Here is a 72,089-nt window from a genome sequence, read left to right as displayed (position 1 = left end):
CTGCTATAGACGTAGACTGCTGGGGGGTTCCCATGATGCACTGTTTCTTTCTCTTTTTGCTCTGTATGCACCACTCTGCATTTAATCATTAGTGATCGATCTCTGCTCCCCTCCACAGCATGTCTTTTTCCTGGTTCTCTCCCTCAGCCCCAACCAGTCCCAGCAGAAGACTGCCCCTCCCTGAGCCTGGTTCTGCTGGAGGTTTCTTCCTGTTAAAAGGGAGTTTTTCCTTCCCACTGTAGCCAAGTGCTTGCTCACAGGGGGTCGTTTTGACCGTTGGGGTTTTACATAATTATTGTACGGCCTTGCCTTACAATATAAAGCGCCTTGGGGCAACTGTTTGTTGTGATTTGGCGCTATATAAAAAAATTGATTGATTGATTGATGTACACAACACACCCATGATTGATTGACTAAATTCAGCCTGTTTGTGCCCTGTGCTTCACTTTGTATCCAGTTTGAGATGACTATTGGGTCAATACTCAATAGTCAACTCAAACTGGACATGCTCTAAATGCGCTTCTGGCATGCACTGTAGGCTCGAAAAAAGACAAGAAAAGAGACACTGTCAGTCACAAGCAACAGATCATTCTTAAAGACACAAAACGTCCCATCATATTATGCACTCATTGGGCACTTTATTAGGTACACCTTGCTCATACCAGGACCCTCTTTTGCCTTCAGAACTGCCTGAAGTCTTCGTAGCAGAGATTCAACAAGGTGTTGGAACCATTCCGCAGAGACGTTGGTCCTTATTGACATGATGGCGTCACTCAGTCGCCCGTTCAACCATCTGTCCTTTCTCCTCTGACCTCTGACATCAACAAGGCATTTTTTTCCATTAAGTGGTTAAACATTGGGCTTGAGACCAGAGGATCCTCGGTTCAAATCCCAACCTGACTGGATAATCACTAAGGGCCCTTGGGCAAGGTCCTTAATCCCCTAGTTGCAGTACATTTTTATATGGCTGTGCATGAAAATCCCAATAGATCAGCAGTTTTTGGAATACTAAGATCAGCCGGTCTGGCACCAACAGCACCAAGTCACTTAAATTCCCTTTGTTCCCCATTCTGATGCTGAGTTTGAACTTCAACAAGTTGTCACCACATCTAGATAACTAAATGTACTGAGTTGCTGCCATGTGACTGGCTGATTAGCTATTTGTGTTAACAAGCAATTTTGAACAGGTGTACCTAATCAAGTGGCCGGTGAGTGTATGTGCAGGAACATCCATTTAATGTGCATCACAGCAGAATGAATAAATCAAAACCAATAAATCTGTTACATTTCCAAATGAAAAAAGCCATGAGGACAAACACATTAACGTCTGGTGAATTTTGATGCCACAAATTGATGTAAAAAGCATTTTTTTATTTTGCGTATATGTAATAAACTACAGACCTGCCAGCCACCTGCTGCATGCTTAATGGATGCGGGATCGATGGTGGATTAGGAGCGGGTGTGTCTGTCAGTGAGACAGACAGTTTAAGTCTGATTATTTAACAACATTAATGTTCCAAAACTCAAATAATGCAGTCATACCTCCACACAACCACGTGGAAAGGATTCTGTATGACTTTAGGAGTGGAAAAAAGTAAAGGAAGGAAGTGGTCATCCAAGGTGTGGAGGGAAAGGGGGGTGTGTGAGAGAGAGAGAGAAGGAAGAAGTGTCTGCTTTGGCTACATTCATTCAATATTCTGTCCACAGGGTTGTGTGGATGTATGACTGTCATATATGACAAAAGTTTACCACAAATACCATTAAACAACACTTGTTTTTTTGTAATTTAGCTCATTTATATGGGGAAATTTCTCTCTCTCTCTCTCTCTCTCTCTCTCTCTTTTTCCAAAGGCTTGGTGCCACCCAGACCACCTCTTGCTGCTGTTGTTAAAATTTAAATTTAATACTTACAGTTATTGGTAATATAATTTATGAAATAATGTTCATTTTGTGATCAACATGTGTCTGGAACACAGCAGAAGAGTTGGTGTGGTGCATCCACTGGTCTCTCCCCACACAGCTCAGCCTGTAAAGTGAACGTCTGCACGGTTTGATTCTCGGTTGCAGCTGAATATAGACGTGTCTCGTATATGAAAATAATATAAATCATCTCTGCCTGCGGCAGGTCATAAAGCTTTTTTTTTTTTTTTTTTTTGAGGAAAACTGCATATTTAAATTCAAAAGGCTCAATGTGATGTTTTTGGAAATGCATTGTGACAATGCAAAACAAGAGGGGGGGAGGGGGGGTGGTTTTGTTTTTCCATCCGGTGTATTTAAGAGTCTTGCATGAATATACATGATGTAATGACTCCACCTACGCGCACGCTAGTTTGTTCTAATCTTCATTACAAGCGCGTTGTCCGTTATCACAGGGGGCATATTGCACAAATAAGGCTGCAAACGCATTAATGTTTCATGGAGGCATTATATTCATCTTGACACGGTGGATATGAAAACATGTACAAGTGAAAGAAAAGAAACAACAGAGGTATTAAAGCTCTCGTGTGTGTGTGTGTGTGTGTGTGTGTGTGTGTGTGTGCATGCCTTGAGGCTTGCATAATTTCCTTCTCATTTACAATGTTCTTTTAATTGTATTCCATAAACATTTTCCTGCCCACCTCACACTGGCAAGAGACGAAAAGAAGCTCTAATTCGTTCCTACATAGCATGAAGAAATTACAAAGTGCTCCTTTTATATTGCACTCGTTTTTTTTTCTTTATATTCCATTTTTAATAACTGTAGAACTGAGCCATATGGACACAAAACTCAACCCATAGGTGTTCACGTGGCTTACTGCTCCTGTGTTGGAATGATTTCAGCTCGTTCTCGTTTTTCTTATTTCTGTTTTTACTCCTTTGGCACGCGTTTCCTCATCTAACGAGCATAACTTCATTCTCCAACTTAATTCAAGCTGCTAAATATTCATGAGTACAGATGTGCTTTTATTTAGTTTTTGATGCATTATGTACATTTTAAAATATGGAGGCATCAAGACGTTTTAAGCAACATTTTGCACCACATGCATTTCTTAACGACCCCTAAGGAGTTCTACAGGGACTTTTGTGGTCTAACAAGGACACCGTAACTTTAAAATGGCAATTTGGTTTTCCTGTTCCAAACAAACTGGCCTTTTCTCTCCGCAGGAAACAAATTGACTTCCTGTTACGACGTGCTTTGCAAGCTCAAAGGTGGACTGCAATTCAATTATGGTGCATTCATAGACAAATGGAATTTTTGCTAGTCAATCAAGAGCTGCAGCTCAGATGGTTTGATCTCTGGCTGTTCATGTCTGAGCATCACAGTGTCCTTGAACAAGACATCAACAGTCCATACACAGTAAAACTCGCCTAAACCATCGTCATATAAACCAGATATTTGCACTCACCAGACAAAAGCAAAAGTCCCAATGTTTTTGTATAGTTTTCCATTTAATAAACACGTATATACCAGATTTTGTATCATGGATTTTTGCTCACATCGGACAATCCTACCTCATCGTAATGTATTGCCTTTAATCCCTCTCACATATACCAGACAGAGTAGTCTGGATGTGCCAGTATCAGAGGTATGAAATGACGTTCAGCACTGACACTTGCAGATTTGAGGAAAGTGGTACCATATTTCCTTGATTAAAAGCCTGTGCATTTATTTTTTCAAACCACGCTCAGCTCCGTGCCTAAAACGAGGCAGGGTGTAATTCAAGGCTGCTGATTATGAACAAAATGCTGCTTGCTGCTTGCACTGTAATATGAGGTTAATTTTCACACATATCCCTGGGTGTGGTGAACCAAAGATAACCACTTTAGATGAGAACCCTTTGCATGGCTCTCCGTAGCTTGACACACACCTGCTAAATGCTGCAGGCCACAAAAAGGCTGTGATTTGTCACTTTTATGTTTTCACTCCTTCCTCTCCTGTCATAATTTAATAGTTTTTGCAGTGTGCATGCTGATTACATTTCGATCATGAATCAAATATGTTTGTCACAAAATCTGCATATATGACCAACTTCACACCATGGAGTCAGAAAAAGACCCTCAAATGACCAGAAATTCACAAAGAGAAATTGTACCATTGGTTTGGAGGTTGATGATTGTGATATGAAGTGTAGCTCAGTGAGGAACAAATTAATCCAGAAAAAGCCAGTGTTCCTGCTGTAAATTACATAAAGACGCAATGGAGAACTTTAAAAGGGTCACGTGCACGTCAACACCATTGCATGTTCTTGGAGTTACAGAACTGCAAAAGCATAAATGAGGTTTTAGCATTTTAAGGTACCATGTTACAGCTGACAGAAAAAAAAGAGTGACTCGACCAAATTTAATATTTTAATGCACATAATGTCTGGTGCTTATTTAACGCAAGTGTTTATTTTTTTTTCTGACAAAGTTTTTACCTGGTCATTAAATGAGGCAGGTCCTGATTCAAGGACAGGCTTCAAATCAAGCGAATATGTAAGTCTAACTGGTGCTGGGGATTCCCCGTAGATCATTTGGCACCTCCTGGCTGTAACTAATCTGTTATATACATATAATGGATTTTGTCCACTTTGTATTTATAACGGATTTTGTCCATTTTATACATATAACAGATTGGGATTATAACGGACAAAATTCGCTGGTCCACCTGAATCCATTACATGTGAGTTTTAATGTATTGTGTCTCGCGCTCACTTTGGATGCTGTAGCTCCTCTGAAAAAGAGAGCTTTAAATCAGAAGTGCCTGACTCCGTGGTATAACTCACAAACTCGCAGTTTAAAGCAGATAACCCGTAAGTTGGAGAGGAAATGGCGTCTCACTAATTTAGAAGATCTTCACTTAGCCTAGAAAAAGAGTCTGTTGCTCTATAAAAAAGCCCTCCGTAAAGCTAGGACATCTTACTACTCATCACTAATTGAAGAAAATAAGAACAATCCCAGGTTTCTTTTCAGCACTGTAACCAGGCTGACAGAGTCAGAGCTCTATTGAGCCGAGTATTCCTTTAACTTTAACTAGTAATGACTTCATGACTTTCTTTGCTAATAAAATTTTAACTATTAGAGAAAAAAATTACTCATAACCATCCCAAAGACGTATCGTTATCTTTGGCTGCTTTCAGTGATGCCGGTATTTGGTTAGACTCTTTCGCTCCGATTGTTCTGTCTGAGTTATTTTCATTAATTACTTCATCCAAACCATCAACATGTCTATTAGACCCCATTCCTAACAGGCTGCTCAAGGAAGCCCTACCATTATTTAATGCTTCGATCTTAAATATGATCAATCTATCTTTATTAGTTGGGTATGTACCACAGGCTTTTAAGGTGGCAGTAACTGAACCATTACTTAAAAAGCCATCACTTGACCCAGCTATCTTAGCTAATTATAGGCCAATCTCCAACCTTCCTTTTCTCTCAAAAATTCTTGAAAGGGTAGTTGTAAAACAGCTAACTGATCATCTGCAGAGGAATGGTCTATTTGAAGAGTTTCAGTCAGGTTTTAGAATTCATCATAGTACAGAAACAGCATTAGTGAAGGTTACAAATGATCTTCTTATGGCCTCAGACAGTGGACTCATCTCTGTGCTTGTTCTGTTAGACCTCAGTGCTGCTTTTGATACTGTTGACCATAAAATGTTATTACAGAGATTAGAGCATGCCATAGGTATTAAAGGCACTGCGCTGCAGTGGTTTGAATCATATTTATCTAATAGATTACAATTTGTTCGTGTAAATTTGGGAATCTTCTTCACAGACTAAGGTTAATTATGGCGTTCCACAAGGTTCTGTGCTAGGACCAATTTTATTCACTTTATACATGCTTCCCTTAGGCAGTATTATTAGACGGTATTGCTTAAATTTTCATTGTTACGCAGATGATACCCAGCTTTATCTATCCATGAAGCCAGAGGACACACACCAATTAGCTAAACTGCAGGATTGTCTTACAGACATAAAGACATGGATGACCTCTAATTTCCTGCTTTTAAACTCAGATAAAACTGAAGTTATTGTACTTGGCCCCACAAATCTTAGAAACATGGTGTCTAACCAGATCCTTACTCTGGATGGCATTACCCTGACCTCTAGTAATACTGTGAGAAATCTTGGAGTCATTTTTGATCAGGATATGTCATTCAAAGCGCATATTAAACAAATATGTAGGACTGCTTTTTTGCATTTACGCAATATCTCTAAAATTAGAAAGGTCTTGTCTCAGAGTGATGCTGAAAAACTAATTCATGCATTTATTTCCTCTAGGCTGGACTATTGTAATTCATTATTATCAGGTTGTCCTAAACGTTCCCTAAAAAGCCTTCAGTTAATTCAAAATGCTGCAGCTAGAGTACTGACGGGGACTAGAAGGAGAGAGCATATCTCACCCATATTGGCCTCTCTTCGTTGGCTTCCTGTTAATTCTAGAATAGAATTTAAAATTCTTCTTCTTACTTATAAGGTTTCAAGACTGCCCCTCCCTGAGCCTGGTTCTGCTGGAGGTTTCTTCCTGTTAAAAGGGAGTTTTTCCTTCCCACTGTCGCCAAGTGCTTGCTCACAGGGGGTCGTTTTGACCGTTGGGGTTTTTACGTAATTATTGTATGGCCTTGCCTTACAATATAAAGCGCCTTGGGGCAACTGTTTGTTGTGATTTGGCGCTATATAAATAAAATTGATTGATTGAATATTTCAACCTGTTCATCGTATTACAAACAAGTATGTGCTCAGAGGCATGAAAATGAGAAGGGTGCTTAACATTTCATAAGCTTTCCTCTATAGCACTTTTCCATCTAGCACAGGGGTGGCCAGGTTCAGTCCTCGAGAGCCACATTCCTGACACTCTTAGTTGTCTCCCTGTTTCAACACACCTGAATCCAATGAAAGGCTCATTAAGGGTCTGCTAACGAGTCTTTCATTGGATTCAGGTGTGTTGAAACAGGGAGACAACTAAGAGTGTCAGGAATGTGGCTCTCGAGGACTGAACTTGGCCACCCTGTTGTGTGGGCCACTGAAGAGGAGGTACTGCTGGCCCACCACCACCAGAGGGCGCCCTGTCTGGAGTGCCGGCTCCAGGCACCAGAGGGCGCTGCCGCCTCACAGGAGCAGCCGGGGTGACAGCTGTCACTTATCGCCTACGACAGCTGTCACCAATCATCTGATCAGCAGTGGTATATCAGCAAGACGACATCTCCACCTCTTTGCCGAGATATCGCTCTACCTAGGAGGTACAGTACTCAGCCGACTGTGTTGTCTTTTTGACATTAACACTTTGTTACTTTTGTGCGTTAAATAGCAGACATTCTTCCGACGAGAGGTGGAGGTGGTTTTCCCGCCATACGTGTTGCTGGGTGCAAACGCACCCACATTTAACTGTTTTTGTTCCTCTCCAGCAGTACCAGATCCGACACGCGGAGGCAGTGGCCACCTGGGAGTTCGGGACTTGGCGGCTCCAGTATTCCCGGGGTTCGGTGGCGGAGGAAATCGTGTGGTTCCGGTTCTGCTTTGGACAGACGTCTCTTATCTTCGAGCCTGCCCACGTGACACATTTTGTGAATTGACTTCTTTGTCTATTGTTGTAATCTGTTGTGTTTGTTGTGCTTATTCACAACAGTAAAGTGTTGTTATTTGACTTCCTCCATTGTTTGTTCATTTGCGCCCCCTGTTGTGGGTCCGTGTTCCTACACTTTCCCAACACACCCCTGATCTAGCAGATGCTTAACATGCTTTGCAATGATGTCTCATATTTACTGGCCCAGCCAAAGCCAATACCCATTTTTACAGCTGGCTGCACTGAGACGGTGCAGATTCATTAGTAACTGAGTCAAAACTTCACACATTTGAGAAATGTTAGTTTCTCAGAATGTAAAAGATGAAGAAACACGCCATACTTTTTCTGGGTCAGGTTCAAAACATCTCATTCGGCCCTTGAATTTGTTGGTTTGTATATGTTTGCATTTTGTGTTTGAAATTTAACAAGTTAAATTTTCTTCTTTTCTATGATATTTTATCATATAGTACTGTAAAATGTTTTGACTCATTTTTATTATTATTACTGTTATATCATGGCCCAGTTTTACAAATGTTTTTTTTCCTCATACCCTCAAAAATAGAAAAAGCCAACACAAAGAAGCACACATAATAATGTACTGTGTGATATTTTGTATTTGTTATCCGCTTATATATGGTACATTTAATTACAGTTTCATTCCATAGTCACTAATTTATGATCTATAAAATCCAGAGATCTAATTATAAAACATAGCTAACTCATATTTTGTAGCATGAGTAAATGTCTCAAAGATGTATTTTTTTTATGTCCTCTAAAAAATGTTTAGATGCACACCAACATATTTCCTGTGGTTTTGACTGAATCGCAAAGAAGAGTCAGTTCTTTATTTCACAGACACCAGATGAAAATAGCTAAAAGGTTCATGAAGTCTTCAGAATCCATTTCAGGATTTGAAATCCTGTAGGAACAGCTAATATTCTGCCGGATGGGAATTTATTTATTTATTTATTTTTAACTGTACGAGGGGGATATAGTTGTTGTGGGTTAAAGCAGTATTTTCAGTGTCCATCTTTGCTGTGTCCTGTTTTGTTTTTCTGTCTGCTGTAAGTTTCTCTTGAGGCGATAAGAGTTCCAGTTGAAGTCTTGAATAACATCTTGTTTTCTTGACATTCGATCCAAATTCTTAGTAGCAAAATGCTTTGTTTGAATTCACAAATAACAGAGCACTTTTTATCTGTCAAAGCTAAAATTCAAGAACTCAGTTTGTTAAACAACTGTTTGTTTGTTTGCTTGTTTGTTTGTCAACAAGCTTTCTTACAATGAGAGCTTCCAGTGCATTCTGTGTTGTACAGAAGCTCTAGATCAACACTGGATTCTGACTTTAATCTTTGATCCTGATTCTTCTAATCCAGATTTTCTAATCTTTGGGGTTAAAGGAATAATGATTAGAGATCAAGAGCAGATCTCTATTGAGATATTCTTATGACAGACAGAAAACAAAATACGGCTATGTTTTCAGCAGCCAGGACCTCTGTTCAGTGGATAATCAGGATCAAAGATGACTGATCGCAATTAAAGCTCAATGTTCAGAATCTGTGATCAAGAACAAAGATGAGAATCAGGATCAAAGATGACTGATAGCAATTAAGGATTAGGATCAAAGCTCAGTCAAATCAAGTCAAGTTTGAGAGCATGCAATAGTGCTGTACTTTGCCGCATCCACAACACCACAGAACCGCTCTGGGTCCCGAACCGCAGCCACCCAAGCAGACAACCGGTCTATTTTCACATCACTAAAGTATCCATCTATCTTCCACAGCCAAGTGAAACATGGACTTCCCCTTGGCCTTCCCCAGCTTCTGGGGTCCTTGACACTCAAGGACCTGCATACTGGATCAGGCACATAGAAAACAGAAGACAAATGGCCAAATTTAAGGGTCCTGGTGCTGCAAGTCTTGCTGTGTGGTTGTGACATTTGGACGCTAACTAAGCTCAGTGAACAGAATCAAAGATGGGGATCAAAGCTCAGTGGTTGTGATCGAAGGTCTGTAGTTGTAACTAAAGTTCTTTTCTGAAACTCTGAATTCTTGCTACATTTTTTTTTCTTTTTGACTGAATTGAGGTTTTGTGAACAGCTGACCGGATTTCTTGCACCATTAACAGTTTTCTCAATTAAGCTACAAATCTAAGAAAATTAGTTCCCATTATGCAACCAATTCCCAGTGTCCCCTCAGGGATCATCTAAATTTATTCAAATTTAGAAAAACACAGTCTGGAGAAAACAGCAAGACACTGAAACTCAGAAATGATATCAGACTGTCTGACTGCAGGCGCACATCTGCCTCCCTGCAGATATAATAAATTCAACAATCATGACCTTGTGCTGTTGACCTTTGGACCCTATAGGCACAGGCGACAGGACCTTCAGTATCTCTAGCTTCAAAAAGTGTGTGTCTTCAAAAACTGAGGATAAGAGGGTGAAACCCATGGCAACACTGAAAGTGACCAGTCGCAGCTACATAAGAGACTAGAAATGAGAAATTAGGCTCCTCAAAGTTTATAGCCATGATTGGGCTACATTTACAAGACGGCATACCTCAGTATCCACAGATAGGGTACAATGGTTTTTGCACAAATTACATTGTACGTCATTATGCTGTGCGAGAGTTCACAGCACAAGGTACAAACCCAGCACATCATGTCATTGCAGTATGCACAGGATCATTTGGTACAATCCCACTGCATTGTGTCATTACACCACATGCTAAATGGGATCACACTGCACCTGACCAGAGGGTGCCCCCCCCCCCCCCGCACCACATGCCACATTATAATCATGAGCAACCATGATCTTCACCTGCCGAGTTGTACGGGGGTCATTGTTGTATTTTTCTTATCAAAAGTCTCCATATTCTCTACTGGGGACAGATCAGGACTAGGCCAGTCCAGTATCCGTACCCACCTCTTCTGCAGCCAAGCCTTTGTAATGAATGGAGAATGTGGTTTTGCACTGTGTTTTTGAAAAATCCCTGGATGTCCCTGGAAAAGATGTCATCTTGAAGGCACCATAGTATTTTTCTCTAAAAGCTCATTGTATTTTTCCGCATTAATTTCCCCATCATAGATGTGTAAATTACCTATGCCAAAGGCACTGACACAAACCCCAGACCATGGCAGACCCTAACTTTTGGTCTTGTTGCTGATAACAGTCTGGATGGTACTTTTTGTCTTTGATCTGGATCACACAGCATCTATTCCTTCCAAAAAAATCCCAACACACATTTGCACTGTTATGTCCAACCCAGATGCCACAGAGCCAAGAGAATCACCAAACCGCATTGCTCCTTCTTAACATAAGGCCTTTTGTACAGTAAAGTATTATGTGGCATTTGTGAGGGTTTCCCAAAGTAATCTCTTGCCCTTGTGGTTATATCAGCTATTGATGAATGAAGGTTGTTGTTGCCTCCCACTTCCAAAGACATCCAGGTTTGGTGAATTGTAAACTTTAAATTTATTGTAGGTGTGAATCTGTTTGTCTTGTTTATATGTGGCTCTGGAATAAACTGGTCCTAAGGGTGTACTCCACCTCTCCCCCAGTGACTGGACAGGCTCCAGCTACCCTATGAAAATTAATTGGAATAAGTGGGTATATATATAAAAAAAAAAACGACTGAACACTGGGGTGCTGGCAGTTCCAGTAAACCATTTACAGTATCAACTTTGTTTACGGCAGCACCTTGATTAATGTATTTCACAGACTATGTATGAAAGATTTTTGCCTCCAGGATAGAAAAGTGCAGGATTGACTGGAAATTATTTCTACGTTTTAAAAAAATGCCATTTATGATGGTCTGATTCCAAAGGTTCTGTTGGGAAAGTGTAAGTACACGGACCCACAACAGGGGGCGCAAATGAACGGACAATGGAATAGGTCAAATAACAACACTTTACTGTTGCGAACGTGCACAACAAACACAACAGATTACACAATAGATCAGCGGTCAAATTACAAGGTGTCGTGTGGGCAGGCTCGAAGATAGGAGACGTCTGTCCAAAGCAGAACCGGAACCACACGATTTCCTCCGCCACCAGACCCCGGGAATACTGGAGCCGCCAAGTCCCGAACTCCCAGGTGGCCACTGCCTCCACGTGTCGGACCTGGTACTGCTGGCGAGGAACAAAAACACAATTAAACGTGGGTGCGTCTGCACCCAGCAATCTGCACGGCAGGGAAGCTACCTCCACCTCTCGTTGGAGAAAAAGTCTGTTATCACTCACAAAAAGCACAAAAAAAAGGGCTTTCTATCAAGCAGTCAGGCTGAGGATATTACCTTTCAGGTAGAACGATATCTCGGCAAAGAGGTGGAGATGACGTCTTGCTGATATACCGATGCAGATCAGATGAGTGGTGACAGCTGTCACAGATGATGAGTGTCAGCTGTCACCCCGGCTGCTCTTGTGAGGCGGCAGCGCCCTCTTGTGCCTGGAGCCCGCACTCCAGGCAGGGTGCCCTCTGGTGGTGGTGGGCCAGCAGTACCTCCTCTTCAGCGGCCCACACAACAGGACCCCCCCCCCTCAACGGGCGCCTCCTGGCGCCCGACCAGGCTTGTCCGGGTGGCGGCGGTAGAAATCGGCCAGGAGGGCCGGGTCCAGAATGAAGCTCCTCTTCACCCAGGAGCGTTCTTCAGGTCCGTACCCCTCCCAGTCCACCAAATACTGGAAGCCCCGGCCCATCCTACGGACATCCAAAAGCCGGCGCACAGTCCAAGCCGGCTCGCCATCGATGATCCGGGCAGGAGGCGGTGCCGGACCCGGAGTACAGAGGGGTGAGGTGTGATGTGGTTTGATTCGGGACACGTGAAATACAGGATGGATCCGCAGTGAGGCCGGCAGCTGAAGCCTCACTGCGGCTGGACTGATGACCTTCTGGATTTTGAAGGGACCGATGTAACGGTCCTGTAACTTGGGGGAGTCCACTTTGAGGGGGATGTCCTTTGTCGACAACCACACCTCCTGCCCTGGCCGATACGCAGGGGCCGGGGTCCGCCGACGGTCTGCATGGGCCTTTGACCTCATCCGGGCCCTCAGCAAGGCAGAACGGGCGGCACGCCACACCCGACGGCACTTCCGTAGGTGGGCCTGGACCGAGGGCACACCGACCTCTTCCTCAACCACTGGAAACAAAGGCGGTTGGTACCCCAGACATACCTCGAAAGGGGAGAGGCCGGTGGCTGACGACACCTGGCTGTTATGGGCATACTCGATCCAGGCCAGATGGGTACTCCAGGCCGCCGGGTGCGCGGCTGTCACGCAACGCAGGGCCTGCTCCATCTCCTGATTGGCCCGTTCTGCTTGCCCGTTGGTCTGGGGATGGTACCCGGATGAGAGACTCACTGTGGCCCCCAGTTCCCGGCAGAAGCTCCTCCAGACGTGCGAGGAGAACTGGGGACCGCGATCTGAAACAATGTCTGTTGGGATCCCATGCAGCCGGACGACGTGGTGAACCAGGAGGTCCGCTGTCTCCTGGGCCGTCGGGAGCTTCGGGAGGGCCACGAAGTGGGCCGCCTTGGAGAATTGGTCCACTATCGTGAAGATGGTGGTGTTGCCCTGGGACGGCGGGAGACCCGTGACAAAATCCAGGCCGATGTGGGACCAGGGACGATGGGGCACGGGCAGCGGCTGGAGCAGACCCGAAGCCCTACGATGGTCAGCCTTGCCCCTGGCGCAGGTGGTGCAGGCCTGGATATAATCCCGGACGTCGGCCTCTAGGGACGCCCACCAGAAGCGCTGCCGGACAACTGCCACGGTTCTTCGCACCCCTGGATGACAGGAGAGCTTAGAGCCGTGACAGAAGTCCAGGACTGCAGCCCTAGCTTCTGGTGGGACGTAAAGTCTGTTCTTCGGCCCAGTTCCGGGGTCCAGGCTTCGTGCCAGGGCCTCCCGGACGGTTCTCTCTACGTCCCAGGTGAGGGTGGCCACGATAGTGGACTCCGGGATGATGGGTTCCGGTGGATCCGACAACTCCGTTTTGACTTCATCTTCATGTACCCGGGACAAGGCATCCGATCTCTGGTTCTTGGTCCCGGGACTGTAGGTGATCCGGAAGTCAAAACGGCCGAAGAACAGTGACCAGCGGGCTTGCCTGGGATGCAGCCGCTTGGCGGTCCTGATATACTCCAGGTTCCGGTGGTCAGTGAAAACCGTGAATGGCACGGACGTTCCCTCCAACAGATGTCTCCACTCTTCTAGAGCCTCTTTCACCGCAAGGAGCTCTCGATTGCCGACGTCATAGTTCCGTTCGGCCGGAGTCAACCTGCGGGAAAAATAGGCACACGGGTGAAGGACCTTATCGGTCTTCCCGCTCTGGGAAAGCACAGCTCCTATCCCTGAGTCCGAGGCGTCCACTTCAACCACTAACTGGCGACTAGGATCGGGCTGCACCAGAACGGGTGCAGACGAGAAGCGCCGTTTCAACTCCTTGAACGCGGCATCGCAACGATCCGACCAGGTGAAGGGAACTTTTGGTGAGGTCAGGGCTGTCAGGGGGCTAACTACCTGACTGTAGCCCTTAATGAACCTCCTGTAGAAATTAGCAAAGCCGAGGAACTGTTGCAGCTTCCTACGGCTAGTGGGTTGGGGCCAGTCTCTCACCGCCGCAACCTTGGCCGGATCAGGAGCGACGGAGTTGGGGGAGATGATAAACCCCAGGAAGGACAAAGAGGTGCGGTGGAACTCACACTTCTCGCCCTTCACAAACAGCCGGTTCTCCAACAACCGCTGCAGAACCTGACGTACATGCCGGACATGAGTCTCAGGATCCGGAGAAAAGATGAGTATATCGTCTAGATATACGAAGACGAATCGGTGCAGGAAATCCCGCAAGACATCATTAACTAATGCTTGGAACATCGCGGGGGCGTTTGTGAGGCCGAACGGCATGACCAGGTACTCAAAGTGACCTAATGGGGTGTTGAATGCCGTCTTCCATTCGTCTCCCTTCCGGATCCGAACCAGGTGATACGCATTTCTAAGATCCAGTTTAGTAAAGATTTTGGCTCCATGCAGGGGGGTAAACACGGAATCTAATAATGGCAACGGGTATCGGTTGCGAACCGTAATCTCATTCAGCCCCCTGTAATCAATACATGGACGAAGTCCGCCATCTTTCTTGCCCACAAAAAAGAAACCTGCCCCCATCGGGGAGGTGGAGTTCCGGATCAGCCCGGCAGCTAATGAGTCCCGGATGTAGGTCTCCATTGATTCGCGCTCAGGTCGTGAGAGGTTGTACAGCCTGCTGGACGGGAACTCAGCGCCTGGAACCAAATCAATGGCACAATCGTACGGACGGTGCGGGGGAAGGGTGAGTGCCAGATCCTTGCTGAAGACGTCAGCAAGATCGTGGTACTCAACTGGCACTGCCGTCAGATTGGGCGGGACTTTGACCTCCTCCTTAGCCTGGGAACCGGGAGGAACCGAGGATCCTAAACACACCCGATGGCAGGTTTCGCTCCACTGAACCACCACCCCAGACGGCCAATCGATCCGGGGATTGTGTTTTAACATCCATGGGATGCCCAAAATCACGCGGGAGGTGGCAGGAGTTACAAAAAACTCAATCTCCTCCCGGTGGTTTCCAGACACCACCAGAGTTACTGGTGGTGTCTTGTGTGTGAGTAAAGGGAGGAGGGTGCCATCTAGTGCCCGCACCTGCAATGGCGTAGGAAGCGCCACCAGAGGGAGCCCTACCTCCTTTGCCCATCTGCTGTCTAGCAGATTCCCTTCTGACCCCGTGTCCACCAGTGCTCGGGCTTGAAGGGTTAAATCCCCGCTCAGGATTGTGACTGGGAGTCGTGTGGCAATTTGTGTGTGTCTCACTTGAATGTCTTGACCCCCCCTTAGCCCAGTCTCTAAGGGCGAGTGTTGACGTTTTGGCCGTTTGGGGCAGTCTCTCTGTGTGTGCTCTGTTGAGCTGCAGAGAAAACACTCTCCACGGATCAGCCTTCCCATTTTGGCCCTGTGCGTCTCCCTAACAACGTCAACAGGGGGAGCTGTTGCCCCACAAAGCGCTGCGGCTGTGGAGCGTGGGGAGGGCGGCCCCTTTTCGAACCCGGAAGGGAGAGGGGCGGCGCATATCCGGTCACGTCCTTCGCCTCGCTCCCGACGGCGTTCCTCTAACCGATTGTCTAATCGTATAACGAGATCAATAAGCCCGTCTAAATCCCGCGGTTCGTCCTTAGCCACCAGGAGCTCCTTTAGGACCAACGACAGTCCGTTTACGAAGGCGGCGCGGAGGGCAGTGTTATTCCAGCCGGACCTCGCAGCCGCGATGCGGAAGTCGACTGCATAAGCAGCTGCGCTCCGGCGCCCCTGTCTCATTGACAGCAGCACGGCTGAAGCGGTCTCTCCTCTATTTGGGTGATCGAACACTGTTCTGAACTCCCTCACAAACCCATCATATGTCAGAAGGAGCCGTGAATTTTGCTCCCAAAGCGCTGTAGCCCAAGCGCGTGCCTTGCCGCGAAGCAGATTCATTACATAAGCTATCTTGCTAGAATCAGTCGCGTACATGACAGGACGTTGTGCGAAGACGAGCGAACACTGCATAAGGAAGTCCGCGCACGTCTCCACACAGCCTCCGTACGGCTCTGGAGGGCTTATGTATGCTTCCGGGGAAGGTGGGAGGGGTCGTTGAACGACCAGTGGAACGTCACTGTTACGCACAGGATCGACAGGAGGGAGAGCCGCAGCAGCGCCCTGAGGGCGCGCCTCCACCTGCGCGGCGAGAGCCTCCACCCTGCGGTTAAGGAGGACGTTCTGCTCGGTCATTAAATCCAACCGAGCCGTGAAAACGGTGAGGATCCGCTGCAACTCACCGATCATTCCTCCTGCGGGCGCCTGTGCACCCTGTTCTTCCATTGGCCGTTCAACAGCCGGTTGACGCCCCTCGGGATCCATGACGTTGGCCGAGATATCCTGTTGGGAAAGTGTAAGTACACGGACCCACAACAGGGGGCGCAAATGAACGGACAATGGAATAGGTCAAATAACAACACTTTACTGTTGCGAACGTGCACAACAAACACAACAGATTACACAATAGATCAGCGGTCAAATTACAAGGTGTCGTGTGGGCAGGCTCGAAGATAGGAGACGTCTGTCCAAAGCAGAACCGGAACCACACGATTTCCTCCGCCACCAGACCCCGGGAATACTGGAGCCGCCAAGTCCCGAACTCCCAGGTGGCCACTGCCTCCGCGTGTCGGACCTGGTACTGCTGGCGAGGAACAAAAACACAATTAAACGTGGGTGCGTCTGCACCCAGCAATCTGCACGGCAGGGAAGCTACCTCCACCTCTCGTTGGAGAAAAAGTCTGTTATCACTCACAAAAAGCACAAAAAAAAGGGCTTTCTATCAAGCAGTCAGGCTGAGGATATTACCTTTCAGGTAGAACGATATCTCGGCAAAGAGGTGGAGATGACGTCTTGCTGATATACCGATGCAGATCAGATGAGTGGTGACAGCTGTCACAGATGATGAGTGTCAGCTGTCACCCTGGCTGCTCTTGTGAGGCGGTAGCGCCCTCTTGTGCCTGGAGCCCGCACTCCAGGCAGGGTGCCCTCTGGTGGTGGTGGGCCAGCAGTACCTCCTCTTCAGCGGCCCACACAACAGGTTCACCCTGATAAAGGTGAACAGCCTTCGTGTGCATGTTGTACTTTTTATCTTACAATTGTCTTTGGTTTGCATCGACCTCATTATCCATTCGTGAAAACGCTCTGAGAATAATTTTAATGTACAAAGGATACATGCAGTTCTCCCTTTGTTTAAAATGTGTATTTCTTCTTTTTAATGCAGATAAAAAGTCACAGATTGGGGGGCGTGAAAAGGCACTGAAATCCAGGTACAGCAGGCAGCTGCCTATCATTTATTGCGGCGATAATTCTTTGCTTCATCCACATCACAGAGCTGCCTCAGGGGACCGAAGCACAAATAGAGTCTGTGTAGTTCTTTTAGTGATGATAAAAATGGACGAAAGCCGACCCATCAATCACTGCGGTTCTTTTTTTTTGGTGTAAGTTGGTGTAAAAGCTTTCGTGAGATTGTTGGCCTCAGACACACTTCAGACTCTATTAATGTAACGACAACATACACAGACGCTTCTGTATTTACCCTTATTTATTCGGTCTTTAAAGGTTCCAACGTGCAGCGCACATTTGGCATGTTCCTGGTCCCAGCAGCGGCTGTGCTAACTGGTGTTAATACTAACATTGTTTGAACATAAAATGTACGTGTTGAAAGGCCAAGTCAGTGAACATGTCATTTATGTTTTGTGATCATAGGGTGCGCCGAATCTGTTGTCATTATGGGTTGGGGCGAAGTGGCAAATCTGAAGGCAAGAATTCATACCGCCGCGACTGGCCGCCCGATGAAAACACACTCGGGCTGCTTTGATTGTCACTTGAAATCAGCTGGTTTTATTTTGTCTCTAACTTGTATCTAACAGCCAGCTGATTTATACACTCAAATGTTTTATGATTTATGAGCTGAAATGAATCATTGTACGTTAAATTGACTTTATGGACTCCATGCATTTATCTCTTCTAGATTGGACTACTGCAATGTTCTATTTTCTGGTTTACCGCAGTCCAGCATTAGGGCTCTCCAATTGGTTCAAAATGCTGCAGCCAGACTTTTGACATGAAGCGAAAAGTTTGACCACATTACACCCATTTTGGCGTCCCTTCACTGGCTTCCTGTCCCAGTGAGATCAGATTTTAAGGTTCTGCTACTAACCTATAAAATTATTCATGGACTGGCACCTCCCTTCCTAGCTGACCTAATTAAACCTTACATACCGGCCCGGGCTTTACGTTCTCAGGGTGCAGGAATACTTTGTGTCCCTAAGGTGAATAAGAAGTCTGAGGGTCACAGTCTGTTTGTTTGCAAACAGTTTGTAACACACAATTTTTCATAGCATTACGACATTATACAGAGGATTCATATCCTGATAGGCAAGAACTGATTCAATTTTCAAGGTCATTGCTCAAAGCACAAAGTCAGGAAAAATCTTGGAAAACTGGTAAAATCCCGATCCTTTAACATTGAATGAATTTTCAAAAATTCGTAACTCTGTCAAACAAAATTGACTTTCGATTCATATTTGAGAGCCTTGCGTAGAATGATATCCTTTATTGACTGACAGAGTTTAATCTGGATCTGATGCAGATTACAAATTTTGTGGCCATTTAAATTTAACATTGAAATCCCCTTTAATGCAAATTTTTACATTACATCTTAATCAAACGTGTGCCAATCACTCTCATATTTGAAAGTGAGGTGCAGACTGGCACTCACTATTACCTGACAAAGTTTGATCGGGATCTGATCTGGATTGTGGATTTTGCAGACATTTGAATTTAATATTGAAAAGCCTATTTGATGTACATTTTGCATTATATCTCAATCAAAAGTGCCTCAATCACTATCATTTGTGGCAATGAGGTGCAAACTGGCCATCTCAGTGAATAGACTAAGTTTGATCTGCATCTGACCCATATTGCGGATTTAGTGAATATTTGTTTTTAACATTGAAAAGCCTTTTTGATCTATATTTTTTCTATTATATTTTACTTTATGAAAAGTCACTTCTAACAGGACTTTGACCTTGAAAATCTTTTCCAAGGTAAAAATTTGTGGAATTGGTTTGCTCTGTATGAGTGCTGTGTTCTAGTTTTGAACTTTTAAAGTTTTTAAAGTAGTCCTTAAATATTGCAATACACTTTATTACAGCACGATATAAATACAGTTGTTGTTTTTACAGTGATCAGGCAGGTATGTTACAACCTACCAAATATAAAATCAACCCCCACTAAATGCCAAAAACTGATTTGTATTTTTTATCACATTGGTTATGTTTATTTTGATGCAACAAATAACACATTAATTGAACATCAAATGGCCAAATACCAGTTGTATTGACAGGTTTAGACTAAAGATGCAGTTTGTTCGGTTTATTATTTTACTAAACTTCATATAGTCATTATCCATTAAATCGCCTCTTCTGCACCACATGCTGGAACAATTTGCTTTAACTTTAATGTGAGACATCTTATTCCACCTCCTGGTCAAAATTAATGGCAACAATAATGTTGAGTCACACAAGCCTAATTATCATTAATTATCATTTTAATATAATGTACAATCATATACAATGTTGTACTTAATTTGTAATCAACAAAAACACAAAATTATAAAATTGGTATTTTAATTGCGTTTGGTTAATGAATAGTATTTTGTTAGGTATCTTCATACAGTTAGGTCCATAAGTATTGGGAAAGTAACAATTAAGTAATTTTTCTTTTGTAAACATCATAGTTTAAATGAAACTAAATGAATAAAACTGGTTTAAATGAATCAAAATGTTCTTGTAATGTAGACTTTTAGTTTTAATTCAGGGGGTTTTAACAAACAGAGTAACCGGGCTCTCCTACATTTCTATACATTGCTACTCTGTTTTCAGTATTTGGTCCATGAAAACAGAGTATTGTTGATACCAATCATTGCTTTTATAGCCAGGTGTCTTGAGACAACAGGGGGTGGATTCACAAACATTTACTAATCACTGATTTCACCTTGTACAAATTTATTACAACGTAAATGCAGATTTAATATTTTGATAATACTAATTACTTTATATATGTATGACTTTCAGGATAAATAATTCCAAAGTATTTTACAGCACCAAAGTTACATCACCCCCCCCCCCCCCCCCCCCCACACACACACAGGTTAAAAAAATACACAATAAAAATGCTAAAATCCGAACCCAAGTAAACACACAGTGTGATTGTAAATACAGCATATTTATGTAAAACTCTGTGTTTATTATAAATTATAGAAAAGAAGTGTTAAGGTTACATTTATTTGATTTTAATATATTTCATGCCTCCACACACTGTGCAAAGTATGAAGTTAATAGTTAATAATACAAATAAAACAAACAACATTCTGGTTTAAGAGAGCCCTTGTTTTATCATCGTCTCTCTCTGGGAAAAGGAAATGCATATGTTATGCATAATTTGTGCCACATTGTGGCCTCATTGTGGACAAAATTATTAATTTTGTGGCAGTTAATCCAACAACAACAGTGAGGGAAGCGTGGGGAGAAATAAACATTTCCAACTGAATCTACGGCCGTATCCAGCTATGAATTCCTGAGGTTCTCCAGGGACTCGACGCTAACTAACCCTGACCCTATTTCAAATGCACAAATCAGCCGTTCGCAGCATGAAATTATTCTTGCAGATATCCCATATTAGAAATATGTTACATTATGGAACCTAAAGATTATCTAATTTTCACTGCATTTTCTGGAATTTGTCTCATCACAGCAAGAACACACAAGCATCACATCAGCATTAATGCACTTATATATATACGATATATATATTCACTTCCCAATCAGTGCAGTGGATGTCATGAACACTGGTTCAAGGATAATAGTTCCATCGAGTCATTTCTGAATACTGGTTATTCAGATCACTGGTTTAATATCTAATCAATATGAATGAACTATGAGCTCCTGCCAGCTCTGTGAGAAATACAGACTTGACCATTACATTTTTAATTAGCCCGAAGTACAACATATCGAGCCGCTGTCCCCGGTGTCACCATGTAGAACTCTGGGTAATAGAATGAAATGTCTTCTCATATTTCACAGACTGATTTCAAAAGCATATTGGAAAGTGAATGTCTTTAGCCAAATGAGAGCAGAGTTTGTACTACTTATCGAGTGATTAAGGCAGTCTCATATTCGACTCTAGTTTCCATGGAGACGCGGCTTGATTTGATGAGTACAGTGTGTGTGTGTGTGTGTGTGTGTGTGTGTGCACGCTGCAATTTGCTGGAAAGTCTGGGGAGCACAGCAGTGATACAGCTGAAGGGAACCTCATAACCTTTTCCTTCATGTAGAATTCACTCAGCTACTGTTTAAAATTACTGTAATTGATTATCAATACTGCAAGCTGAATCAGACAAAATTGTAAAGCCAGCCATTTTCAGCCGCAAGAGGATTCAAGAACTATTTTACGATCAAAAAGGCTGTGAAAAGCTGCAACCAAAAAAAGGTTAGAGAAGCTGCCTTGTGACCAGAAGGTCACAACATGCTCTTTTTAATTAATTCCAAGTGATGTCTGGACATTTGTGATTATTTTAAAATAATTACAGCCACATGTTCATGTTGACCAACCAAAACCTAGACAAACTTTGTGTCTCCTTGTTTTCTACAGAGGAGATGAATCTCATGGACTTGGTGAAATGACTCTAAATTATGGGTGGCTGTCAGACGGTAGAAGGTGTGATGAGATGGAAAGTGGTTGAGCTAAACTGTGTGAGGCAGTGGGCCTGTGTACTAGAGGTGGGCGACACCGGGAATTTTGGTATTGATGTGATACCAAGTAAATACAGGCCCAGTATTGCCGATACTTTTTCATATTTAAGCTTCATAGATCCAAAGGATCCAAAAGACCTTAGAGGATAGAGGATAGAATTTCGCCAAACACTGTACATGGCAACAAAATACTTTATTATCACAATCAACATTTTTGTTTTAAAAAAATCACTCAACACAACTTAAAACAAAATCTCCTGAGGTTCAGGGCTGACAAACCACAATACAAGGGTGCGCTGCTCCATGTTGTGTGACACAGTGTAGAGCTGCTCTTACAGACAGAGAGTAGTCTTTGATGAATCTGCGTGCACAGCAGTCAGTGCGTGCGGGAGAGAAAAAAAGCTTGAGTATCGATCTTTTTACATGAGGATCGTTCAATATCAATACCAGCATTGGTATCGATATTATCGATATTAGGATCGATCCTCCCACCTCTGTGTACATGTCACTCACCACATATTTCAGCCTGATACTGTGGGGTGCTTTCACACCTACTCTGTTTGGTGTGTGTCAGTTCCATCATGGTCCCTTTACTTTGCTAGTTTGTGCTGGTGTGAACGCACAGTTGAAAACTAGTGTAGACCAGACAAGCGAACCAAGGTCCATCTGAAATGGTTGACTTACATCTGCCTCCAAGTGCCTCCAACCTTGACCTTGGTATGGTTCACCAATGGAATAAACAGTGGTGGGCACAGTTCCGCTAATCCACTAACCGATAATTAGCAAAGCTAACTTTTTTGTTAGCGGATTAGCTTTTCAGCTAACTTTGAAAACCATCAGCGGACCAATTTGCTTCTGCTAAATTTAGTTCTGCTAACTTTCAGTCCGATAACATTGTTTTGCTGGCATAGTTAGTAAAGCTTAACGGTCAAAAACATTTGTAAACCCTGTCATGTGTTTTTTTAACAGTTAGACCACTGTGAGAAGCTCAGCCTTCCCCCAGCAGAAGGGGGCGGGCCGGTTACTGTTAATGAAAAATGCTTCAGGATTAGCGCATTACTTTAAAAGATATGTGCAATATTTTCATTTTGTAAAAATGACAGAGTTGCTGTTAATGTCGATAAACTGTCCGGAATTAGTTTTGTTTATAAATAAAACCATGAGTGAAAAGTGCTTTGCATTTCCTGCCACTGTCTGTCTCGGTGTACGTTAAAAGTAAATGACTTTTTTTTGTTGGGTTTTTTTTTTTGGTAGCTGTGGGCCGAGCGCATAAAGAGAAAAGCTCTGGCTCGTTGTTTGTTTTGGGTTAGTCATTGCCTTTGAATTTACCCAGCATAACTTGTGGTGCTTAAACTTGAAACTGGCTTATCAGTAGCTGACCATGTACAGAGTCAAGACTAAAAGTTAGCGGTTCGCAGTTAGCTGTAACTTCCGCTACATTTTTTGGCAGTTTATCATTTTAGCATTATAAAAGTTAACTTTTCAGTTAGCAGATTAGCAGCTATCAAAGCTAACTTTTTGGTTAGCTGTGCCAACCACTGGGAATACATGTCCACCACATGACTGAATTCTACAAGTTATATCGTTAGTGAGTCACAGGTTGATGTGGAGTAAAGCAGTGCCTCATTTAAATACACATCACTTTAGAAAACCCACAAAAATATCAACATATATAAAGTTTTTGAAGTACTTACAGAGAATAGTTTTCGCCAGCTGACACTCACAATAGCTGTGATGTCAGCAGCTCAGGTGGGCAGGTGTACGAAGTTGCCGCTATGATGGAACTTCAAAGTATAAATACACTTCTGACCGTGGAATGGACAGAGCGTTCACATGTGCCTTACGGGGTAATTGTACTTAGAGTATTTACAGCAAACAAAACCAAGACAAGACTGTAGTTTGTAACATCTTGATCCTTGGTACCAAACAGCTATGGCTGTGAAGGTCCCATTATACCAACAAAAACTGTGTGTTGTCTCTTTATTGATGCTGTAACACATAAGTCTTTTGATGTTAAATGCTTCTAAGAAAGCGAGACCATTTGTCACCTCCTACTGAGAATGGATGGAGACTTTCTATAAGATGTGCTGGAAATGTTAAAAAACAAAATGTAAACATGCATTTCTTATTATCACATGTGAAACACGTGCAAAACCTGAAGGAACATGCATGAAATGCCACTCTTTATTTTTTGTGTGATAGAGTATCATGCAGAATATGTCATAAGATTATGTTTGTTTTTGGAATTAAACAAGAAATAAAACACCTACACAGTTAAAAAAACAAAGCTGCAATTCCAGGAGCTTTAGTCGAGGAGGCGGTTGCACTAAACACAGACTTAACTAAGTGTTAATTGCACAACTTCAAGATGTCACAACTGTCTACACCTTGGCTTTGTAGTGACATCGATATGATGGTGAGAAGTCTCTCCTGCCATATCCGGGTCATGGAACCAGGACACGTCAGGCATGAAAACGACTCGACATGTACAGAGTTGGCATGTGAATCTCATCACTGACAACAATTCAATACGCATCTTGATACACTACCAGCGATATGATACATATAGTGACATATGACGATACGATGCGATATGATTCCCCCCTCCCCCCCGTTCCAGATTCTATGCAATTTGATATGTATTTGATTGCGATTCAATTCTTCACAATGCGATATGAGATTCAACATGATGCACAGAAATTGTACCAAAAAATTAAATAGAAAATAAGAAGCTGCAATACAGTATGGTATTGTGGTATTCTTCTTCTTCTTCTTTTGATTCTACTAGAGATAGAGAATTTGTTTTACTCCTTATAAGCAGCAAATTTACCAGGTTCAACATTAAGGAACAAGAAATGGTTCCTTCATATTTGGAACCTGTTTGATCACACTGTCAGAAAAAACAAAATTTGACTGTGTATACCTTTTGGTACATACTCGTATTTTAGAAAAATAACATTAGCCATTTGAATTTTCAATAGGGGGCCAAGTAGGGGTCAATTGAAGAACTGCATAGGGGTAAAAAAAAAATGTTCCAGTCATATTGAAAGCTATACCACATTATGTGTCTGATCACAAAGATTCCAAAAAGGTATAGTTTGGACTACGCTCTCAGACTGCAGGCTTACTTGTAGTTCCTAGGGTTTGTAAGAGTAGAATGGGAGGCAGAGCCTTCAGCTTTCAGGCTCCTCTCCTGTGGAACCAGCTCCCAATTCAGATCAGGGAGACAGACACCCTCTCTACTTTTAAGATTAGGCTTAAAACTTTCCTTTTTGCTAAAGCTTATAGTTAGGGCTGGATCAGGTGACCCTGAACCATCCCTTAGTTATGCTGCTATAGACGTAGACTGCTGGGGGGTTCCCATGATGCACTGAGTGTTTCTTTCTCTTTTGCTCTGTATGCACCAATCTGCATTTAATCATTAGTGATTGATCTCTGCTCCCCTCCACAGCATGTCTTTTTCCTGGTTCTCTCCCTCAGCCCCAACCAGTCCCAGCAGAAGACTGCCCCTCCCTGAGCCTGGTTCTGCTGGAGGTTTCTTCCTGTTAAAAGGGAGTTTTTCCTTCCCACTGTCGCCAAGTGCTTGCTCACAGGGGGTCGTTTTGACCGTTGGGGTTTTTACGTAATTATTGTATGGCCTTGCCTTACAATATAAAGTGCCTTGGGGCAACTGTTTGTTGTGATTTGGCGCTATATAAATAAAACTGATTGATTGAGCTATCTATAACTGAATGTTCGGGAGTTATGAGGTAAAAACAGCAAGAATGGTGACAAAGGTCAGTTTCAGTTTGTACAGGGGTCAAAACTTAACGTTGCTCCAGTTTTGGTAAAACATGGTGCAAATTATTGGTTGAACTAATAGGATTAACAAAGGGAATAGTTTTGACTGTGCTGAATGCTTGGTCTCCAAAGTAAAGGTCAAACAACAAAGGTCAACAATGATAACTAAGCATGACACATGGTGCAAACTATTCCTTTTTAAAATCCTACTAACTTAACCAATAATTTACATCATGTTTTACCACAGATAGTCCAAACTATACCTTTTTGGAATCTTTGTGATCAGACACATAATGTGGTATAGCTTTCAATATGATTGCAACTTTTTTTTTTTGACCCCTATGCAGTTCTTCAATTGACCCCTACTTGTCCCCCCTATTGAAAATTCAAATGGTTAATGTTATTTTTCTAAAATATATACCAAAAGGTATACACAGTCAAACTTTGGTGCTTGTAATCGGATTTGAAGGATTCCTCTGCAAAGATTCTGTTATCTGCTGCACTATTACTAGTTTTGCTGAGTTAGGGGATGCAGCGGCAGCCACAGCATTCTGTCCAAATGACCTGCGTCTTGTCAAGTTTCCCATCTTTTAAAAAAAAAAAGCCTAAGTTATTCCAAATGCCTGATTTAAATGTTTTAGGTGCATCAAAAATCTCCTACAACTGCTTGCGCCATTGTTACATGTCTCTATTTTATAATAGATTTGTTGTTGCGGTAGAAATGAGCTTTCAGGCTTCCGTCCGTGGTGCATTCAGTGTGCATTGGAAAAAAAATCAGTGCAAGCATGCAGTGACCGATCCATCGCAATTTCATACATCAGTTGAATGGATGCACACTGAATGAATGGATACACTCGCATCGCGCACGTTTGTATCTAGATACTGATTCGTATCGAATAATCTCCACATCCCTAGTACAGTGCACATTGTGTTGCTCTTGTTTCCTGTCTTTCCCTCATAATCACACTTGTCAAACAGACTGGGAGATGGAAGGAAGGCTCAGAGACTGCCTGAAGAGAAAGTGCATTTGCTTGGTCCTAATTGCATTGTCCTGCTGGGGAGAAAATGTGCATCATTATGGCCATTACATACAATCATAGCCGATTAAAGTTGCAGCTAGCACGCCCGCAGCTAAGCCCACATCGGCTGATAACGCCGGTGTCGGCTAATCACCCGTCATCACATGTGACGAGCAGCAGTCGCCCGGCTGTTTGCGTGGTGTGTTGCATCGTGAGAGCTTGCTTTGATTTCCCGGTGAGGAATGAGATTGCACGGTGTCAGGATGGTGATGTTTCATTGGACAAATTTATAACCAGAGATGATTTGTAAGTGGCTGCCATGCCTCACAGGTTAATGATATCATGTGATTGATATTGACAAACCAAGGGCGACTTTTCAGAGCACTGAATGCCTTGAGAGAGACAGTCTTATTCCGCAGCCTTGCGTCCTGTCCATACTGATGGCTGCAGCCTCAACATGCATCTCTGCACTGTCTTCTCTGTATGTCGGTCAGGTATTATGTTGAGAAATCAGAGGTCAGCGTGGCAGCAGAACTGAGATCAATCCTCAGAGTGCATGTTGTCTCTTCGGTTCATCTGTAATGCCGTTCTCTCAGGGCGTAATGCAGCAACAGACCAGCGGAGGTCAACCACAGTTCAGTGTGCAATTACCTCTTTGCAATTAATTACTGATTTCCAAAGAATAAACTGCACTGAAAATGAAAACGCACTGTGGAATTCACAAGGCTGTAGCTTGATTAGCTTTCATGGTAGCTTAGGTTGGAAGAGTTCCTGCATAATGACTAACAGTGTGCCATTAGGATGCCATTAGGTCACGTTGTGCACACGGGGATGAGTGCACATTTGGTAGGAATATATAACTAAATAACCCACGTGTCTTTGAATTACTGTGGAATTAGAAGGATGCTTATTGTGTTATTTGTCCAGACTATCCATGTGTTACTTTTGATTTTCATACAAATTAAGTTAACTGTCAGCAGGAAGAAACAGCTACTCCATATGTGTTATGTGTTACAGTGTGACTGTACAGGTGACGTACTAATACAAGTCCAAGGTGCAGGTTAGTTTCAATTTCCAGCAAACTCTTGGTTTGTACGCTGCAAAAGCAACAATGAAAATGCAAATGAGAGAGGGAAAATAAATATCGACATTTCAAAGCAAACTGCAAAAACAAATTTTTGAATGTGGACTCTGACTCAAACAAGTTGTGAAGGAAAGAATGTGAAATTTTAAAGATTTTTTTTTTTTTTCCGCCAGGCTCATTCTAAGAAAAAAAAAAAAAGAAGTCTATGTCTGTCCTGAGGGAAGACACTTTATCTGTATCATCAGCTGTAAATGGGTACAAGCCTGGAGTGAGGAAACAACCTGCAATGGACTGACATCCCATCCAGCGGGAGTCACAGATAATTATCCATTTTCTACTACGGTATCCAGGGATCAGCTCCGGCACCAACGGACCACCGGACCTGTTGCTGTTTCTACACTCAGGCATAGAATTATGGGTCTTTCAGGATGTTCAACATGAAAGCGTAACCCTCACATAAAACAATTTGCCACAACGTCACCTCTGGTGCAACAGTGGTTAGCACTGCTGCCTCACAGCATGAAGGTCCGCGGTTCAATTCTACTGGTAAAATAAGATAAGACAGTCCTTTATTAGTCCCACAGTGGGGAAAGTTGTGATGCTACAGTGGCAAGGGGACAGTCACAGAACAAGTGTGCAAAGTATGCAGAAATAACGTAAAAGAAAATAAATCCGAAAAACACACGGAAGTCAAGTTCTGTGCGGTACAACAATATATATATTATATAACGGCTGAGTGGATCCTTGTCATTTGATTGGTGCTTTGTATGTCACAGGACATGGATTAATTCATCCCATTTGTGTTGCGTTGCATTTAGAGTGTGGCTTGGTTCCATTTAGAGTGCAAATTTGGTTCCATACATATGATACCATTGCACTCTCCACACACACGCATGCACGCACACCACACGTGCGTGCGCGTGCATGCACACACAAACAAATCCACTGTTCTGCCTAGAGACTGTTAGCAGGAAGAAAGAAGAAAAGCTGTTCTCATTTCTGACGTGATTTTTCTTCGCTGCACTGAGGACATACAGTCTTTTTTTGTTGTACACGCACACACAAACACAGACCAGGTTGCGTGTGTGTGTGTGTGTGTGTGTGTGTGTGCGAGTGTGTGGGGGACAACGACTGTCCCAAGATATAATTTGATTGAGCTATCTGACACTACTAATTCTTGTAACATACTCACTCTCACACACACACACACACACACACACACACACACACACACACACACACACACACACACACACACACACACACACACACACACACACACACACACACACACACACAATCCACTCTGCTGTAAGCCGTCTGGAAGCATGAAGACCTGTTCACATGAAACGCTTTTTTTATGGAAGTCCAAAATCAGTGCACAGCATCACTGCACTACATGTTAGAGTGGAACACCAAAACGTAAGTCCCTTTTCTGTTGTTTATAAATGAATAAAATATCAAATGACAAGGATCTATTTTAGCCGTTATATAAAACAAATAATGAATGCTTTTACATTCTTTCAACTCATAAACATTTATTATTTGTATACCGTAGAATACATCAGTCACGTATCAGATTTGTGTATCAGATTTGCAAATTTGTTTACAATTTTCACGGCACAAAATAAATCAAAACAAAAAGCAAACATGAGCAATGAAGAGGACCATTCCCCGAGCCAATTTTATTACACTGATGAGTTTGAATTGGAGGAATTAACAGCAAATGAGCTCAAAGTGGACGTGCAAAATGAAGACCAACAAGATGAAAACACAGCTCCAAACAGCCAGATAATCCATCCATCCATTTTCTTCCGCTTTATCCGGAGTCAGGTCGCGGGGGCAGCAGCTCAAGCAAAGCCACCCAGACCTCCCAATCCACAAACACCTCCCCCAGCTCCTCTGGGGGAACCCCGAGGTGTTCCCCCGGCCATATAATAAACAAATTATTAACTTTGCTTGCTTGGGCTGTACAGCACTATCAGACCTTGGTCTTTTTTGTATGGACCTTGGTCTGATATTTTCCTGTACAGAACTTGCACTTGGTTAATAATTCTTTAATATCATTTGGGGTCCAAGGAGACCCCATAAGAAAAAAAAAAAATACTAAAGAATCCACATATTCAAATAATCAAATATGGTTAAAAAATGAATTTGAAATGGAAAATTACTATATATGTGACAATTACATACAGTCCACAGAGTACTGATTAGGGTTAATCCTTATATTTGGAAGAAATTGCGCCCATTCCAACTTTTTTTTTTGGCTTTTTGAAATGTGGGTGAGTAAGTATTTCCAGTTTCTCCCTTGTTTCACAGCAGATCCCTGGTGGATCTACATGTTGATTTGGCACAGGTTTTATGCCGGATGCCCTTCCTGGTGCAGCTCCACATTACATAGAGGGGTGCAGGGGTGGTAGGGATGACTTAACCACTTGTCCACCACCCTTGCCACTTTTGTTTTGGAACGTGGTGCAGGCTCATACTGTGTACAGTATGAGTACTGTGTTCTATTACTCTACAATGTAATAGAAATCATCCATCCATCCATCCATCCATCCATTTATCCATCGATTTTCTGTACCCCGCTTCCTCCAATTAAAGGTCACAGAGAAGTAGAAGTCACATTAAGTATAAGAATCACTGCACTTTTTTGCATCCATATCATCTTTTCTTTATCTGATTTGTGGGTCGTTTGTATGCATGTATATAAAAAGACTTTTCTTAATGCTGCATCTACACATAACAACGACAAGTCACGAATGCCACGAAGTACACATTCTTGGGCACTGATCACGAATGTGATGATTTGAGGCAGAGGCGTCAGGTGTCCTCAGGAACTGCTGCAACCTTTTTACCACGCATTACCATTAATGGCACGTGTTGCTGGAGAATTATCAGGAACCATTACGCACAGCCAAGAATAATGTTCTGAGCTGTTGCGCGCTGTTCCGCGCTTTTGCAGATGTGTGGCTCCACGCGGCTCTCGCCTTGCTTGTTTTCCCAAACATCAGACGCAGCAGCAGCAGGTGGAACACCTGCAAGAGCGTGCTGAGGAGCATTGGAATGAAACTTTTAGCAGACTTGGCATCACTGTCCTTCTTTGGCATGTTGCAGCAATGAAACTGAATGCGGTGCAGCGGGGTTTATTTGTGCGCACACATCGCGCTCTATTAAGGATCACCACTAATCAAGAAGGATCAACACGCTCAGCTGCGACGTCCATGACATGAGGCGAAATGAGGGTGGTGCGTGACATTCCTGGAAGATTTTTTTGACAGCCAAAAAAATGCGCCATGAAAATCACGAATATCACGCACCACACGCACTATTAAGAAACCTATTCAGATGTGTTAGGTCACGTTAAGAATGTCAGAAATGTGCGAAGAATGACGCAAATATGACATTTGTAACGTGTCCTGCCTATGTGTAAATGCAGCATAAAGTTCACGTATTACAGAAAATTTAGCTGCGGGCAGCTCTCAGAGGACTAGACCCCAATCTGAGCTTAAAAAAAATGAATTCCTCTCTTTCTGTTGGATGGATATGACTTTGACAAGAAGATTTCAATGATTTCCCTTCGGGAATCGTTGAAAGTCTGGCCTTTTTTTTTCCTTTAAGCACAAGAAGAAAGTATACTGTTCATTCATTTAGACAGAAAAGAGTTTGCGGCCTATGAACCATTATATAAATGACGCGGAAGAAAGTGATCACAGAAAATCAGCTGCCTCAAAGACAAGAGAATTGAGAGGACAGGCTAATTAGTTAAATTCCAGCCTGGTTCCGGAGAGAAAAGTCCAGCGCTCATGTATAAGAGCGGAATGATGAGCGAACCGGCGAGCAATTGCCAGCGTGGCTGTAAGACCTCAGAGTTCTCAGAAGGCGTGGGAGGAGAAGGCAGCCAAGCTCTCCTCCCTGACAGTGTTTGTTTAACCAGCTCGTTTCTGACATAGTGAACAAATGTGCAGGGAGCGTGCACGTGTGCCATGTAGGAGACAGTATAACCTCCACTGTCAACAATCTCTAATCACTGGTGATGGGCCCTATTAAAGGGCACGGAGAGAGAGGTCTGACCCTCAATAGAGCCACGTCTGAGTGCAAATCATTCCTCTCCGTGTGCTAAATAAGGACCTAGCTGCCTGTTGGCCCTCACGCGCGTTAGCTCAGGTCATTAGTTGTGTAAATAAAGCGACGTGACATATCCGATAAATGGCAACATAAATGCAAAGACCATCTTGAACAATCTGCAGAAGTGAAGTCTTGTTTGAAAGTTTTTCTAAGGCCGAGGCAAATACCCATTAAAAAGCAACGAGTGAATGAATGCATCACTTTCACTTTATTTAACCAGGTTAGTCCCATTGAGATAGAGACCTCTTTTGCAAGGGAGACCTGAACAATTCTAAAGTTTCCAATTCACCTAATCTGCATGTCTTTAAATGTGGAAGGAAACCCATGCAAACACGGGGAGAACACACAAACTCAACACAGAAAGGTCACAGGTGGGAATCAAACCCATGACCTTCTTGCTGTGAGGCAACAGTGCTAAGCAGTAAGCTACCATGCTACCCTCAAGAACTTGCAAACAAAATGCAATCATCTTCCATCCATCCATCCATCCAACCAACCAAACATCCATTTTGAGGGTCACAGGGGGTGGAGCCTATTCCAGCAGACATCAAATGTCGGGGTGGGGGGTGTACATAGTGGACAGGACCCCAGTCTCTCACAGGGCCACATATAGACAAACAAACTCATTCACACTTCCAATTATCTTATAAATCTCCTTATTAAATGGGGCCACAAGTGAGTTGTGATAGAAGGATATCTGCAGGAGTGAAATGTTTTATGATGTAAGGCTGAGAGGTGGTGGCGTTCAAAAAAGACAGGTGGAAGAGCTGAAGGTGGCAGAGCTGATGATGCTGACATTTTGTCTTGGCAGTGAATTAGGAATGAGCAGATCTACGGGACAGCGCAGGTAGGAAGGTTTGAAGTAATCATCAGAGAGGTGAGACTGGGGTGGGCATGTGCAGAGAAGGAATGCAGGGTATACAGGGAGAAGGATGCTGAGGATGGAGCCAAAGAGGAGGTTTGGAGATGTGGTGACGGAGGACATGCAGGTGGTTGATGTGAGAGAAGATGAAGAAGACAGCGTGAGATGGAGACAGATGATCTGCTGAAATAACAGAATAATGAAGACAAACGGTTTACAATTTGGTTTGTTTTGATGCAACGCAGAGCAGGTATCTCCTGCTGCTAATATGTAGACCTGGGTTTGAATCCCACTCCTGCTACTTATCACCATCATCTCAGTCCGCCCAGGGACTGGCTTTGGTTGGGGAAGTAACCTGCATTGGACTGGCGTCCCATGGGCGCCATCTGCTGGACATGGCTGAGATCATCACTTTCAGCTACCCTCAGTTGCTCTGGGTCGCCACAACGGAGTGAGACACCATTTCTGACGGAGAAATGTGTGCAGCTTCCAATGTTCCAAAGCGGTTTCCCAACCAAGTACCAATCAGGTCCTAGTCGGGATGAACGTCTGAGATTGGGATCAGATGTGCACAGAGCAGCATGGCTGCTAATCTTATCATCACATGCATGATTGAAATAAAGAGCAGGTGAGCTTGTTTGTCCATTTCTTTCAGAAGCCTACGTCTGGTGGCTACCCAACGGCCGCCATGGCTAAAATAAAAAGTTAAAGTAACCAAACAAATTCATGTTCAAGCGAGAGACGAGCGAAAACTAATTGAGCAATAACCTTTATCAATAACTATTCTTGTCTGTAATGAGAATTTGAGATAATGAGTTTGGTAGAAAGTATTTAATTATACAGTAAAGGGTTTTCGCCATTAATCACGTTATGTTTACGTTTTTCATAATTTATCACACATTTTAGAGTAATTTGATAAACAATAACTAATGGTGGCTAATTAGGAGGAACGGGAGTTGTGGTGGTTGGGTTACATTATTAATTTTAACGATGAAGGGGTGAGGCTACAGTATGAAACGAAAAGCTCTGGTGTTGTAGAAAACAAAATGTTTATGCTCACTGTGAGATTATGCCGATTTTCATCACCACTGTGATGAAAGCAAAAGTGGCTTCACACCAAAAGGCTTTTGTTCCCTATGACAGAATGAATGAGTTTGAATCTCAGAGGGAAAAGTGCGAAAGATCGTCTCCGTGCACGAGTGAAAATATGAAACCGTTCTGTTGCATTTATGACAAAACTGATGTTTTGTCACCGTTGGTGTAATTGCAGTTTTCCCCCCCTTTTCCTATGTTTAAGAAAATAAAGGTTCAGTTCAGCTCTGCAGATGGAACGCAGAACAAAGAGAACAAAGAGAGGGAGACGGAAGAAAGAGAAGAGCATGAAAAGAAAGATGACTGCTTTGCCAAACTTATGCTTAAAATGGGACTTAAAGCTGTACTAATCAGCTGTTCGGGCTCCATCACACAAACCCCTGACTGCTTCACAGCGGCCGCGTGATTGTGCAACAGCGAGGCTAAAAGCAAAAAAGAAATGGCATTTTCTCTGCAGTCTATGATTTAATAATCAAGGAGAATACACATCCAACACATTTTTCTTGCACCGTGCAATAGAAAGTCTTTTATCTTTAGCGTAAATATCAAAGATTTCAGTTTTCGGAGATGCAAGCACACAATCCCACAAAGCAGATTCAGTTAAAATAAATGGTTTCTTTTTTTTAAGAGAGAAAGAGAGAGAAAAAAGCAAAGAGAAGAACAAACGATATAGGAACTAACGGAGCCTAACGATGGCTAAGAATAAACACAAATGTATTAAAACAGAGGAAGAGATCATGAATTATAAGAAGAAGAAACTGAACAAACTACTGCGGCTCTGTGACTGTACGAGCGTCACTCTCAGCATAGCGGCTTTCTGTGTGTGTAAGACACCACCGAATACTAGATGATCCGTTACAGCAATTAACTTCACAACAACCTGTATTATTAAATAACTTTATAATGAGATGTTATGTGTGGGGGGCAGCACAGTGGCTTAGTGGTTAGCACTGTTGCCTCACAGCAAGAAGGTCATGGGATCGATTCCCACCTGTGGCCTTTCTGTGTGGAGTTTGCATGTTCTTCCAGCGTCTGCGTGGGTTCCCTCCAGGTGCTCCGGCTTCCTCCCACATCCAAAGACATGCAGGTTAGGTGGACTGGAATCTTTAAATTGTCCGTAGGTGTGAATGTGTTTGTTTGTCTACATGTGGCCGTGTGGCAGACTGGCGTCCTGTCCAGTCTGGGTGCCTATGACTGTTCAGATAGGCTCCAGCCTCCCCATGACCGCTAATTGGAGAAGGCGGTTGAAGATGAGTGAGTGAGTGCGCTGTACAGTAGTGTTCAGAATAATAGTAGTGCTATGTGACTAAAAAGATTAATCCAGGTTTTGAGTATATTTCTTATTGTTACATGGGAAACAAGGTACCAGTAGATTCAGTAGATTCTAACAAATCCAACAAGACCAAGCATTCATGATATGCACACTCTTAAGGCTATGAAATTGGACTATTAGTAAAAAAAAAAGTAGAAAAGGGGGATGTTCACAATAATAGTAGTGTGGCATTCAGTCAGTGAGTTCGTAAATGTTGTGGAACAAACAGGTGTGAATCAGGTGTCCCCTATTTAAGGATGAAGCCAGCACCTGTTGAACATGCTTTTCTCTTTGAAAGCCTGAGGAAAATGGGACGTTCAAGACATTATTCAGAAGAACAGTGTAGTTTGATTAAAAAGTTGATTGGAGAGGGGAAAACTTATACGCAGGTGCAAAAAATTATAGGCTGTTCATCTGCAATGATCTCCGATGCTTTAAAATGGGAAAAAAAAAAAAAAAAAAAACAGAGACATGGAATAAAATGGAAAACAACCATCAAAATGGATAGAAGAATAACCAGAATGGCAAAGGCTCACCCATTGATCAGCTCCAGGATGATCAAAGACAGTCTGGAGTTACCTGTAAGTGCTGTGACAGTTAGAAGACACCTGTGTGAAGCTAATTTATTTGCAAGAATCCCCCGCAAAGTCCCTCTGTTAAATAAAAGACGTGCAGAAAAGGTTACAATTTGCCAAAGAACACCTCAACTGGCCTAAAGAGAAATGGAGGAATATTTTTGGACTGAGAGTAAAATTGTTCTTTTGGGGTCCAAGGGCCACAGACAGTTTGTGAGACAACCCCCAAACTCTGAATTCAAGCCACAGTTCACAGTGAAGACAGTGAAGCATGGTGGTGCGAGCATTATGATATGGGCATGTTTCTCCTACTATGGTGTTGGGCCTATATATCGCATACCAGGTATCATGGATCAGTTTTGATATGTCAAAATACTTGAAGAGGTCATGTTACCTTATGCTGAAGAGGACATGCCCTTGAAATGGGTGTTTCAACAAGACAATGACCCAAAGCACACTAGTAAACCAGCAAAATCTTGGTTCCAAACCAACAAAATTAATGCCTCGCAGATGTGAAGAAATCATGAAAAACTGTGGTTATACAACTAAATACTAGTTTAGTGATTCACAGGATTGCTAAAAAAGCAGTTTGAACATAATAGTTTTGAGTTTGTAGCGTCAACAGCAGATGCTACTATTATTGTGAACACCCCCTTTTCTACTTTTTTTTACTAATAGCCCAATTTCATAGCCTTAAGAGTGTGCATATCATGAATGCTTGGTCTTGTTGGATTTGTGAGAATCTGGTGAATCTACTGGTACCTTGTTTCCCATGTAACAATAAGAAATATACTCAAAACCTGGATTAATCTTTTTAGTCACATAGCACTACTATTATTCTGAACACTACTGTATGTGGGAAAGACTGTCAGTAAATGCAAATAAAATTTCTTCTTTGTGTTTGTTGCCAAATCACAAACCAGCTTTAGAGGTGCATATCGCCATCTATTGTATTGGAGAGTGTGCGCTCATGACATTATTTTAAGTCAATACAATACAGAACGTGAAATGATAAAATGGAAAATGCAATAATCCAAATTTACCCTACATAGTAAAAGTAGGTCCTTTCGGCTGCTCCCTTGTGTTCACTCGGAGTCGCCACAGCAGGTTCAAGTTGGATCTGCATGCTGAATTGGCACACGTTTTTCGCCAGATGTCCTTCCTGACGCCACTCCACATTACATGGACAATTGTGGCAGTGGTGGGTTTTGAACCAGGAACCTTAACACTATTAGGAAACAGCATAAGTTTGATACTTGCAGCACAATCGTACAGACTGAACAAGAGCACTCTGTGATGTAATAAAATCATCTGCATGTATTTATTTGTCTGTAGTAGGAATATGTCAAAACTACTGCACGGATTTTGGTGAAATTTGCACAGCGGATAGATATTAGGCCATGGAAGACTCCATTAAATTTTGGAGGTGATCCAGATCCGGATTCTGGATCAAAATTTCATGTCATATAGCCTTTGAAGGATTACCTCAAAACTACTTCACATATTTTGCACCACAGTTAGATATTAGGGCATGGAAGACTCCACTGAATATTGGAGGTGATCTAGATCCAGATTGGTTGATGTCAGAGATGTCAGATTGCTCTTGTTTATAGCCTGAAACAATCGTGTTGTTGCTTTGATTCCAATAGTGTGCTTAATTAATTAATATTTTTTATAAAAAAAAAACTTGGTAATTAGTCTTCACCTGGGTGAAGCTGGGTCCCTCCGCTAGTATAAAGAACTTAAGGAAACATCAGGCTTCTTGATGCGTGGTAGTCCAGGCTGTGACCAAAGGAACTTGGGGGCCATGAGTCATAAAAGCAACAACATGCGCTGATTTTACTGCCTGTTGGGGTGTGAGAATGTGTTGGTTTTAGGTTTGCACTGCTGGGTCATCAGATCTGATGCAAACAAGAGAATTTTGGGGAAGGAAACGATGTGCAGTCACTCAAATTCTCAAGAGCAGCGCTGCTTGTTGAAAGATTCTGAGTGGATGAATTTCCCTCTTTGGTCATGTGACGGGGCTGAACCACAGCAAAATACTTAGGCTTGGACATCCATTTGCCAGGTTTCTTAGTTGGGTGCTCATCTCAAAGGAATCTGAAGAACTTCATTATAGAATTATACTGGAGCCTTATGTCTCTGGATACATGTGGAAGGACATGCATTTTGGAAAATGTGCTCCACAGCATGAAAAATAAAACAGATGCAGGTTCGGTATCAAACCAGGGACTTTGTTGTTGGTCGGTAGGTTCCACTGCACTGTTTTGGTACCTATCCACCTGTTGTTTTGGTAACATACTAATTTGGAACACTGGGTTTGGGTTTTTGTTGTAATGGACCTGTTTCACAAAAGCAAAATCCCTGGTTCTAAGTTAAGGGTGGTTCGAGTAAAGGGTTAGCATTCACCATACTGTGGAACCACCCAGGTCTTTAATAGTGATCACACAGGCAAACAACCGATCCAACCCCACCTCTTGAAGGTAACCATATATATGCCACAGCCACCTGAAACGTAGGTGTCATCTTGGTAAAGGGACCTCTGAAAAGATGTAGTACCAAAGAAATCCATAGTTAGCTCACTGGTTAGCATCCAAGTCTCACAGCCGTAGTGTAAGACAGGAAACACCAGGATCCTGAAGACTTGGACCTTCATTCTCCTGCAGAGGTATTGATATGAGGGACTTCATAAGATCTACCAAGGTCTCTCGAATCCAAACACCAAGGACCAAGTGAATGTATCAACAAGTTCTCAGCCACTGAAAGCCTGGATCTTAGTCTTACTCTTGGACAATTGCAAATCCAGATGTTTTGATTCCTCACTCAAGCCCCGTTTACACATAGATGGTAAGAGCTCCCGGAAGCATCCCAGAAGAGTTTTTGGCCGTCTTAAGGATCACACGCCGTTGTTAACGCCAGCACTAGGGGGTGTGGCTTAGTTCCGGCTTTACCGGGAATCGTCGAAAAAATTATTCAACATGTCGAATAATTCCGGGAGCGCTCCCGGAGAATTCGCATGACCACGGAGACAACGTGAACAACGGCGTTTGATACTTTTTAATCACCGTTTCATCCTGCCCCTTCCTGTAGTGCCGCAGTTTACACCGCCATAATTGGCGGCCGGTGTTGTATCCCTAATCAACAGCGTGTAGTGTAAAACGGCGAAAGAGCCCACATTGGCGTCCTCAAGGGCATTTTAACCAGCAACAGAGGCAGACAAAACGGCTGCGCTAGCGGATAGTACGCCGTTCTAAACGCCACCTCCCGGTTAACAGCGTTCGAAACGGCCGATAGGCGGCGGTCAATATAAAAACGCTAGTGCGCTGCATGCAGGCCTCTCACTCGCGGCCAGCTCCAGATATTTTTGCAGAGAAGCTCCAGTATGCCTCCTAAAAGAAAACTGGCAGCAGCAAGGACTTACCAAGAGGTCTGGTTCAGAAGCAGAGGGGAGGCCTGTGGTGGAGATGGAGCAACACGTTAAGGAGGGGGAAAAGGAAAGGCTGAGAGATGAGCTCCCTCCCCCTGCAGTGACAGCTGCTTCAGCCTATTATACTCTGGGGGCGGTGCCTATATGCAAAAGTTCCTGGAGTAACGCAGGATTTGCCTGGATAAATCCAGCGGTACACAGGGCATTATCGGCAGCAGCAGAACACCGCCGTTCTCACGCGTGTCTTAACCTGTGATTGTAAAGGATAGAACTGGGTATTAACCCCCGTTGCCTGATGTGTGGCGGATGCTACGGCGTCAAAATGCCGCTTTATTCGGTGGATTTAGCAGTGTTTTATCCACGTATTTGCGGCTAGTACGGCGCTCAAAACGCTGGCGAAATGCTCCGCCCCTTTCCACCATGAAAACAGCCAGAACTACCGCGAACTTCGGTCTACGTACTACCCGCCGACAAAACCTTCTATGTGTAACCTGGGCTTCAGCTTCTCAAGTGCTTGAATCAGGGAATCCACTGAGTCCCCAAAGATAACAGCATCATCCACAAAGTCAAGGTCGGCAAACATTTTACTGACTACAGTCTTGATCCAGGACAGGAGAACAAGTACCACTAAATGAAATTTGATGAAACGGACATCTGAAATGCTGCAGTTTCAACACTAAATTGATTCCTGCCTCATAAAACAATCATCCTGTGGAGTATATTAGCAACAATGTAGTTTTCCTATTTTGTTTTGGTTTTTTGGCTAGTTGTCAAAAAATATTATTTCCAAAAGAAAATGAAGTGTTTTTTTGTTTTTTTTCTTGTTGATACCAGCTCAGGATTCTGCTCTCAGGTCAGGTCTTCCATTAATCTGGAGAGGTTTTATGTCAAGTAAATGTGCGCTATACAACGTGGGAGCTTATTAGGTTGTACGTAAGTGGATTTAGACGTGATGATGGCCGAACGCCGGCACCAGAGATTCCTCAGACAGCACATTTGAGGCCTCGGACAGCTGGCTCTGACCACCTGTCAACTTAAAAGCCATTAAAACAAACAACACAGCCAGAGATGCAGAGAGAATATTGACTCTGAGTCCACCCGAGGGGATGGCACAGACAAAGGAAACAGAGGAAATCTGAAGAGCCGAGATGCGGGTTTGTTTCCATCAAATGAAATACTCTTAGCAGGTTATAAACCAAGACTTCTGTAGAAAAACGAGACTGAAAAGTGCAAGAAATCTGGAAATCTCATGCTCATTACAGCTGGCGGTATAGTGCACATTGTAGTCCGGAGGATTTACTCTGGTCCATTACCGAGTGACTTCACCATATCTGCTCCAGTCACTCACTCCATCCATCATGTCCTTTAACGTTAGCTGTGCCGGATAAGCAAGGACAAAACGGGCAGCCTGTGTTAATTCCCAATTTTTAATTAAGGCGGACGTCAAAAACAACAACATTAACAATAGAATCCACAACAATAAAGGGTAATTATTGTGCAGCCGTGCACGCTGTGCCAAGAAAACCATAGAAGTAATTACCAGTGCCTGACAGCAGATGGTTTGTGGGTAGCAAATAAAACAAGGAAGGTATATGTACATCACAGAATGTGCTCGTGCATGTGTGCACGGGGAAGAGTTGCTGATTCCACACAGACTTATTTGTCGCTGTCTTCAGTCTGCATCTTTATTGTATAAACAATGCATCGGTGCGACAGAAAAATCCAGTGATTGACAGCTTCTCTTTAGAATTAAATTAAGGGGCCTGGCAGGCAGGATGTCCAACCCGCTCTAACAAGAAACTGTTTTATTATTCTGAGAGAAGATGAGAGCGTAGACACTGCAGAATCACAACGCGCTTGCATAATGGAGACTTGTTGACCATTCTGTAGGGTAGCATAAACGCCACCACCTGATCTCACCCAGCGCATTTTTAATTGCCTACAGATGTTACGGAATGTGGCTACCGCCGCCTGTAGCCCTGGCGACGGAAGTTCAAATGGAGGCTAAAGGTTGGCAAAAGACATCTCGGGTAATGTGTCAGATAAAGAGGACAAGCAAACATCCAGAGAGTGATTTATCTTTCACATAAAACACTTTGAAGTATGATTGGTGGCCCGTGGAGGTGAATTTCTAAAGATCAAATCATTTCTGTACGTAAGAAGAGATTATTTCTTGTTAAATACTTGATGACACGATGGGGAACATGCAGTATATCATGTGTTTTAATGTAAATGCACGGTCTCTTTGGTAGGCTTAAGAAGCAAGGCCAGTCTAGGCCCTGAGGCCTGTTGGTGGTGGTCCAGACCACAGATTTTGTAGCATGAAGCAGATGATGTCCATGACATCCAGTCTCGCACATGCTAGGGTTCTCCATCTTTTGTATTGTGAGAAACCGACATTTCCCAATATTGTACCCAATAAGTCAAACTTCACATTCTCAACAAATGTTGGTTTTCTCACACCACAAAAGATGGAGAACAATGCCCTGGTGTTTTTGGGTCAGGCTCAAAATGTCTCAATTGCCTCTCATACTTTCTCCAGTCAAGGCCAGTACCCACATACGAGGTCTCTTAGATAATAAACCGACCCTTTTATTTTTTTTTTTAACTATATGGATTTGATTGACATGCGATTACATCAATCATGCTTGAACCCTCGTGCGCATGCGTGAGTTTTTTCACGCGTGTCGGTGACGTCATTTCCCTGTGGGCAGGCCTTGAGTGAGATGTGGTCCCGCCCTCTCGGCTGAATTCCTTTGTTTCACACGCTGCTCGAGACGGCGCGCGTTGCTTTATCAAAATTTTTTCTGGACCTGTGAGGAATATCCGAGTGGACACTATTCGAGAAATTAAGCTGGTTTTCTGTGAAAAGTTTAACGGCTGATGAAAGATTATGGGGTGTTTCTGTCGGTGTAAGGACTTCCCACGGAGCGGGACGTCCTGCAGCGCTTCCAGGCGCTGTCGTCGGCCTTTTTCGAGCTGAAAACATCCTAATTTAAGGCTTAATTCACCCAGGACATCGTGAGAGAACAGAGAAGATTCAGAAGAGGCCGGCATGAGGAATTTATGCGGACATTCCACTGTTTAAGGACATTTTTTTAATGAAAGACGTACGCGCAAATTCGCCGAGTCGTTTCCGTGACGACTCGGCAAATCTGTGTGCGCCGCGACAGGAAAAACACCTCCGTGTTGAAAACCATTTGTAGAATTCAGGCGGCTTTTAATGGCTTTCAACAAGTGAGTAACTGAGAAATTGTTTAACAGCTTGGGCATGTTCCAACTTGCCCGTTAAGATTTCCAACGGAGGTGTTTTTCCTGCCGCGACCCCCCGCGGTCGGGTCCAGCCCGACATGCGACTCTGCCCGCACGTTCTTTCATTACAAAATGACCATTAACAATGGAATGTCCGAATAAACTCCTCATGCCGACTTCTTCTGAAAGTTCTCTGTTCTCTGACAACTTACTGCGTCAACAGAGCCTGAAATGTGGAAGTTTTCAACTTGAAACGGCGAGACGCTGCCGCCTCGAAGCGCAGATCGCCGTCAGGCGCCGTGGACCGTCCTTAAAGCGACACTACCAGACCAAAATCTCTCATCAGCCGTTAAAATTTTTACCGAAAACCAGCTGAATTTATTGAATGGTGTCCACTCAGTTGTGCCTTACAGTTTTGAAAAATTTTTTATCAAACAAAGCAACAGTCTCTGAGCCATTCCTAAACAATGAAAAAAATCGACGAGCGGGTGGACGACTCCTCACTCAAAGACTGCCCACAGGCGAATGACGTAACCGACAGGCGTGAAAAAACTCTCGCATGCCCACGAGGGTTCAAGCATGTCTGATGTAATCACACGTGATTCAAATCCATATGGTTTTTGAAAAAATAATAAGGTCGGATACTTTTCTAATAGACCTCGTATACAACCCCTGGTAAAAAGTATGGAATCACCGGCCTCGGAGGATGTTCATTCAGTTGTTTAATTTTGTAGAAAAAAAGCAGATCACAGACATGACACAAAACTAAAGTCATTTCAAATGGCAACTTTCAAGGCTTTAAGAAACACTATAAGAAATCAGGAAAGAAAAAATTGTGGCAGTCAGTAACGGTTACTTTTTTAGACCAAGCAGAGGGAAAACAAATATGGAATCACTCATTTCTGAGGAAAAAAATATGGAATCATGAAAAACAAAAGAACGCTCCAACACATCACAGTAGTATTTTGTTGCACCACCTCTGGCTTTTATAACAGCTTGCAGTCTCTGAGGCATGGACTTAATGAGTGACAAACAGTACTCTTCATCAATCTGGCTCAAACTTTCTCTGATTGCTGTTGCCAGATCAGCTTTGCAGGTTGGAGCCTTGTCATGGACCATTTTCTTCAACTTCCACCAAAGATTTTCAACTGGATTAAGATCCGGACTATTTGCAGGCCATGACATTGACCCTATGTGTCTTTTTGCAAGGAATGTTTTCACAGTTTTTGCTCTATGGCAAGATGCATTATCATCTTGAGAAATGATTTCATCATCCCTAAACATCCTTTCAATTGATGGGATAAGAAAAGTGTCCAAAATATCAATGTAAACTTGTACATATATTGATGATGTAATGACAGCCATCTCCCCATTGCCTTTACTTGACATGCAGCCCCATATCATCAATGACTGTGGAAATTTACATGTTCTCTTCAGGCAGTCATCTTTCTAAATCTCATTGGAACGGCACCAAACAAATGTTCCAGCATCATCACCTTGCCCAATGCAGATTCGAGATTCATCACTGAATATGACTTTCATCCAGTCATCCACAGTCCACGATTGCTTTTCCTTAGCCCATTGTAACCTTGTTTTTTTCTGTTTAGGTGTTAATGATGGCTTTTGTTTAGCTTTTCTGTATGTAAATCCCATTTCCTTTAGGCAGTTTCTTACAGTTCGGTCACAGACGTTGACTCCAGTTTCCTCCCATTCATTCCTCATTTGTTTTGTTGTGCATTTTTGATTTTTGAGATATATTGCTTTAAGTTTTCTGTCTTGACGCTTTGATGTCTTCCTTGGTCTACCAGTATGTTTGCCTTTAACAACCTTCCACTTGGTGCAACAGCTCTCCAAGGTGTGATCACTCCTATTTAGATGCAGACTAACAAGCAGATCTGATTTGATGCAGGTGTTAGTTTTGGGGATGAAAATTTACAGGGTGATTCCATAATTTTTTCCTCAGAATTGAGTGATTCCATATTTTTTTTTTCCCTCTGCTTGGTTTAAAAAAGTAACCGTTACTGACTGCCACAATTTTTTTTCCTGATTTCTTATAGTGTTTCTTAAAGCCAGAAAGTTGTCATTTGAAATGACTTTAGTTTTGTGTCATGTCTGTGATCTGCTTTTTTTCTAAAAATTAAACAACTGATTGAACATCCTCCGAGGCCGGTGATTCCATAATTATTGCCAGGGGTTGTATTTGTGTGGATGGGATTGGGTAGATGAAGTGTCTTTTTCCAACGATACAGGATCCAAGTGTAGATATTGTGAGTGCAACTCCTTTTCCAAATGATCCACCTGCTCTACCACTGCTCTTATCCTTCATTTCTTTGTGTTACATTGTTTCATTGACTACTGGAGCCAAAAGGTTACATCCAGGGGTGCTGCCAGGGATTTTGGGCCCCATGAAAAGAAATCTTACTGGGCCACCCCCCATATTATTTTGTCAGTATTGTAATTGTATTAGGGGCCTCTCTGGGCTCCTGTCAATCATGGGCCCCTAGAATTCTTCTCCTTATTCTCCTCTTTTCTGCACCCCTTTTCACATCTTCCTCCCAACTCAAAGCAATGCACAGTGCAATACAAGTGTCATTATGGTTTTCACACCCAGCGCCCACATCCTGTGAATCATGTGTAGAACTGCACTCATCTGTGCTCCCATGTGTGAATCTGGGATGGTCAGGTTGTGTCTTTTGACAAGTCCACTCAGCTGTAAGTGAGTATGGGCCTTGGCTGGGGAACCTCTGTAGGGCTGGCGTCCTGTCCAGGATGAGTTACTGACTCTCATGTGCTTCACACAACAGAATTTGGGGATAAGCACCAGCACCTATGGGCCTCAGGCCTATATAAGGCATGCTATGTTTGCTGTATCTATCATATCTAGCTAGTTAGTTATGGTGTCTAGCTATGTAGTTACTAGCTACTGTAGTCAGCTAGATAACTATGATAGCTAGCTACTGTAACTGTTGATGCATTCCATTTCCCTCGAAAGTCATAAATCGCCATGGGGAGTGACATCACAGCTGAGGTTAATGTGTTCCAGTATCCACACAGCACTGCACGTTTGATAAAGGATGGAGGCGTCCAAGATTTTGGACCATAGACTGCTACAAAAATATATGGTTCACCAAGGAGACCTCATGGAAGAGGACAGATGGCACAGAAGCAGTGGTGTGCACAGCTAACCAAAGAGTTAGCTTCGATAACCGTTAATCCGCTAACTGAAAAGTTAACTTTTATAAATCTAAACAGATAAATCCATTTTAAAAAAATAGCGAAAGGAAGCATTCTATGTGAAACAGTTGAAACCCAGCCTTAACCGGGGAGGGGGTCTGAGACACGCTTTGTCCCCTGTTTACAATGGGGTACTCAGGTCAAAGCAGTTTCAGTCTTTTGTTCATGGTAATGAGTCATTGACATCATCAGGAGAGTCGTCAAGGGAACCATCAGGAGAGGCTTCCATCCCATCATTAGGAGGGACAACTGCCCTGTCATTAGGAGGGTGCTAACTAGAGCACAATAGGTGCTAATTAGAGCTATTGTTTAGTCACTAGCCTATAGCAGTCGGCCTCTTGGTAGGAGGGGTCTGGTTAGGTATAAAAAACTCCAGCTTTTGTTGGTGTCTGTTTATTGTTCTCTACAAGAGTCAAGACAGAAGTCAGACTACCAGAGCAAGAATTTTAGCTGAGGAAGCTTCTGCGATTTTAAGCGAAACGTCCTCGCGTCAAGCAACCCAGTCCAGTCGAAGATTCAAGCTTCTCTACTATGGAAACCACCTGGACAACTGAGAGCCTACACAGAAACAAGCGGAAGTTACAGTGAAAAGCTAATCTGATAACTTTTAGTATTGACTGCAGTGCACTGTGGGCTATTGATACTTCTGAGTAAATTCAAAGGCAATTACAAACAGCAATGAGCCAGCACTTGCTTCTGTTTAAGATCAGCCTTCTCTCATCAAAAGAGACCTGGTGACTAGAGTGAAAACAGGTGCGAGGAAAAAAACAGCATTTATTTTCACAGCCATACAGTCTTGCAGACATGTTGCAGGGGACATGCACAGGCAGTTTTGACTTATGGTTAAAATTTTAAACAAACTAATTCCACACAAGTTATTGAAATTAACATCACCTCTGTTGTTTTTACAAAGTGAAAATATCAGCTATATGTTTTAGTTTGAAAGTAATGCACTCATTTTGAAGGTTTGAGCATTTACAAACACACATGCCAAAATGCATTCTGGGAAAATGAGCTTCCTGTCATCAGCGGTTGCTCGGTTTATATATATGTAAAAACCAACACACAAGTTACTGCAACATGTGTGTTGGTTTTTACAAATAAATCTGTATTTGTAAATATGTCATATTTTGTTTCATTTGTAAAAAGAAAATGGCAATTTGAAAAATGAACATTCTGTTTGTTAAGTGATTCAGCACTTATAGCAACGTGTGGCAATTGGTATTCACAATGCCATGAACACCCCCATCTACTGGATGGGAGTGTTCATGGGAGTATCTAGCTAGCTAGCAACAGTAGTAGTATCTATATACTCACTGTACTTCATAAGGTAGATGCCTTGGCTTTTTATAGAGTGCAGTCTGACTATTGAAGAAATGACTTCTGCTCCTGAATCATTTCCTGTGGACGTTACAAGAGCGGAGGAGATGTGAGGGAAATGAAACTAAATGCCAGATCAATTGTACCGTAATTATCAATGCATCTAGAAATGCACACCACATCAGGATGTAGTACTATTGCTTCTATTGATCATTGCCCATGATGGCAGCATAGCTCCAACCAAGCCTTCAAATAATAGGTGAAAAATCTGATTAAAAAATTCATTTGAGTGTATATGACCCCGTGGAACTGCTGGCAATCAGCCTTTTCTTTTTTGGCCTGCGAAGGCCAAACACCTCTTACCACGTGCACGCACATTAAGCCAATGTTTCACTTGGTTTACTGCCGACTTTAAACACCAGCTTTTCTGCCGTATACCACCGCGTACGCTCTGTGTGTAGATTGGAATGGAGCGTCACTTATTGGATTTCAGCACCGATCGCTCAGACTCATTTAAAAGGCTGAACGTTAAACATGGTGAGGACACCACTTTATATTCCTGAAAGCATCATGGCCGCACTCCAAACACACTGGAATAAATGTAATTAACAATTACAGCCTGCCCTGCTTGACATCTCATTATTGGAGCTTTCCTGATGTCCTTCGCCTTTCCTGCCCGCACGCCTTTCTTCTCCATCTCAGAAATATATTAGCCAGTCAAAACACACAATGGCGGTGGGGTGGGGGGGGTGAGGGGGGGGGGAGGGAGGGGGGAGACAGACAGGAGTCAGGGAGAATGCTTGTTTTTAAGTATGTTTTTGGCTTGGGCTGCAAGAATGTGGGCCTGAAAGAATTTCCAGCAAACAAGTGGATTAGAAAATCCATTTGTGAGCTCTGACACTGTGCTGCCTGCTGATATTCCGACATAAAAAAGAGGAGGTGGATACGTGGTACGCACACATCAAGCACACAGTCAAACATTCCCGTCCGCATCGAGCCATTAGGCACAGGTGAAGTGGCTGATGGATGAAAGCGCTGTCTGCGTTCAATCGTTTACATCCGGCGCCGTCCAAAGCGTGACCGGATGAGGTCTTGTAAAACTTCTCAAAGTCATTGAGTGAGCCGATAGTTTCAAGCGGCTCGCCTCCGAGCGCGTCTCATCTTCTTCCTGTGGTGCTGAAAACGCTTGAAGTTGTTCCTTAACAAAATGAATTTTACATATCAAACGTGCACAGGAATCAAAGAATAGATTCAAGCCATTTCAGCATCGTCGGAAAGGCATACGCGTGCTCTATATTTATCTTTGCTCGCGTCTTTTCTCATTTAATGGGCAAAAAATAGCAACTCAAAGTACACAACTTGAAAAACATACTGATACTAGAAGGTTATAATATGGAATTGGTTGCAGGTAGAGAAAACGTATGAATCAAGTAATTCCTTGGCTTTGACTTCCACCCAAATGATTGACCTCGGGCAATTCTGGAAAACCACATAATTGTGTGTCACATTTTGGTCCAAATCATTTTGGAAATTCAATGCTATGATACTGACTGTTGTTAAAATGAACTGTTTAAGTGCAGGGCGGCACAGTGGATGAGTGGTTAGCACTGCTGCCTGCCTCACAGCAAGGAGGTTATGGGATTGTTTGCCACTTGGTCCTTTCTGTGTGGAGTTTGCATGTTCTCCCCATGTCCATGTGGGGTCCCTCCTGGTGCTCCGGCTTCCTCACACTTCCAAAGACATGTAGGTTAGGTGAACTGGGAACTTTAAATTGGGAGTGAATGGGTTGGACTGTCTATCCGGTTGTTAAGTGTGATGTAACGCATCATGTGATTTTCAACTTCCGGGTCCAAACAAAAAAGGCGCGCTGTCATTAACACAGAACAGCTCTGAGATGCTTAAACCGTTGCACACGGACAACAGCATTAACATCGCAACATGAAACTATTTGTATATTGTGCCTAAAACTCTCCTGGATATATAAACTGGGTTTTTAGACGTTGTTATTGTGTTTGTTTTATGTAAAAATGTCAGTCGCTCAGGTCATTTCTCCGTTATTTTCAATGGGAGTTGCTGCGAGCTGCGATCGCTTCCTGTTAATGTTGTTCGGGGTAAAGTGAAGTTTGCACTTTAACGTCCTGTTTATTGTAATAAATATTTTTTTATTAACAAACAGACGTACGTATATTTTACCCCTGCATAATAAAATATATAAAGTAAAAGAAAAAGTTTTATTAAGTGTTCTTACCTTAGAAACAGATGAATGCGGTTAACAGAGGTGGAGGTGTAGATCCTTAAAAGGATCAAACAGACGTAACTTTAAATGTAAACTTGCAGGTCTTTGGACCCGGAAACAGATTTATCACATGATGCGTTACGTCAGAGCTTAACAACCGGATATGTGGTTTGAAATTGATTTTTGCCCATGGTGTACCCTGCCTCTCACCCCATGTCTGCTAGGATACGCTCCAGCCTCCCCTTGAGCTCTAACTGCAGTAAGCGGGTACAGAAAATGAATGAATCAATGTTTATTCGCCCTATTGATGTTTCAAATCCCGCAAAACTTCGGCGAGTTTGCCACGCTGTGAGATCTCAGTAACACTGAGAACTGCATTGAGACGCTCTGATCGGGCTTCACTTTAACCGCTGCCAGTGGTGGGCACAGATAACCAAAACATTAACTTCGATAACAGATAATAAGATAACTGATAAGTTATCTTTGATAAAGATAAACCGATAAACCACCCAAAAATGTATCGGAAGTTACAGATAATCGATAAATTCCGGTGCTGTCTATGGGACATTTGCAGTTACTAAAGAGCTGAAATTAATTTTTAACACGATCGCTTTAGCAGTAAAAGACCTAAAGAATAAGCAAGAATGTTTGGCCATGCTGGCCTCTGCAGGAAACAGCAGAGACAAATCCTGAGAGCACCCACAAAATCAACTCTTTCCTAATCATAATCATTTTTCTTTCAACATTCTGGTCTTGCTGGAAGCTCTTGTTTACAACAGCACTCCCACCACAGAGACACACCGAGAGCAGTCATAAAGCCAACTCCCTATCGATTTCAATCATTTTGAGCCTCTTTTAAAGAAAGCGAGTCTTGATAACTCTGTTATCTCTAATTATAGGCCCATATCTAAGCTTCCTTTTATTTCAAAGATTTTGGAAAAAGCTGTTCTTGTACAACTGCAAGAGTTTTTAGAAACGAACAACATTTTAGACAGTTTTCAGTCAGGTTATAAATTATTTCACGGCACGGAGTCTGCACTTTTAAAGGTTTTTAATGACCTGTTTTTAATCACTGATTCTGGTGATTCCGCCATTCTGGTGCTTTTAGACTTGACTGCTGCCTTCGACACAGTTGACCATGCAACTCTTTTATCTCTTCTTGAGAACTGTGTGGGTGTCAGGGGGACAGCCTTGGACTGGTTCCATTCTTACCTTACAGGCCGTTCATTTACTGTCAGGCTGGGGGAGTCCACCTCGTCTTTTGTTCCTCTGAACTGTGGAGTCCCCCAGGGTTCTATTCTTGTGCCTATTCTCTTCACCCTATACCTTCTCCCATTAGGTCAGGTGTTTAGAAAACATGGCATATCTTATCATCTTTATGCAGATGATACTCAAATTTATTTGCCTATTAAGAAGAACTCTAGCAGCCCCCTGACACCCTTGCTTGTGTGCCTGGAAGACGTCAGGGCTTGGTTGGCTCAAAATTTTCTTAGCTTAAATGAGAACAAAACCGAGGTGATGGTGTTTGGGCCCAGTGTTGGTTCCACAGTTCGATTAGACCTGGGCCCTCTCAGTCAACACATGAAGCCCACAGCCACCAACCTTGGCGTCATTATGGACTCTGATCTTAAACTGGACAGGCAGGTCAAGGCGGTTGTTAAATCCAGCTTTTATCAGCTTCGTCTTTTAACCAAAATTAAATCAATTTTATCCTTTTCTGACTTGGAGCGCGTCATGCATGCTTTTATTTCTTCACGCCTGGACTACTGCAATTCACTTTTTTATGGAATTAATCAAAATACACTTCACAGATTGCAGTTAGTCCAGAACGCTGCTGCACGCCTCTTAACTGGGAGCAAAAAACATGAACATATTACACCTATTCTTGCGTCTTTGCACTGGCTCCCTGTTAATTTTAGAATTGATTTTAAAATTTTATTATTTGTTTTTAAAGTTTTAAATGGACTGGCCCCACAATATATTGTAGACCTCCTCCAAATTTACTCCCCAGCGCATGCTCTGAGGTATGAGAGCCAGCTCCAGCTTGTGGTGCCTAGGACAAGACTTAAGACCAGGGGGGACAGGGCCTTCTCTGTGGCTGGGCCCAGACTCTGGAACGCTCTGCCTCTCCACGTTCGAACAGCCCCCACAATGGAGTGTTTTAAGTCTCGTCTGAAGACCCACTTTTATTCTCTGGCTTTTAGCTCTGCATGAGTTGTATGGTCCTCTGTTGTCTTTGGCCTAGTGTTTTATTTATTTGTTTTTATGTTTATTTATTTGTATCTGAGTGGGTTTATTGTTTTGTATAGTTGTATAATCATTTTTATGTGCAGCACTTTGGAAACTGTTCTGTTGTTTAAATGTGCTATATAAATAAAGTGGATTGGATTGGGTTCAACACTCCGGTCAGGCGGAGGTCTTGAAAAATAAAGTCATACTAACTTATGGTTTTTTGAAAATACTGATAGAATAACTCCATTAATGTCAATTCTGTCATTTGTACAAAGTTAAAATATAACATATATCTTTTAATGTTGAATAAGGCACTAATTCTGAGGTTTTGTAACAAACACAGACCGCAAAGCATTCTGGGTAAAAGTGCTAAACAGTGATTGGTTCAGTAATCCATTATGTAAACCAACACGTTAATTTGACGTGTGTCATGTGTTGGTTTAAAGATAAATGTGCTTTTGTAAAATATTCCATTTTTATTTGTAAAAACAGGCATTTTTACGGAGCCCTGGAAGTGTCATCGCAATTGCATGTTTTAAAACTTTTATGATGTTGTAAAACGTGCACTCAATATTAGTAAGTATACTCAACAAAAATATAAACGCAACACTTTTGGTTTTGCTCCCATTTTGTATGAGATGAACTCAAAGATCTAAAACTTTTTCCACATACACAATATCACCATTTCCCTCAAATATTGTTCACAAACCAGTCTAAATCTGTGATAGTGAGCACTTCTCCTTTGCTGAGATAATCCATCCCACCTCACAGGTGTGCCATACGAAGATGCTGATTAGACACCATGATTAGTGCACAGGTGTGCCTTAGACTGCCCACAATAAAAGGCCACTCTGAAAGGTGCAGTTTTGTTTTACTGGGGGGGGATACCAGTCAGTATCTGGTGGGACCACCATTTGCCTCATGCAGTGCAACACATCTCCTTCGCATCATCCGTGAAGAGAACACCTCTCCAACGTGCCAAACGCCAGCAAATGTGAGCATTTGCCCACTCAAGTTGGTTACGACGACGAACTGGAGTCAGGTCGAGACCCCGATGAGGACGACGAGCATGCAGATGAGCTTCCCTGAGACGGTTTCTGACAGTTTGTGCAGAAATCCTTTGGTTATGCAAACCGATTGTTCCAGCAGCTGTCCGAGTGGCTGGTCTCAGACGATCTTGGAGGTGAACATGCTGGATGTGGAGGTCCTGGGCTGGTGTGGTTACACATGGTCTGCAGTTGTGAGGCTGGTTGGATGTACTGCCAAATTCTCTGAAACGCCTTTGGAGATGGCTTATGGTAGAGAAATGAACATTCAATACACGAGCAACAGCTCTGGTTGACATTCCTGCTGTCAGCATGCCAATTGCACGCTCCCTCAAATCTTGCGACATCTGTGGCATTGTGCTGTGTGATAAAACTGCACCTTTCAGAGTGGCCTTTTATTGTGGGCAGTCTAAGGCACACCTGTGCACTAATCATGGTGTCTAATCAGCATCTTGATATGGCACACCTGTGAGGTGGGATGGATTATCTCAGCAAAGGAGAAGTGCTCACTATCACAGATTTAGACTGGTTTGTGAACAATATTTGAGGGAAATGGTGATATTGTGTATGTGGAAAAAGTTTTAGATCTTTGAGTTCATCTCATACAAAATGGGAGCAAAACCAAAAGTGTTGCGTTTATATTTTTGTTGAGTATAAGTAAGTAAATTTATTTATATAGTGCCTTTCACAGACATAAGGCCATGTACACACGTTGTCGGGTATTTGTAAAACCGAATATCTTACCCTTTCAGTTTGAGGAAAAAACTTCATCCACACTACGTCGTTTAAAAAAAAATCCATCCACATCGAACCGTATAAATGTGTTGTAATTAGTCTGCCAAACCTTTGGGTGGCGGTACTGATTAAAATTCTATCCAATCAGGAGCCTTATTCTCTTGTCGTCACTTCCAAAAAACTAAAAACATGGCGCCAACCTCGTTCGTGTGGACCGATAAGGAGTCGGAATTACTTCTAACCGTAGTTTTAGAATACAAAGTTAACAAATATATGCACACAAAAAGCGCCTGGACAATGGACAATACCAACACTTTATTATCTGTTATCTGTTATTGGATTATCGGAAGTGTGCCCACCACTGACCGCTGCACACAAACAACACCATTAACATCGCAACATAAACCTATTTTTATATTGTGCGTAAAACTCTCATGAATATATTCTCTGGGTTTATAGATGTTGTTATTGCATTTGTTTTATGTAAACATGCGAGAATCACAGGCTATCTCTCCGTTATTTTCAATGGGAGCTGCTGTGAGCTACAATCACTTCCTGATCATGTCGTTCTGGGGGAAAGTGAAGTTTGCTCATTAACGTCTTGATTATTGTTCTTTACAACACTGTTTGTCCTCTTTGTTACAGACTAATATATATGTCTGAAATTCGGTTTGCGTTTATTAAATTCCACACAGATTAAACGTAGCAGACACGGATTATTTGTTAGAATTGTTTTAGCAAGTTTTCAGGGTATCATGCAGCAGTCTCTTATTAACGTGATGAAAAGCATAAAAAAATACATTTTTGTAGTATAATATTCATTTACAATTGTCATCATGTGGATTCTCTATGTTGTTCTGTGTTATGTGCTGATGCGGGTCAGAGAACCGAACCAGCATCTGACAATGGCCCAGCGCTAAATAACCAGAAAGCGGTTCCAAGAAACAAATTTATTCCCCCTCATGTGCAATAATTCGTGTACAACATAAATAGTCAGCTGTCTTGGCAAGGTGAAGGACGGCGCACTCTCCAGCGCCCAAATGGATCAAAGCCCGGCACTTCTGGACTCAGATTCACCGCCGAACACCCCCCAGGTGAATACGACAAACTGACTCTGTGAAGGACGGAAAAGGTGAGGTAAGTCAACAGCTACAACAAATATCCTTCAGAGGCACACACTATCAACAACACATTCAGGTCTGAATTTAAGCTTTATGTAAATGAGCAGCTTCTCACAACAGGTGGAGGATCATCAATCCGTACACCACGGCAGTGAGAAGCAAGCTGCACAATTCTCATCAATGTTCAAATATACTGCGTAACAAAACACCAAATTACTATTAACGATTATTCAGATGATAATCACCTCTGATGTGTGCTGACAGCATGTGTCCCTCACCCATCCTCCTTCACAGGCACGATGTGTCAAACCCTGGCGCGGTCCTCAGCGTCTCACAACCGAACGTCACAAGGTCGAGTTCCCGGCAATTCTGCTCAAATCAGTCATGGCTTAAATGCAGAACGCCATCTAATTATCTGCTTCAGCTGAAAGTCTTTAAGTCTGCACGTGAGCATCATCCACAGGTGCTGCAAGTTGTTAGGCCTGCACGTTAACATCCTCCACAGGTGCAGCCAATAGTTCTGATGAGGGTGAAGGACTCTTCCGCCAGCACCTTCTCCACAGAAAAAAACAGTTTGCATACCACCTGGAGAGCAAAGAAAAGAAAACAGCACCCAAATGTCCGGCCAAACCCCCAACACACAACAGTTTTGACTCCAGCGACTCTCTGGCGCGCAAGGGATCATGGGATACGTCAATAGGGCGAATGGGCAATGTTGGGCAAAGCCTTCATTGACATACCAGACATAACCTTGGCACGTATGACCTTTGGCAAATTTGGGGAATTCCAGAACCAACCTCCATATGTTAACCAAATTTATTGGAAATCAGAGTGAAAAATCAAAATTTTGCATATTGTCCGCAGTATCCTTGACCTTTGCTTAAATTAGTTAATGAATTAAGGCTGGTGGGAATCTGCCGAAGGACATGTGCAAAACATTTGGGGCGGCCACAGGAATCTGCCCAACTGTTTAGATTGCTCTCAGAATGCTGTCCAACATCCTTGATTGCACCTCAACACTTCTGGAATGTGACCCGAACTTTCATTCAGATGGCATTTGGCCTCATTCGGCCTCTAGTGTGATGGGGTATAATGTGGAGTTGCATCAGGAAGGGCATCCGGCATAAAACGTGTGCCAATTAAACATGATCCACCTCAGATCTGCTGTGGCGACCCCAAGTGAAAACAAGGGAGCAGCCGATTAACTCAACAGCTTACCAAAAGATTTTTTTCCTTGTTGAAACAAATGGTGTAAAATCTTGAAAACAGCAACTTCAATTTATAATTTCATAAATGAATTTTAATAAAAATTGTCTTGGAACGCAGTATTTCGTCACAAATGCGATTAACAGCATTTCTGTGAAACAGAACTCTAATTTTTTATGTATATTGTCGCTAAATAGCTCCCCAAAGCTTTTTGTTCTGTGCAAATTATTAAAGAACAAATGTCTCACTTTGTAATTTAATTGAAATAAATTAGCCTCTTTGGGTCACTGCATTCCACATCACAAATGTTCAGACAGTTTGAAGGCGAAGTCATGCAGCATTCCAGACCAAGCTGAAGGTCAGGATTTTCCATTTCTGATCTGTGTCACAGCTTTCGGACATCAAATGTAAACAAGAAAAAATGATGTGTTTGTTCATTATCTGTGCGTGAAAGTATATATTCTGGAATTAATTCCATCTACATTTTAGTGATGCTAAACAGTAACACAAAGCGTAACTAGAAGTACTCAGAGAGTGCAAACCTCCGCCAAGGCCATGGGGTCACTGACGCCATAACATCTACACGCCGTGGAATCACTGAACCTAAAAAAGTCTAACAATGATGTTTGCTCAGTAGTAAAAAAGTTTCATCTGCTGTGACTAGATAGCATGTATCCTTAGTGCTTGGCATCACAGTTTATTGCAACTTGCACCTTTCCCAGAAGCTACTGTTATCTGAGCACTGATATTGATATTGCATGTGCTTATAGACAGAAACAAATAAGAGACAAAATTCAATTTATTATTCAACTAAACTGCAAATATATGATTTTTTTAACATTTATGAAACACTTCTCTAAACAAGGCCATAGGGTCACTGACCCTAAAGAGATTCCCTCCTTGGCAAAGTGATCTATTTCTTTTTGTCTCTCTAAAATTGTATATAATAATCATTAGATTATTAATATATAAACAAAAATAAATTTAAGAAATATTACAATTTGAAAACAAATGCACCCGAACATGATGACAGCTGCAACTGCTTAATGCTAACTTTTAACATTGAAAATGCCATAGACATGCTTATGTGTTAGCATCTGGATCCGGATCATGATCTGGATCACCACTTAAATTTAATCACTTGTTCCTCTTGTCATTTCCAACCACTCCACAAAATTTCAACAAAAATAAATTTAAGACATATTACAATTTGAAAACAAATGCACCCGAACATGATGACAGCTGCAACTGCTTAATGCTAACTTTTAGCACTGAAAATGCCATAGTCATGCTAACGCATTAGCATCGGGATCCAGATCGTGATCCGGATCACCACTAATATTTAATCACTTGTTCCTCTTGTCATTTCCAACCACTCCACAAAATTTCATCAAAATCCATTCAAAACTTTTTGAGTTATCCTGCTGACAGACACACAAACAAACAAACGCAACCAAAAACATAACCTCCTTGGCGGAGGTAATTATACACATATAATCTACACTCTCATACACTCATCTTCAACCACTTATCCAATATCCAAGGTCGCAGGGGGTTGGAGCCTATCCCAGCACACATAGGGCACGAAGCAGGATACAGTCTGGACAGGATACCAGTCTGTCACAGGGCCACATATAGACAAACAAACATTCACAGCTGCACGCACAACTACGGACAATTTAAAGTTTCCAATCCACCTAACTTGCATGTCTCTGGATGTGGGAGGAACCCGGAGAGAACCCACACAAACACAGGGAGAACATGCAAACTCCACACAGAAAGGTCACAAGTGGGAATCAATCCCGTGACCTTCTTGCTGTGAGGTGACAGTGCTAATCACTACACCACCGTGCTGCCCCATGTAATCTATTCTATGATATTTATACGATTTTGATCATTTCAAGCCCTTAAGAAACTTGGCTGTTAACTGATTGTTTACACGGACTCCGTGGGTGCCACTACCGTGGTGTTGTCATAGCGATGGCTTCTTGTGAACTGTGGGTTGATAAATTTTACTTCATTTTCCCAGTTGGTAGTCAGACTTCAAGTGTCACTTCAAAGTACTTTCCCAAGTAAGATGTAAGATTTTTTGTGTTCAAACATATCTGTAATGCAATATTGGTTTATAGTTAGTTAGTGCAGCAGGGTCAGGGCTCGTCCGGGTTGCTTCAGCGAGCCATAAAGGTATTCCTATTCAGACACCTTAAAACTTTTTTGAAGATACTGCTATTATCAAACTAGGAAAAGTGCGCAATGGGAAAATGGAACTTGCCACAGTTAAAGCAAGACCACAGCACAATGGCAGAATATTTCAGTTCATCACACCACCAGAGCCTCAATGTTGTCCTAGGTATAGGCAAAAGTTCAAACTGTGATCTTGCAGGATGTATATCTGTGGAAGTGAGAATGGTGCTTAACTTGCAACATGCCAGCTTTTTACCTTTCTGCTGTAACACTTCAGTCTTTAAACTTAGACAGTGTGTGTGTCCCACATAATGAGAGGATTACTTTCTTTTACTGCCACAGAAACTCCTGCTAAGAAAGAAAAAGAAGGTACACTTAGGGGAGATCGATACCAGATTTGCCCAAAGTAAAACAGACAACACTCTTGACCTGCTGAACTTGTAGGAACAAAAACTCAGGCATTTATTGGAGCATTGAAGCAAGATGCAGACAACAGCAGTGTGGTTGGACATGGCTAGATTTTCAATGATGGTACATTAAAGATAAATTCACAAACTCCCGCAAACATTCCTTTGCATTAAATACATTTAATGCATCTGCAAGGCAAATGTCAAAAGGTTACTCCGAAAATACGTTACACGGGACTATTCAATTATTAGCATATTCAGGTAATGTACTGTATTGGTGCTGCTCTGAAAACGGAATTGTTCTAATTGATTTGATAGCGCCTGTTCATATAACTTTTATTAAACATCCTCACTGTGTTACTCTGATGACTGTGTACAGCTGAAGACAAGAACCCCTCAGAAGAGGCCCTTCTTTAATTAAAAATCTGCCCTAAAGCATTAAAGCATCAGTGGCTCCAGCCAGTTTGGAGAGCTCAGCCTCCACCAGTCCATTACGTTGATCTACAGGACACAGAGGAACAAAACTCAATAAGTGGGCTCAGACGGTATTATGAGCTATATCAGGTTCAGTTTGGTGCTGACTGAAAATCCATGACTTTTGCACAGTATATCACCTGGAAATTCTCAATACAATACTGTAAGTTAATTAAAAAAAACATCATAATATTTCAACAGTACAGCAGAGTTTGTCAGTGGGGGCGGAAAAGATTGATAGAAAGCTCCAACTCTAAAAATAGCATTGTGCTGCATACACATTTTAATTTGGCTGAAGTACAGTCCTGGTCAGGATTACTGGCATAAAAATAAAATATGTTAAATAAATGAAAATTATTTTTGGGTGTGTGTAAAAGGACTATTTAATAAAATGTCAAATATTAGTTAAGAAGAAATGTGACAGGTTGTGGCACACTTTGAATTTCCAGAAAAGTGCCACTTTTACATCCACTTTATTCATTTATTTTGCTTTATTTTTTAAGTTATGGATGGATACATGAACATTTACAAGTCACTAAATGCATCTTGGACTTAATTTACAGAAATTATTAAGAAATACAAATGTACAGTGCACCTGGAAAGTATTCACAGCGCTTCACTTTTTCCACATTTTATGTTACAGCCTTATTCCAAAATGGATTAAATTGTTTTTTCCTCAACATTGTACACACAATACCCCATAATGACAATGTGAAAAACCTCAAGAAGACCTGAGGCTGTAATTTCTGCCAAAGGTGCATCAACAAAGTATTGAGCAAAGGGTGTGAATACATATGTACATCTGATTTCTTAGTTTTTTATTTTTAATAAAAAGACGTTTTTCATTTTGTCATTATGGGGTTCTGTGAGCAGAATTTTGAGGGGACAAAATTAATTTACTCCATTTTGGAATAAAGCTGTAACATAACAAAATGTGGAAGGAGTGAAGCACTGTGAATACTATATGGCAAATCTGTCTGGAGTAGACAGTTCTCAAAAACTGAATGACTGTGCATGAAGGGCACTCGTGAGGAAAGCCACCAAGACACACATTACAACTCTGTTGTAGTTATAGGCTAATATGACTGGAAAAATTGGCCATCAAGCAAATTTTGTCTGGTGCATCATCAGTCACAGCTTCATGGGGGAATGGAGCAGACAAGAAAAAAAGTCGAGCCTCCCAAAGTGTAACTGAGTTATGGTAAATGTTAGCTGAAATTTCACATCTTGTTTTTTAGAGAATCATTCTTCACTCCAAAAACCAAAAGATACATTTCACTAAGTATAGTTTCTCCAATTACATCCACAAAAGCCTACTGTAGAACTGCTTCAGAGTTGTAATGGATGTCTTGGTGGCTTTCCTCACTTGTCTCCTTAGAAAGTCACCTAATTTTTTAATACTGCCAACTTACCATACAGTGTCATACTGTTTGTATTTCTTATTGTTTATGAAAATGAAAGACATGGTCATTGACTTGGAAAAGTTCATGTATCCATCATCTGACTTTTCCAAAGGAAACTGGCTGTAAAAGTGATGACTTACTTTCAAACCATCAAAGTGCACCATTAACGCTATTCCACGATATTTCATGCTTATTTTCCTTCCACTTTGTGAAAGAATTTTGTTTTTCTGTTGTTGTTCAGTAACTTTGGATAGTAGTAGTTCTGACCAGGTGTGTATTTTCTGCCAGGGTGCCACCCTTCAAACAATAAACCCAAGTTTCTGACAAACATATTGACAGAAGCACATGAAGCTGCATTAAAAATTTATCAGCGTTCATGATGAGTATGCCGAATGCACTCAGCCAAAAACAAAACACAGATTCACTCAAAAAGTACTGTTCACTGTTTTATCAAGTCACAAAAGTGAACAAAGTTAACTTAGCTTTTCATGCAGATACACTGCTGCATTTTGTTGGGAAGCTTTAGGGTTTCTTCTTGTTTTTGATGTTTAATGTCGACTGTTTGGTGAATAGGTCATGTCATAGAGGTCTAAGCCCAAAAATGTAGTTTGGAACAAGTTACAGTATAGTATGGATGCTTCTCTCACATGATGTCATAATCAAATCTGTGCTGAACATGTTCAAAATAAGTGTGGTGATTATCGTGACTCTACAGTGGGGTGAGGGCTTTTTGTTTGAATTTTCATTTTAGTTGTGCCACAGTGGCACCACCTCTGTGCCACAGAGGTCCACATGTCAGAGACTGGCACAATGAGATTCAAGAGGTTCACTGATTGTGAGGAGGAGGCCGTAAAACAAAAAAGAGAGAAACAACTCAAGTGCTGAAGTTTGGAAAGTGGTCCTTGAGAAGAGAACATCACAAAAACAGACATGACTGGACTTTTTGTTCGTTTTTTATCTGCATTCAGAGCTGTGGGCTATTTTACAACTGTGTACAGTGCATCCAGAAAGTATCACAGAGCTTCACTTTTTCCACATTTTGATATGTTACAGCCTTATTCCAAAATGGAGTAAATTCATTTTTCCCCTCAAAATTCTACTCACAACACCCCATAATGACAACATGAAAAAAACATTTTAATATTCGCAAATTTATATTAAAAAAAACAAACAAACAAATCACATGTACATAAGTATTAACAGCTCAGTACTTTGTTGATGCACCGTTGGCAGCAATTACAGACTCAAATCTTCTTGAATATGATACATCAAGCTTGGTGCACCTATCTTTGGGCAGTTTTGCCCATTCCTCTTTGCAGCACCACTCAGGTTGGATGGGGAGTCTTGGTGCACACCTATTTTCAGATCTCTCCAGAGATGCTCAATTGGATTCAGGTCTGAGAGTCCTTCAGGTGCCTTTTGACAAACTCCAGGTGGGCTGCCATGTGCCTTTTACTAAGGAGTGGCTTCTGTATGGCCACTCTACTATACAGGCCTGATTGGTGGATTGCTGCAGAGATGGTTGTCCTTCTGGAAGGTTCTCCTCTCTCCACAGAGGAATGCTGGAACTCTGACAGAGTGACCGTTGGGTTCTTGGTCAGCTCCCTGGCTAAAACCCTTCTCCCCCAATCGCTCAGTTTAGATGGGTGGCCAGCTCAAGGAAGAGTCCTGGTGGATCTGTACATCTTCCATTTATGGATGATGGAGGCCACTGTGCTCATTGCGACCTTCAAAGCAGCAGAAATGTTTTTGTGTCCTTCCCCAGATTTGTGTCTTGAGGCAATCCTGTCTGGAGGTCTACAGACAATTCCTCTATCTTCATGCTTGGTTTGTGCTCTGACATGCACTGTCAACTGTGAGACCTTATATGTAGACAAGTGTGTGTCTTTTAAAATCATGTCCAATCAAGTGAATTTACCTCAGGTGGACTCCAGTTAAGCTGTAGAAACATCTCAAGGATAATCACAGGATGCACCTGAGCTCAATTTTGAGCTTCATGACAAAGGCTGTGCATACTTAAGCACAGGTGATTTCTTAGGATTTTTTTAAAATACATTTTCAAAAATCTCAAAAACCCTTCTTCACAGTCATTATGGGGTATTGTGGGTAGAATTAAAAAATGAATTCCATCTATTTTGGAATAGGGCTGTAACATAACATAATGTGGAAAAAGTGTAGCACTACTTTCTGCATGCAGTGTAAGTGAGATAAAGATGCAAAGTGTGTTTATCAAATGCATCTTTTGACATGCTCCCATGCCAGGACTTAATCAGAGAAAAATTCAGTTTACACAGACACCTGTTTTTGAACAATATTAATATAACCAGAGGTAATTCTGGATCATTTTACAGAACATAAAATGCGCAATGGATGCAACCATTCTGCATATGGTGCATTCTAAAGCTGCAACATAATTAGGATTTCTGACCATTGTTTCACCCCAGCTCTCCATATAAAGCCTGTGTTGCCCAGATAATTTGTGCAATAAGGGATTTATCAATCAGAGCAGCTGATCTGCTCTGTGTCAGCCTGATCCCGTCAGATCTCAGAAGCTAAGCAGCGCGAGATCTGGTTAGTACTTGGATGGGAGACCTCTTTGGAACACCAGCAGCTGTGTGTTTCTCCAGGTAACACTGGAGTTGTGTCACGAAGGGCATCCGGTGTAAAACTTGTGCCAAATATCATTGCGGATCTGGTTCTATCCGCTGTGGCGACCCCGAACACAAAAAAACGGGAGCAGCCGAATGGACAACAACAAGAGATTTATCAATCAGTCATACTGAACGTATGATAAGAAGAAGAAATATTTTGCAGCTTTGGTGCTCCGGTAACCATGATTTATGTTCACCAATTAGGTCATACACCAGACCTGTTTTTAACCTAAATTTTGCTGAATGAACTGAAAACTGCATTATCAAATGAGTATGAATAATATTAAATTAAACAGTCAGCACCGGTCGGTCAGTTATCCTGTGTTGTTCGCACTCAGACTTGGTGTGGTCGTGTCTCTGTGCATCTCTGCCCCACAGACACACTCCTTTTGGAAAGCTGTAAATGAGGAAGCTTAATATAAAACATAATTTTATGTAGCAGTGAATGAGTCTTCACTCCATCACTCCACTGGAAACTGGATACATCTGTATTTTATCATTTCCCTACTTGGTCAGAACACCCCTGCAAGTCTGGCCAAATGTATGGGTGCTACCAGCCTGGATCTTGTCACAGCTCAAGCACTCACCCTAATCAAAGAAACGGGACTTTGAAGGACATAACATGCTCAGGACGGTCAAGATTATGACACGTGCCTATGAGACAAATATATTGGTGAACATTGTGGACAAATTGGTTCAGGATGTGTCTGATTGTGTCACATAGTGTGCCCTTCCAGAAAAAGCATGACCGTTCAGCACCATGGACAGCTCCTGGGAGAAAGAAAACATAAAGGACAACAATAATAAAATTCGTACCACATGCACACAGCCATTCCACAGTGCCTTAAGTCTGTCAGTTATATATATATATATATATATATATATATATATATATATACACACACACACACACAGTTGTGGTCAAAAGTTTACAGCATGGCAGAATTTTTTATTTATTGTCCATTTTTCAGAGATTATGAATGATAACACAAAAAGAAAAAAATTCACTCATGGTTAGTGGTTGTATGCAGTCCGTCTGCTTTGTGTACACTGCTGTGAAAAAGTGTTTGCCCCCTTGACCCTTTACATGTTAGATTTTTATTAGGACATCAAAAAACAAAGCAAAAATTCAGGCCTTGTATATTAGAATTCCTAAAATTATTCACTTTAAGATCACAGTGAAAGGTAATCGCGACATCATGAATTAAAAGAAACAAAAATCTAAAAGCCAAAATGATGGTGTAAATAAATAAGTGCCCCGTTTAGTATAGCACATGTAAACCATAACTTTTATACGAGGTCTATTAGAAAAGTATCAGACCTTATTATTTTGTTCAAAAACCATATGGATTTGAATCACATGTGATTGCGTCAGACAAGCTTGAACCCTTGTGCGCATGCGTGAGTTTTTCTACGCCTGTCGGTTGCGTCATTCACCTTTGAGCAGGCTTTGAGTGAGGAGTGGTCCAGCCCCCTCGTCGGATATTCATTGTCAGGAAATGGTGGAATGATTTGGGCTTTTTTTCCATCAGAGAAATTGTGGATGTGCCTGGACATGCCAGAACATGTCCTGTGAGGCTTCATCACAGCGTTGCTTTGCGCCATGTGGCACCGCCGCGACGCGCGAAGCCTCCGCTCCTCTTTCCATGACAAAAACTCCTGTAACAGTGGAATGTGCCGTTCATTTCCAAACTGGACGCTGTGTTTTATCCGGGACGTCGTCTGACTAGCACAGGAATTGTGAAAAGACGTGGACATCAGCACTTTTTCGGCACATTGAGACAGACGTGTGGAGGAATTCCGCGCGTCGCGGCGGTGCCGCATGGCGCACAGCAACGCCGTGATGAAGCCTCACAGGACATGTTCTGGCATGCCCAGGCACACCCACAATTTCTCGGATAATCACTCGATGGAAAAACCACCAACTGCTGTCTGAACGCCATCTCAAAGCCGTCCTGTGAGACCAAAACGGAGGTGGTTTTGTCTCGCTCCAGTAGCGAATCCATCGTGACGCACGAAGCCTCCGCTCGGCTTTCCATGACAAAATCTCTTGTTAAAAGTGAAATCTGCCGGAAAATGGTTGATGTCCAGCTCTTGTGATAACCAGAGAAATGGCACACGATGGTCACGGATCCAGACAGCCATCCGTTTAGAAATGAAATGGTCGTTCAGCCTGTCAGTGGTGGCTTCGGAGCGCGGCGCACCCCACAGCCGCTGGGGGCCATCCTTAAAGCGACAGTAACACTCCTTATTCTCTACCAAGCCCGTAACATTTTCACCGAAAGCCAGATAAATTTTTCTAATGGTTTCCAGCTGCCAGTCTCTAACAGTTTCTGAAAAAATTCTGATGGAAAAAAAGCCCAAATCATTCCGTCATTTCCTGGCAATGAAACAATGAACAGGGGGCTGGACCACTCCTCACTCAAAGCCTGCTCACAGGCGAATGACGCAACCGACAGCCGTGGAAAAACTCACACATGCGCACGAGGGTTCAAGCTTGTCTGACGCAATCACACGTGATTCAAATCCATATGCTTTTGAAAAAAAATAATAAGGTCGGATACTTTTCTAATAGACCTTGTATACAGTTTTCTTCTGATTGAAGATATTGTGCATAGTCCAAGTTTTGAGTGTTGCATCACCAGTTAGACAGCTTCACGATGAAGTGGTATAGAGAAGGTTTCTATAAAAAAAGAAAGAAAAAAAAAAACACTTGAAAGTTCAGCTACAATTTGCCAGAAGGCACATTCGAGATTCAAGCATAGATTTGTTGTTTTTATAAAATGTTTTTGTAAAATTATTCTCTGTGCAACTCCATTATGAAGGCAGGAGTGGTGATACACAATGCAAAACTTGCACAACGCACAATCTCTTCAATCACAGCCACAGAAGTCTATAACGTCTTCAGGGTTGTCCTGGTGTCTTGGTGGCTTTCCTCACTCTTCACCTTCTTATACAGTCACTCAGTTTTTGAGACCTATCTACTCCACACAGATTTACCATAGAGTGCTACACTGTTTGTATTTCTACATAATTCATGTAAATAATGTCCAAGACATAGTATCTTGGGAATGTTCACGTATCATCCCCTGACTTGTCTGAAAAAACTGTATATAAAAGTGATGGTTTACATGTGCTATACTAAAGGGGGCACTTACTTATTCACACCATCATTTTGGCTTTTAGATTTTTGTTTCTTTTAATTCATGATGTAGCAATTACCTTTCACTGTGAGTTTAAAGTGCATGATTTTAGGAATTTAAATATACAAGGCCTGAATTTCTGGAGAGTCAGGAGTTTTCCCGGTGGGCTGGTCCAACCTGGGGCCGTTGTGAGGGGGTGTTTAATATATGCAATACATATATGACCACCACTGTTAGGCTACACAGCAAGACACTTGGGCTGCTGTATCTTAAAGAGAAGACATTAAGTGTTATAAATGTTTTACAATCATGAAAATTGACAAGAAAATAACTTAAGACTGCTTCTTTTGCAACGCTGTTACCTTTTCCAAAACCCAAGGTAGGGACATACCATTACACGTTTAACACCCCTATGCATTCATTACAGTTAGTTCAGTCCAACCAAGCCCTGTGCGCTCAGATGGGACTACGAGCAAGTATAGGAGGAGTGGCCCGTGAGTGAAAAGATGGACAAAAAAAAGCCAGGTGGAGCTGAAAAAGCTAGATTAAGAAAAAGAAAAGCTTTGGAGGAAGATGCTGCCAAGTGTACAAAGCTCACAGATATTTTTTCAAGAAGACAGAGTGAAGAGGGAAATGGTAAATAGGGCCGTGAATAACAGGCTACATGCCTGTTATGCCCGGATGTCAGCCATATCAACATTTGTAGTACAGTACCACCTCTTCCAGCTACTTACAGACTTCACTGACTTAAGCCGGGCAGACACTGTACGATATTTTCAATCATTGTACTTGGATCCAGCTCAAACTGTGCGACAAAACCACAGGGTTTAAAAGTTCAGAGCGCACGATTCATGTTCTCACACTGTACGGCCCGATGCTCTGATGCGATCTGACTGCTCACATTGTACGTTCAAAAACCACACGTCGGGGTCGCGTTTCTTTTTAAAAAAAAATGTATTTCATGCCTGTCAGCGCGCACAGTGAGTGAAATCAGGTGGGGGGACTGAACGTATATGCGCGCGTGCACACACAGCAGACAGCAATATGATTCATGAGAGGACGGTAAAAAAAAGAAAACATAAACATTCATAACAGGTGCTGCTACTACTTCGACAGTCCTGGTGGAGGACTGTCGAAGGAATGGCTGGAGGACCAGATGCATGCCAGTGGAGGTGGGGAGCAGGGGATTTGCCAGCCATTCCCTGAACAAGGCCTACGGCACACTAGGTATAACAAGCGCCAATCGAAAGAGAGCCATTAACAGCAACGCAGAGGCTGCGGAGAAAGCGTCCAGATGGCTCTGGCTGAAGAGGGGAGAGGTGGGGGGAGTAGAATGCCACTTGGACACAGGCCGGGGTCTGATCAGCCCTGGTTGGGTCGCCTGGACGAGGGTGTCTGTTGTGAGACCCGAAACACCCAGTGACTCCAGGAAACAACACTGATGATGTGTCCAAGTTAGTGCATCAGGGGATGTTTGTAAAACTGTTAAATAAACTATATTTCATACGGAGTCTTACAGCTGTGCTCATCTGTCGTAAATCCTGTTGTTGTCTGCTGTGTGTGTGTGTGTGTGTGTGTGTGCGCGCGCACGCGCATATACGTTCAGTCGCCCTCCACCTGATTCCACTCACTGTGCACACTGATAGGCATTAACTTTAATATGATATTAGGTTACTGCGAGGGAACGCAATAAAAAAATAAAAAAAAAAAACACAAGACTTTACATGAGATCACTGTTTGCTCTTTCCGGTGTTTGCTCATGCACAGTGCGTGACGTAATTAGCATGCAGACGCTTGTAGCGCTGCTTCAACAGTGAGGAACCCTCATGAGTCACAACGGCCGACCAAAATATCAAACAGGTTTGATTTTTATCCGACCATATGATTCCCGATCAGGAGGTGGTCATGAGATGTTAAACGCAGCTCATTACTCCATGTAGACTGCACGACGTAGGACGCACGATTAAGCTGAAACTCGGCGCGATCCAAAAAATTCTCACACGAGTGAAAAATCGGCTGAAAAAGGGCCAAAAACTGCACAGTGTAAGCCCAGCAAGGTGGCGTACTGGTGAGTTAACAATACCGTTCTTGTTTTAAGTAACTAACTAACTTTTACTTTCTATTATAAGCCACCCAATTTTCACACTCAGTCAGCACATAAATGCTGGCTTTAAATGCCACAGCAGAACTCTTATTATATCTGTGCGCTGGCGTTTTGTGGGCCGGTTGGATATGAAACTCCCGGGCTGAAAAATGTTCCCAGCACGCCCCTGTGTCCTAGTAAAATTGTAATATGTAAAGGGTCACGGGGCAAACACTTTTTCATAGCACTGTAAGCCTGAGCCCATCAGATCTGCGTGCGGAATTCCTCCACGTCTGTCTCAATGTGCCGAAAAAGTGCTGATGTCCACGTCTTTTCACAATTCCTGTGCTAGTCAGACGATGTCCCGGATAAAACACAGCGCCCAGTTTGGAAATGAACGGCACATTCCACTGTTACAGGAGTTTTTGTCATGGAAAGAGGACTGGAGGCTTCGCGCGTCACGGCGGTGCCACATGGCGCAAAGCAACGCCGTGATGAAGCCTCACGGGACATGTTCTGGCATGTCCAGGCACATCCACAATTTCTCGGATAATCACTCAATGGAAAAACCACCGACAGCTGTCTGAACACCATCTCAAAGCCGTCCTGTGAGACCAAAACGGAGGTGGTTTTGTCTCGCTCCAGTAGCGAATCCATCATGACGCGCGAAGCCTCCACTCGGCTTTCCATGACAAAATCGCTTGTTAAAAGTGAAATCTGCCAGAAAATGGTTGATGTCCAGCTCTTGTGATAACCAGAGAAATGGCACACGATGGTCATGGATCCAGACAGCCATCCGTTTAGAAAAGAAATGGTCGTTCAGCCTGTCGATGGCGGCTTCGGAGCACGGCGCGCCCCACAGCCGCTGGGGGCCGTCCTTAAAGCGACAGTAACACTCCTTATTCTCTACCAAGCCCGTAACATTTTCACCGAAAGCCAGATACATTTTTCTAATGGTTTCCATCTGCCAGTCTCTAACAGTTTCTGAAAAAATTCTGATGGTAAAAAAGCCCAAATCATTCCGCCATTTCCTGGCAATGAAACAACGCTGAGGGGGCTGGACCACTCCTCACTCAAAGCCTGCTCAGAGGCGGATGACACAACCGACAGGCGTGGAAAAACTCACGCATGCTCACGAGGGTTCAAGCTTGTCTGACGCAATCACACGTGATTCAAATCCATATGGTTTTTGAAAAAAATAATAAGGTCGGATACTTTTCTAATAGACCTCGTACATGGACATCAAACTGTAAAATATTAATCAAATTGATTGGGACTCCAGAGCAACCCAAAGTGATGGTAATCAGGAACATGGAGGAACTGGACAAATACGGATAATACGGTATGATGACTCAAACATAACGCAGCACCATGACCCAGACTGGAAGAACTTATTCATCTATATCATCTACATCTGGAGACAAGAGGGATAGAATTCAAAGAATTGTTGATCATGAAAAACTGGAATTGACAACATTTAAATGCACGGATCATAATTTACTGGACTTGGAGCATGATATAGATCCTGACAATAATTGTTTCTCAAACATCAGTGACAGCTGTTGCTATTACACAGATGAACAGTTCAATCAGACCATTAAAACAGATAATAAATTATCAATAATTCATTTCAACAGCAGAAGTCTGTATGCAAACTTTAATAACATCAAGGAATATTTAAGTCAATTTAAAAAACTGTTCAATGTAATCGCTATATCAGAAACATGGACCAACGAAGATAAAGGAATGAATTTTGAACTGGATGAATATGAATTTAACTGTGTAAACAGAATAAGAGTGGAGGAGGAGTATGTGTATGTGAATAAGAACATGCATTATAAAGTAGTAGAAAATATGACAGTTGTGATTGATAACTTATTAGAATGTATAACTATTGAAATATGTGAAGGAAAAAACTAAAATGTAATAGTCAGCTGTATATATAGAGCACCAGGGTCAAGTATTGAAGCATTCACTGACTGGATGGGAGAAATGTTCTCAAAAACCAATCAAAAAGTTGTCTTCATTTGTGGTGACTTAAATATTGATCTGCTTAATCCAAACAGGCATAAAATAACAGATGAATTTATCAATACAATGTACAGCATGAGGTTATATCCAAAAATCAGTAGGCCAAGTAGAATTACATCCCATTGTGCCACCTTAATCGATAATATATTCACCAATGATATTGAAAACAATACAGTGAGTGGATTACTAATCAATGACATCAGTGACCACTTACCAGTTTTCATTGTTTATAATAGAAACCACTGGGGAAATCAGCCAGAGGAAAAACTAAAATACAGATGAAAGCAGACAGAGGAAAAGATGAATATACTGAAGTATGATTTACGGGGCAAAACTGGGAAGAGGTATAGAGCGAAGGTGATGTTGATAGAGCATACGGAGCTTTTTTAAAAATATTTACATCGCTATATGAAAAAAATTGTCCAATAAAACAATACGGTAGAAAACAAAAATTCAAAGATGGTTGACGAAAGGATTACAAAATGCATGTAAAAAGAAAACTACTCTATATAAAGAATTCATAAAACTAAGGACTAAGGAGGCAGAAAATAGATATAAGAAATATAAAAATAAGTTAACTAATATTATAAGGGTATGTAGGAAGGAATACTATAGTAAGATATTATATAATAACAAAAATAATATCAAAGGAATATGGGATACATTAAATAGCATTATTAAAAATGGTACAAAACAGCAGAGCTATCCTCAATATTTCATTGATAACAATATCAGAAAGGAGAATATGGATGAGGTGGTTAATGGCTTTAATATTTTTTATTTTTTTATTATTTGTTTTTTTTTTTGTAAATGTTGGACCTAACTTGGCAGAAAAGACTCCCGATTCATTGATATCTGAGGACTGGAATGATAATCTTATAGAGAGGAATCCCTGTTCAATGTTCCTCACAGCAGTGGAAGAAAAATAAATCATAGATATTGTTAACAATTGCAAATACAAAACATCTACTGATTTAAATGAAATTGACATGATAGTTGTAAAACAGGTCATTGAAGGGATTTCAGAACCATTAACATATATTTGTAATTTGTCATTTCAAACCGGTACATTTCTCAATGAAATGAAAATAGCCGAAGTTGTACCACTGTATAACACTGGGGATAGACACCACTTCACAAATTATAGGCCTGTTTCTTTGCTTCCACAATTTTCCAAAATATTTGAAAAATTATTCAACAATAGATTAGATAAATTACTTATTGACAGTCAATATGGATTTAGAGCAAATAGTTCAACATCACTGGCATTAATAGAATCAGTTGAGGAGATCACAAATGCCATAGATCATAAATTACATTCAGTTGGACTATTATAGACTATATAGACCTTAACAAAAGCTTTCGACACAATCAATCATGATATATTAATCAATAAATTTGAACGGTATGGGATCAGTGTTGCACTGGGTGAGAAGTTATTTGAGTAACAGAAAACAATTTGTGAAGTTGGGGGAATATACATCATCATGCTTGGACATTGCTTGTGGTGTCCCACAGGGTCAGTATTGGGTCCGAAACTCTTTTTACTTTATATAAATGATATTTTTAATGTGTCCAAGATATTAAAATTTGTATTATTTGCAGATGACACAAGTATTTTTTGTTCTGGGGGGGGGTGTTGCAGAAACTACTAAGGAACATCACTACAGAAATGGGAAAGCTGAAAATGTGGTTTGACAGTAATAAATTATCATTAAACTTAAGTAAAACAAAATATATGTTATTTGGCAATTGTAATAAAGACATACAAGTACAGTTACAAGTACAGGGGGTGGATATTGAAAGAGTATATGAAACTAAGTTTCTTGGGGTGATAATTGATGATAAAATAAACTGAAAGTCTCATATAAAACATATACAGAGCAAACTGTCAAGAAGCATTTCAGTTCTGAACAAAGTTAAATACATTCTGGACCACAACTCACTCCACATTCTCTATTGCTCACTGATCTTACCATATTTACACTAATGTGCAGAGGTCTGGGGCAATAATTATAAATGTACAACACAACCATTATTCATACTGCAGAAAAGAACTATAAGAATAATTCATAATACTGGTTATAGAGACCACACAAATTCACCATTCTTAAAATCAAACATTTTCAAATTTGCTGATCTGGTTCATTTCCAATCAGTACAAATTGTATATAAAGCAATA

Source organism: Thalassophryne amazonica, chromosome 12 (assembly GCF_902500255.1).
Source record: "Thalassophryne amazonica chromosome 12, fThaAma1.1, whole genome shotgun sequence".
Classification (NCBI taxonomy): Eukaryota; Metazoa; Chordata; class Actinopteri; order Batrachoidiformes; family Batrachoididae; genus Thalassophryne; species Thalassophryne amazonica.
This window is presented reverse-complemented; position numbering follows the sequence as displayed.